Here is a 72,089-nt window from a genome sequence, read left to right as displayed (position 1 = left end):
GGAGCAACACGAGCAGCATGAGTTTATGTTGATAATCACTGAGCTGATGATTGTGGGAAGGATGATCCAGGGAAAAAGTCAGTCACACTGATCCTCTCGTTTATTATAATCTGACTGCCAACAAAACAGTTTAGTTTAATCGTCCTTATAATCACTGGAAATTAATAAAAGTTGAAGCCTTGGCATTTTCCTCTTTAGCCATCGTTAACTCTGCCAAGGAGGTTATGTTTTCACCCCTGTCCCTTAGTTGGTTTGGTTGGTTGATTTGTTCGTTTGTTTTTTTTTTTGTCTGCCAGATTAACTACTGAATTGATTTCCACCAAACTTGTTAGAAGGATCGGACATGGGCCAAAGGAAGTGCGAGGATTCAGGCCAGAGTGTTGTTACCCACCTCGAACCTGCCGGGACCTATGGATTTGGGCTGGGTTCGGATAAAACCTACTTTAAGTAAACTTGACAATGGTGGTAGAGTTGAAGGTACAGTACAGCAGGGGACTCAGGACACAACTCTAGAGGGCTCCAGTGCTGAGGGTGAGAGAGGACGAGACATGCTTGCTCACCCGTACTTCTTGCGGTCTCCCTGTCAGGAAGTTGTGGATCCATCGACACAGGAACGGGCTCAGTCCCAGGTCTGCCATCTTGGTGGTGGAGTTTTGAGGTTACAAGTTTTAGGTTACAAGTTTTTGGCCTTTTCCTTTCGTCTTTGCATCAACTGAATTGCGAGGACAGTATGTTGGTGCTTTTATTCTGGAGGGAGTCTCTCCTTGGGTCCAGCAGCAGTTAGCAGTTAAGTGGTACCTGGAGAGTCTCCAGAGTCAGATTTGGTCTTTTACTCTCTTTAGTGCTCGTTTTATCCATTGTTTTACTGCGCTGTAAAGTCAAACGGCTTTCAGGAACAGCTCTTATAAGAGAAGATGTTTATTATTGATGTAAAACAGGGAAGGAGCTTTCATTTGCAAAATAAAATCCAATTATGAAATTCAAATATACATAATCAGAAATAATATCTTTTCTCTGCACCTTAGAAGAATGTTGTATCGAGCTAATTTCATTAGAGGCGTTGAGGCGTAAAGAGGGCGACTGTGATCGAGATCCCCTGACGCCTCTCCTTCTTTCTTGTCCACGTAACACCCTGTTTGACCCCGTGTTTAGTCTTACAAGGGGGTTATTAAGGGCTTAGGCTGCAATGTAATGAAAATGTTGTGACAACAGCAAAGGAGTGAAGTAAAAACAGGCTTTAGGCGACAGCTGAGCCTCCACTCTGGGGACACACCAGAGGGTTCGGAGCGAGGGAAGTGATGGTTATCTCCACACCCTTGAGACACTGATATTAGCTTTGACACTGGTGGATGGACTTGATGATAACCCTGAGGCCTGTCCTAGTCCCGGGTGTGTCGGCAGGGCTGTGTCACAGGGAAGAGGTCAAGCCAGGGAGAAGTAGCTGCTCTAGAGGTCAGCATTTTTTTAAACCGTGGCTAATTAAATATTTGATAAAAGTGTGAAATCGAGTATGACGTGATATCTCTCACCAGAGGAGAAAAATTATAAGAGCAACGTGAGTCATCTCAGAGGAAATTTGATCAATTTGGCAACAGCTGTAATTTAATCTAAGATGAGATGCTCTGCCCCGGCGAATGAAACTAGATTCACAGATCGTATGCATGCAGCTTGTGACGAGTTAGCAGCCGCTTTCCCCCCTTTTGACTGCATTCATCATAATTCTGCGGCTTGTTGTTTTTCCGCCGTGTGGTCGCTGGCAAGGTTGGATGTGACAAAAATGAAGAGTAATGTGCTTTGTCCCGGCTCCTTGTGCAGAGGCTGCTTTTTACCACTGTTTGTTTCATTTCTTTTTCCCTCTCTTCTCTCTCTTCTTTTCTTTTTCACTGTTACAGCTCCTCCAAGCCAAAAGCACTTCCACATGCTGTACTAGAAATCCAAAGCTCGATGCCAGAGCGAGAGCTTCAGCCTCGGCTTTGGACTCCAGCCCGCTCTAACCTCGCTGTTGTGGAGAATCCGCACCACCCAGTACTTTTCAGCGAGACGACACACCGCAGGTATGCTGTACTCTGGCCACTCTGCAGCGCTACACACACCCAAGACGGACTTGCGTCAGAACATGACAGAAATTTATTGCCTTTGGGAAACTCAGATAAATCGCCACGCAGAAGTAATAATTGTTTCTCTTTAATGACAAATTGATTGCATGCTATTAAAATGCAATGTAGAGAAAATGCATGGGGACAAACCAACATCTTCCACACAAAGTACATAAAGCCTCTCACAACATCTCTATTTGAATGTGATTAACTCGGAATCAACTCCGTCGACACTGTTGCCCACAAAATGTATTTTTATTACCGTCTGTCTTCATTAAAAGTATTTTCCTAATTGTCCAGCGAGTGGGTTCGTTGTGCGATTCCCACACTTGAATCATCGTAAATCAGATTCTCCTTCGGGCCGAGAGGTGAGACAGACATGTTGCTTTGTAATGTCTACACCCTGTAGTAACCTAGACCGCTGAGCTGGCAACTACATTCATGCAAATGAGCAACACAAACACACGCACCCACACACACACACACACACACACACACACACACACACACACACACACACACACACACACACACACACACAGGTTGATGCAACCACCACTTTGACTCCCACCACAAAACAAGGGATGAAATACTGCCTCTCGACTGCCAGCACATGAATCATGGCAGTATGACATTGCTCGATGCCCGAGGCCAGAATCTTACCACCCCTCCTACCCACCCACCCCATCTCCAATCTTTTCATCCAACCCACCACCACCTCCCCCACCTTTCCTCGTGTCTCATAAATGGGCCAGTCTGCTTTACCAGAAGCAGACAGGGAGCCTGGAGGAGGGACAAAACTATTATCTCTCTCGCAGCAGCAGCTCATGCAGGAGTTCCAGCAGCAGATAGGATTCTCACACAAGCTGCTGTCCTCACTCAGATTGCTTCCCAGCCTGTCCTTGCTTTGCAACTCTCTCTCTTTAACACGTGCCACAATGGTTTTTAGTTTTTCTCTGAGATTTTTTTCCCCCTTCAGGGCACTAACATACCCAAACTGTGAGAGCATGTCTGACAAAACACTATATCCTGTTTTAGACCAACAACATGTTTGTGTTCTCCAGAACGAACAAGGGGGGGAGGCCAGAAAATGTTGGGAACGTTTTTAATTTTTAAGTCACTTTTTTCCCGACAGATCTGCTGATGTGGTTCGTCATGATGCCCTCGTCAGGGCATGATATGTGTTGAAGGACAGAACTAACTTTCAACATTTGTGTTGAAGATAAGCAAGATCAACAAAGGGTTTAAATCGGGTCATGTGGCACCAAGAAATGTAAATAATCCAAAAATAGGGATGAGAATAACACTCTGAACTGGTCGCATGAAGTAAATATATCCTATCTTTGTTTAGGAAAATAGTTTCATCATAATATGCATAAACAGCACATTTCTCAGGTCAGTCACCCACAAACTTCAGTGGATATAATTTCCTTTTGCCTTTTAATTGACATCCGTGTCTGTACGTGTGTTCTCATGCACTGCAGTCACAGACCTCTGTTTAGAGTCTACGTTCAGCCATGGACGGTCCAAACGCGTCTCAAAACAGGCGTACATTCTCATTTGAAAAAGTCAGCAGGCTTTTCTTTCTCTGGTCGTACAAAAGTGAAGCTACAATATCTCAGAAGCGTTTTTGTACAACGGGAGGAAGTGGAGACATGTCATCTGTATAAACAGTCTAAAGGAAAAGCAGCCTGAATCCCTTAAAAGCCGCATTGGGTTGTGATTGCAGCAGTCAGCTGTAGCCCCCCCTCTCCACCTTGCGTCTTCTACCTACCAGACAGACTCTCAGTTTATGCCCCATTACCTCCGATTACCGGCTCACAGCCAGGAGAAGTGGGAGAGTCAGGGCATGAGGTTGATTCACACCTGCTGTGGTCCTCGACAGGGTGTGAGGATCAAACTGGAAATTCAACAGCACAAAGGATTTACTGTAACTGTTAGTGTTTTAATGGATGGACATTTAATATGAGACAGAACAGTTTCTTCTTAGTGGAAGAACGTGCAACACATTTATCATCTTTCCACTCTGGAAGTGAGAAAAAGTCCTTGGCCGAGCGCCATCGCGTAAATGGGATGACTTTTCCAAAGAATTGTAAACTAGATGTCTGGATTGTAATTTTCTTTTCATGGTAGAATCAATACATTCTGCTGCATTCTTGACTGTACCTGCTGAAGCGTGCTTCTTAGCCTAATGGACCCTCAAGTTCCCATCTGTTGGTGAGCGAGATCTCAGCAGGCCCCCTCCCCTTGCAGCATCCAAACACAGGATACTGAACACCGGGAAAAAAGTGATGACTTTTATCGGAATTCCAGGAGATGGAAGGAAAACAAGCGCAGGAAAAGCACGTGTCTGTTAACCTTCAACTGTAAGACACAGAAAAATGTTTACTACATTAATCAAATCCTTGCAATGCCATCCTGTGTGCACTACACACAGGTACATGTGTTCCTATGTCTCGATTAGACTTCTAAGTCTTTTAACTCTTGAACTTGCTGGACCTGATTCTGGCGACAGTCAGTCAGTTCCATAGTTCTCACAGGAGATCATACCCACTCACCAAACTTACATAGAGCAAAAACAAGACGTTCAGGGTGAGTCCAAATCAGTGTATTACCAAACTAAGAAGCTGATATTTTAAGATAAAGTTGCTTAAATTTTTTCCCATTTACTAGTTTTGACATCCACAGTCACAAGTCAATTTTTATAAAAGATGTAGGAAATGGAAGAGAAATGGTTTCATGTCCGATCTCAGTTGTGATGCCTCTGTATAATTTGACCTACAACCTGCGATGGAACCGTAACATAAGTCGGTCTCGTTGCAACAGGACTGAGGCCGAGTCAAAGTTTGATTATTTACATATGAAGCACAAAACCTAACCTGTCCGTCATCGAGCAGGAAATCTCTGCGCAGAGCGGAGCTGCTTTATTTCTTCACAGAATCTGTTGAATGTTGAAGTGTAGAAGTTCTTTGAAGGTCTGCAGTGTTTATTTCCTTCCCCCCTCTATCCATCACAGCCCACCCGCCTCCCTGCAACACACAAACAATCCCAAATGCATCTTTTCTCCAAGTTGCATTAAAACATCCCGCGACGGCACATTATGAAACAAGATGGAATATCCCTCTGTGATCAGACTAATGTTGTTGTTGTCTGCTGCTCCCTCGCTTCTCACGGGCTCCTCCCAAACCTCTTCTCCATGTAAATAAATGAATAATGAATGTCTTCTCCCAGAGAGCAGCGGCTCTAACCAGAGTTCGGGTATTTAACTGCACATTTAAAACATTAGCCAGATACTTGGAGCGTTATGCCATCAGTGACAGAGCAGGGTAGCTTGAAGGAGGCAGGGAGTAGAGACAGAAGGAGAGATTAGACATGGGAAATACGTTGCGGTTGTTCATAACATGGTGAAAGCAGGAAAGAAAACATGTTCCCTCTGACCGCACAAGGCTTTGATGGGACTTGATGAACTCTTGTGTGTGGGCGTGGGATGGAAACAGAGACAGAAAGGGAGAGAGAGGTAGGCACCACGAGCGCTTTGGCCAAATTCATCACCCGCATGGTTTAATCCAATGTGTTGCTTGGCGGCAGCTTTCATTCATCAGTCTGCTCCTCGCCGTGCTGACTAACGCAGCCTGTCCACAGCGGCAGTCAGCAGGGAGATGATCTGCAGTCACTGGTTGAAATGTTCTCTTTTCACTCTTTCCACAATTCTATTAACTGTCAGTCACAGCCAGACCTCTCCTACACTCTTTGTCCTCATACACAATAGATTTAAAAAGAAAAATTGCAGATGAGTTATTTTTTTTTTTTAGCTTCCATAAGGAGACATATTTCCAACGTGATGTGTTGTGATCGATCAAAAGTGGACGTGACTTCGACTCAATCGAACTTGTTTTGCATACAAATGATTTCCAAAGGATCTGAAAACACACCTGTCTGGGAAACTCCTGCTACTTTAAGTGATCCACGAGCTCATGAGGTCAAATTCAGACACAAAGAAGATTGATATGACTGTGGTATGGAGCATAAGCAGGAAGGACGCGGGTTCAGTAAAGTTGCATCGTCTAATTTACAGTCAATACTTGAAGTTTGTACCCCTCATTAAAATCCACTAATGAGATTCCTTCTGTAACGTTATGACTTGCTGTAGGACGGAGATGTTTGGTCTCTGGGAGAAGACCATGCGGGACTGTAAGCCCACTCTTCACCTTCCTTTGAGCTATAATTTGGTCTCCACCACCTCCTGAGGGAAATGATTGTCCTATTAGCTGCTAAATGCTCCACTGTGTTCACAAGCCCAGTGTTTGTTTCTGCCCACACCCTCCTGCTGGAAACGTTGATGAGATTGTTGATACTGAAGCGCAAGAGTGAGGTTGTGGCCTTCCAAAAGAAAACAGGGAGCTGGACGATGCTAAAAAGCTTCTTAAATAATTATCCTTGCAATTAAATGGCCAAACTCACGACATCGAATTCATTGTTAAGTAATGAACAGCACAGGTTTTACTTTGGATGTTTAAACAGATACACTGGGATCTACATTCCCAAGAACTCCTACACGTCATTTGCTTTATGAGCTGCTTCCCTTTGCCTCAGGCGTGACGGACCCCTCGTCTCTGTTCTGTCATGTAATGAGACACAAAACCCAGTTTGTTTGAACAAAGCTCTGCAAACAGGAAGAGCTCTCAATCGGCAAATAAGATAACACAGATGTGCTGGTGGGCAGATTTGATGGTCAATTAATTGGAGGCCATAAAAAGCCAGTTCCTGTAGGTTTTAGGGAGGAAGGGGTCATTGTTGTAATGGGATCAGTCTGTCCAGAGAGTTGCTCAGATAATTCAGCTTGTTAATCTGATTTGGTTGTGTCTGGCCTTCGCATGAGTCTCCGATACAACCTCTGCCCTCCTCACAACTACTAAAGAGCAGTGCATAACTTTTCATTTCGTCCTGAATCCCCTTTTATCTACAGTAGGTAACCGATACTCCATTATCCCCCCTTGACCTATAAATTTGGGACTACTTTTCAAGTAAACACAGTAATCAGGTTTCCCGGCCTTCAGCTGAGCCTAATTGAAGATACTCAACTGAGAACCCAATTGTGCAAGTGTGATTTAGTTAGTGCCTGGCCTAATTAAAGTCCTGGAAATGACCTCCAAAGTTCTGTGTGGCATTAATCAGCTAAGACACCTCATCAAGCCACCAGAGGAAGGTCTGCAAGAGCCCGCACCCGCACAGCAATGACTTGGTGTGTGTGTGTGTGTGTCCATGTGTGAGTGTGCTGCGAGACTGATTTCCTGGTCTTTAACCCCCGGCACAGCTCTGACAGGATCAGCCACACTGTGGTCTATTGACAGACCTAATCCTACCTCCGTGTACGAACCTCCATCGCCTGCCACCATCCTGATACTGCACACGCTCCTCATTTCCCCCAACATGTGGTCCAAACACAGGGACCCGAGTTGTTTTTTAGAGTCACACCCCCCCATCATCCCTGAGCTTCAGGGACCGAACTGGCTTATGCTCACCTCCTGCCCACCCTCTGCAAATGTTTGCCTAGATCTGCGGAGGTAATGCATGCAAGTTTTGATTAAAGCGCTCCCTTATGTGTTCTGGCTCAGAGCTGCTCAACCATTAACGCCTGTGCCATGAACAAATGGATTGTGTGCCGGTGCCAGAGCCCTGCCTCTCAGCCTGCTCCGACTCTCCTCCATCCAGTGACACAGTCAGAGCTGCACCTTTTTAATGCCTCTTAATGTTTTCATGCCTTCCCCTGACCTCTGCATCCATATGTTCAACTCTGGCAACCTTTGACGCACTGCAAGTCCTCAGTTTGAAATAGTGACAAAGTGAAATCAAATCCCTTTTAAAAAGAGGTCTGGCAACACGGTGCAGAGTTTTAGTACCGACTCACACCTCACAGCAAAAAGGCTGAAATTATAAATGCTCCAAATTTTAATTGATGTACTTCTTGTGTTTATAGAACCGTTCATCAAAATAGTTACTTGAAAAACCAACCTTTGTGTGTCACCATCAGTCACAACGGTCTCTAACTGATAACACACTTTAATCTTCAATATCATACACGTTCATCACAACTGAATATGTTCTGCTAATGTGTGAATTTAAGGTATTACCGTCCGAATATATATAAATTTAGAGTTGAGTTGAGCTCCAATAGAATTACGAAGCTGTAAATCATCATAACGTGGTCGGTTTATGGCTCTGTTACACTTTTTTCGAGATTCGTTAAAGAAAGTGTTTAATTAAAGCGAATTAATCAAATTTTACACTTCCTGTGCAATTGAGTTCCTGCAAACACCTCATAAAACGCAATCTATCAAGAGTCAAGCCCGGAGAGGTCCGTCTCTCCACCTTCCACAATCTCCTTTGTGCCCTGGTGCTGAGTGCAGTTGTTTTGTCTTATCACATTTTCACACAGTCCCCTCTGCAGCACTGACAAATTTGAAATGCTGCTTTTGTTCGTAGTGCTTGAAAAGAGAGAATGAGAGGAACGAGGCCTCAGAGAGTCGCAGTACCATCAGCGTTAATGCAGGCGCTCTCCATCTGCTGTGGAAAGCAGAGGCGAATACCAAGGAGGCGCCGCACACGAATGGTGAAAGTTACAAGCAGCTGTGTGTATGTGTGTGCACACGTTCATGGAGGTGTTCTGCTTTTGAAAAGAGCTTCCGCCGTCCCTACGCTTTGTGAGACGATGTTCGGCTTGACCACGAGCGGACTAAATCAGCTGGGGAGTCAGTAGCTTAAAGCTTTTGACAGTCACTGGATTTAAGCGTCATTGCCGCAGGTGACCACGAATGACCTTCATCCTGCAGATCCCGTGTTCACCAGGTTCAACCTGTTCAAGCCTTAAGGGCTACTACTCTTTGTGAGAAGTGAGAGGAGCAAGATTAATTAGTATGATTTGCGTCTCTGCTGACAGTATTCGGTTAGCGAGGCACAGGAGGGAGGCCGACAGAGCAAGAGGGAGGGAAATTGGAAAGAGAAAAAAGCATGGAAAGGGAGATGATGACAAGGGGGGGGGGGGTGAAGAGAAGGAACATTAAATGATCAATGGCTCCCTCGCGCTACCTTAACAGAACTTCTTGGATTTCTTTTTCTTGCTTTCGAGCATGACACGGATTCGTAAAGAGGATGTTGCTAATTCGGAAAAACTGTGGAGCAAGCTGTTTCCAGCTGCTCTCATGCTGAATGGATTTTGGCCACGCTACAGGATCCATAATCAGTCATTAACGACACGTGCCAATCATGGATTTGCTCTCCTGTACAATTTAAAAGTAATGGTACCCACCCAGCACCGTGTTTTACTTTTAAATTGCTAAATTGTGGGGAGGGGGGGTTAAAGTAAAGTGCTACCTCACCAGGCCTCTAGAATTATTAAAGTGAAACAGTCTGGTTGGTTGATACGGTCACAGTTCATAGACACATGCAGTCTGTGACGAGGGATCACACAGACGAACGAGGCTGGGAGTCAGATTTAAACTATCCGTGTCACATATGGAAACTGGTGTAAAATATGACCCACCACTATACTTTGAACCTAATGTATGAAAATCCCTCCGCACACAAACTGTTCACCAGTACCCATCGTCCTCATTACCCACTTTATGAAAATGATATGACTCCTGCTGTAGCGGAGACATACAACCGATATGACAGCCTGCTAAAGTGCTGAGTTTAGCACAAGCTGTTAAACACCACATTAACTTTTGGGACCAAACATGCATAAAACAGAGGCAGCAGCATGCATTAATATTTATGGGTCGGCACGGAGGGCTCTGCTCTTTTCTTTTTTTTTTTTTTTTTCTTGTTAAAGTATTTACAAAGTTCTGCTATTGATTGTGAGGACAGAGCTGTCTGCTAAAGAAGAGCAGAGTGCGGCGTGTGCAGCCACTGGTTCAGACCTGGAAGGTCACTGTTGACAAATTAGTTGGTTGATGGGTCAGTGAGACGGGTCGTGAGCCTGCAGGAGGAGGTCAGGGGTCAAGACTGCGCAAACATGAACCCAACGAGTTGCAGCTACTGTCGGGGGCTGTGCAGGCCTCGGCTCTCCGGTCAGAAGAAACAGGGATGATTCATTTTCTTCAGAACAGCTATTGCCTCATATTTCTAAAAGGGACGTCAGCAGAGCAATTACATAACGAGAATAGTCACGGCCCAACAGTCCCCAATGTTAAAAGAATTTGAATAAATTCTTCAATCTGCTCGGATCTGCACCAAAATGTATAAAGTTCTTTGCTGACCCACACTGCGTCCTTCCGCAATCAAGAAGTATTTCATGTAATGCTGGTAGCTAAAAGGCACACAGACCAAGAAATGAAAATATTACCTCCTTGTTAAAGGTAAAAATCCCAAATATATGAAAAAAATGACTTTTTTGAAAACAGCACTGTCCTCATGATCTTTTCCTCTTTATTATCAATCAGTCCTATCTTGTCAGTTTTTGTGCGTTTGTAACACAGTGTGTAAATGTGCCTGTGCAGCAGAGAATGCTGTTTCATTATCCCGTGTGGGCTGCAAGTGTGCAGCGTTTCCTATCGCTCCATTACCTCCCTATTGATTGAAGGGCTGGATTTGATGTGTTAATCCGCTCTCCCTGGTGAAAGAGTCCTGTCTTCGGAGACACTACACACACACACACGCACACACACACACACACACGCACACACACACACACACACACACACACACATGCACGCACGCTCACTGAAGAAAAAAACTAATCAAGTGAGAATTCTACAAGGCTCCTCATTCAGCTTGCAGTCCTCTGAAAGCCTTTGATCAAGAAGTGCTTAGGTTTCACATAAATGCTTGGATACCTTTCAGAGACCACGCTAAGCACACAGCTACTTGGGGGATTTAGGCCACTTTAATGCCTGTTTTCAGAGCTTCACTGTGGTATTTGAGCCAACACGTTAGCCGAGGTGCACGGCGGGTTGCGAACCACCACACAAGTAGATATCACAGGCGTGGACCAATGTGTGATCGTTACGAAACACTGGCTCGACTCAAGAGCTCGTCTTTCTTTTTGTGTGTGACAACAAAGCGCCGTGCCTTCATGTTTCTGACGATCCCAAACTTTCATCTGTCGGCAGTTTTTAATTTTGTCGCCCGTTTGTGTTGTGGAACTAATTTTCTGATAGCTGAGCATCACATGTATGACCAATCCTTTTTTTAAGGTGCAGTATATTCCACTTCTTAAATTGTGTAAAAGTATAATCTGAAGTTAAGCAGCTTGCAGGTATCACACATTTAGAATGGCACTCAGTAGAGCAGGTATCTCCTCCAGGGCCCAACAGAATCCTTAAATTCAATCAAGCTGCACCAAATTTCCCACACACATAGATATCAGTCACTTTAATGTGCCTGACTTTTGTAGAAATCAGTCTCACAATGATAAAGAAAGTGATAAAAATGGACAGCGGAGGAAATCAGTGATGCTGTATCCACCTCTAAACAAAGAACATCACTGTATATATGTTATTTATTCCCTGAATTAAAACCTCTGCATACTTTTAAACTATACATCCATCTTCCCTCCTTTGGAGCGTTTATTCAAAAGCTTTGTCGTTTACATGCTCGATGAAATAATTATCATTTCAAATGACATCTTTGTTTTGGAAAACACACTTCTACTCTCCCAAGCCCTGTGTGAAATGAACCGTTGTGAAATCTTATCAAATAAACATGTTTGCGAGTTTGTCTGCATGTACACTCGCGTGAGCGTCTCTTTGTCTCATAATTGTACGAGACATTACAGAATCCCAGTGCGACGTCTGCGCCCAGACCGTTTTCTCTCTCAGAACTGCAGCCAGTCATTTACTTGCAGGTTCATGAATATTTGCCTCTGTAATTTCTCAACCCTCCCGTCGCCACCTGTCCTTATAAAACATGTTGTGCAGGTGCAGCAGCCATGAATTCATTTAACCAAATGCTATTTTTACTGTAGACATTTCTGAGCAAAGTGGCAAAACTATCCTGGCTCCCTTGTGTGGTTGAACGCTTCTTTTCCAAACCTCAGTGTGACTTAAAGCAAACATCCTCTTCCCATCTCTGTTGTTGACATACAGTGCTCTGTCTCTTCAGGCTTTCCTTTTTAATATCCTCGCTGTAAAAGGGACTCCCCTGATTCATGCTTCCTTCCTCTCCTCTGGACGAAGGGAATTCCTCCACTGACAGGACGACAGCGTCAGACTTACCTCCTGGCCAAGAAGCACAGGCTCCCCATTTTCCAGTGGCCAGAGCAGTATATTGACAAAAAAAAAAAGAGGCAACACTCACACAAGAGCGCCGCCGCCGCCCCCGTGAATCAAAGCGCAGAGCAGCGAAAGGTTAAAAGCTCCTGGGCCCTGCAGACACATTTTTCAGGAGTGGGGTAGGGAGGGAGGCGGGTAATAGGATCAGGGCTTCCATAACTCCCCAGAACAGCCAATCCTCCCTCGTTTCTGCCCGTTTAGCCTTCAAAGAGAAAGTTTGTGTCTGTGACGGCTGGTCAGGGGGTTAAGAGGAAAGTGCATTTTTTCGGTCACAAACTCAATTTCCCTGGTGAGCTGAAGAGGCCATGCTTTAAGATCCAGAGCATAAAGCCTGTTTAATTTGTCCCACACAGTCTCCTCCTGAACCCCTCGCTCTTGGACGGACCAAATCCTGATTGTGTGATCTGAGGATCCAGCAGTAAAAAGAAGTCGTGTCTGAATTCTTTCACGCGCCTTTGCCGTACTGTCGTTTCTGTTGTTATCTTGTTATCTGAGCGAAGGAAATGAGGCCAAACAAATTAACCCTGTTTCTCATTATTAGCGAGTACGGTATGTCTCTGAATGTTGTTTTGTACGACAGCACTTAAAGGTTCTGACGGATGCAGCGTATTATCGTGTCTGCTGCTAATTCGTAATATAAGGTTAAAGAAGTCAGAAGATGGAACAAAAAAATGAAAAAACGGAATAAATATGTCCCAGTAAAAGAAAAACTGTCAGTGGGTTCTCGTGTGCAGATAAAGTTAAGCCTCTCAGATTATTTGCATTGACTTGAACTCTGGAAAATTTGCACCATTGACCAGGAGCCGAACATTTTAAACCTTTTAAACTTTTGAGCTGATAAAAAGCAGGAAAGTTTAAAATAGCAGAAACTAAATGCTTCATAAAAGAGTCTTGAGGGAGGAGTTGATAGAACAACTGTTTTAAAAATACAGAGAAGAGCAGATCAATATAAGATCATATTTCCGATGTCTCCGCTCAGGTCTGATGATGCACTTTGTGGTTATTTCACCTGCGCTGACTGTGGGAGGCTCTGACAGTGTGGTCGTGTGGGCTAAAAGTAACACTACTCACCTACATCACCTTTGTGTTGCATACACGCCTCTACAATGTGATCAATTATCACCGTGGCTACATGCCTGAATGCCCGAACTGCTCGTCTCATGACCGGGGCGAATACATTTTAGCCGTCATCACTTGAGCGAGAACAGCGTCCCCGATAATTAAAAGAGCTCCATTGTCGTTGCATGCAGAGCTGCTGTTCCCATGCGTGCGTGGCTGAGATCGGATGACGACGACAGGGCGAGCGTGTAGTGGAGTGGGCGACGAGGGGGCAGGGTCCCCGTGGTTGACCTCGGCCAGGCTCCGCTCACCAGCTGCTGCCTGAAACTGGACACCTGAGCCCCTCCGCTGCCATCAACCTGGATCACTTACCTGACACACACATAAACTATGCAGCATACAAATGGATACAGATGCAAATGCCAGCGATATCCTTTGTGCCCCTGTCGTCGACTATAGGCATGGACACATTCAAGGAACATAAATTGTTGTTGAAAGTCAATATTGTACGAGTCTATGGTTTAGTCTTTAAGGTGGTTCAACCCTCTGTGTCTAGGATTTCTCCTCAATGCTTCATGGGAACTTCTTGCTACCCAGCTGCCTGACAATTTTGAATTTTAACTGAGGTTGATGTTGCTCGTATGCAGCTTCCCCTTAATCGAAATAATGTTTTTGTTTAAATTAGTTCTTACAATTTATAGTATTTCGTGTTTGTACGTTTTAATCCCATTGAGGTTTTCCCTCGTTAAATAAATACCAAATACCAGCGTGACGTGAATTCATGCTGAGCAAAGAGCACCGCGTCAAGAAACGTCCACAATGGTTTATGACTGTTTTTTAAAGGGCAGGCGGCATTATGTGCAGCGATACATCACACTCCAACATACCTTACGACAATCAGTGTGTGGAGAAATACTCGACAGCACATGTGATCCTTCACACCAGGGCCAGCCCATGCCTTTGTGGGGCCCTTTGCAGAATTTGATTTGGAGGAGGGGGGCCCCTACCGACTTGGCGCCACCAATTCTATTGACATTTACCAGCGCCTGATCATTTCTACACCTATTGTAAATCTAACACCCATGAATTACATTAGTTGCAGCTGTTTTGCAGAAGCATCTGGACTTGATTAAACCAGTAGTGTGGTTAACACAATATTGCATTTTTGCATGATTACAATTGACACAAAATGTGACAAATCAAGCGCTCTGGGGCCACAGGGGCCCTGAGCAGGCGCTCGGTTCACTTACGCCCGAGGCCGATTGTGCTTTTGCAACCTCTGTGATTACTTTGCATCCCCAGAAACAAATCCATCACCTGATTATACCCGAGTCTCTACGGCAACGCACTCCTTTGGAAAAGAGCAACAAACTGCCATAGCTGTCGTATTTATGAGCGTGAAGGCCACTGTTTGCAGCCCGAGCTCACACATACTTCACACAATGACCCCTGTGGCACTTTCATTTGTCAGAGCGAGACAAACCTCAACTAAAAAGCTAAATGAAGCTGAAGAGAAACCCCCCTGAAGTTGGGTGGAGTGGCGGAATGGGGAGTGACGCTGGATAAACACGCACAGTGTTATATGTCATAGGGTTCTCAGTATGAACAACCTCTCCAACGCTCCCAAAACAGGTTGAAAAGCAACGGGCTGAGTCTAATTCATTGGACCAAAGGGACGAACTCGCCTCCGTCGCTGCAGTGGAGACCCACAGCTCAGATTTCCTCTCTATCTCTCCATCAATCCCAAGTGTTCCTTGACCTGCTCCACCAAAATACACAGTCTGAGATGAAATATTGAATTGGTCTGCAACACCTCACAGTGCTCTCCTCCAGGCTAGTTCATCACGTTGGCTCTCTCCAGTAACACTTTGCCTCCACTGCTGTAGCCTTGGGTGATAAATAATTACTCGGTAGAGCCTTGACTTTTCTTCTGTGGTGTTTGCATGCTGTCCCTTCACTCACTCAGCACTGTGGCACTCCGACAGCGTCAATTATTAACCAGCTCCTTGTGCCTCGGTGTGTACGCCGTGTTTGGAATTCAGTGTTGTTTATGTGCGAATAACACCACAGGAAAGAAAAGAAACTTTACCTTGCGTGTCTGAATGTGAGCGGACTCACGGTCATGCCTGAATATGTTGCTGTTATCTGGAAGAAGTGTGTGAGTTTTTGTTTTGTGCGTCTTTGTCGTCTGCAGGATTGTTTAAAAGAAAGCAGTTTAAAGTTTGTGAGTTTTTTTAGCAAAGTGTGTGTTGAGGACCTCTGAGTCTGATGGGCTGATGTCAGTAATGAGTAGGAGGTAAACAGGGCGACTCCTCAATCATTCATAAGGCAAACAGAGACGGTGCAGTGAATGGGAATAAGTGTGTAATCATTTATTTACAGCTATTTGTTTCAGGCCACACAGGCTAATTTCCCCCTAAAACAACCACCACTGTGTAGATGTGTCTCAGTTCGGGGGCCGCAAACTTCGGAAGCAGTTGGGACGGTCGCGACACGACGCGACTGTCCCAATATGAAGGCTCAGACAAATGCAGCCAACAAATTTGTCCTTCCACACCGAAGCAACAGAGACTCCACCGGGTGGATCCTACCCGGCCCAAAATATCCCATGATTCATTGCGCTTTATGAGGCAAAAGACACAGTCAGACTTTACGTCTATCCAACGTTTTTTTAATTAACCGTAGAACTCGGAGAAAATAAACAGACCAGTTGTACCGCCCCACTCGTCTGCTGCCATTTCACAGTGTTAAATAACACAGTAACGTCATGTGGGGAAAGAAAGTGAAAATCACAATCTACCACAGCGCAAAGAGAAAAATATTAAGGGAAAAGACATTTTGGCTAATGTAACATTACATGCTCATTCTCCCTAAAACCACAAATTGCAGTTAAAATGACAGTTTGTGGTTTCATGGGGGAATTATGTTCTGTCACTATTTCTCTACAAACAGCAGACTATGTGTGATTAAACTAACACGAGCTGGTCAGTGGCCTTTTCTCAGATTTTCGACAGTCAGGCTGCCCCCCCCCCACCCTCCATGCAGTCTTCATGGGAGGACAAGTTAATTACCTCCAGGCTCTGGCTTCATAGTCGACATACAAGCATGAGAGTGAATCACAAGTAAAATATACTTTAAATGATTGTGTTTTACGTGTTTGCAGGTGGATTTTTCATATTTATATATATATATAAATGAAAACAGTTTCCAAATTTGAGAGACTATATAATATTTGGCATTTTAGTTTTTTGCTTGATCAAGCGAACAATAAAAAGCATTCACTTCCTGAGAGTCGACTGAACACCCGATCTTTTAAATGTCACAGTATCTTAATTAATTTAGAAATAATCTTCCCAACATGGTTTCACATCACCAGAATGATGTCCGTTGTGTTTACGTGCACATTTAAACAATTCTCCAAAACCTCTGAAAATCTGATCCGCGCAGATGCACTCAGTGATTTTGTGACTAAAAGGTTCCAGTGCTGAGTGGCAGGGCTTCCAGAGACTTCCACTCACGAGACAAACGTCTCCTCCCTCGAGGACGGATTTGGACTCTGCCCCTCAGACAATCTGGCCGTCTTGTTTAGATTTCTGTCACCCTGCTTTTCATCCAGGGGAAGGAAAATTTGAGCTTAACATGAACACATCTTTCATCATGTGTCAGGATCAATTATCGCCCTTTGAGAAGCAGCAGCTCTTTTGAAGAAGTTTTTTTTTTTAGGGGACAGATGCGTGAAAACTCTGAAGTCAAAACACACATGTCTGGAAAGAGTCCTGCTCCCAGACGATCTTAATTGCTAATTTTGTGTGTTGTCTGCTGTACGCTGGGCACAGAAGCGACAGTTCAAAGAACATGTCCGTCATTTTATTACTGGCACGCAATCCGTTGGTGAAATGTCTTTTCATCACGAAAACGAACAATTGGTCATTTTCATGGGAACGTCTTTAGACTTAAAACCAACGATTGCTGCATCATAGCAGAACATTTCTCTCTTTATGTATTTTGCAGGCCACAGGGTCCTCTGCTCTCTCCGCTCTGTCACAATGAGGAAAATCTGCCGTGTGGTTTAGAAGAAGAAAACTCCCAGGATATGAATCCTCTACAGAGAATAATCAGGCTTTCATTCCTCATTTGAATCAGTATAATGAAAGAATGAATGTGTTGATGGCTGCGTGCGTGCTGTGTGTGTTCAATGTAAATACCTATATGTTTTTCTGCCTGGAGCCAGGAGTATAAAACACAGGTATCTTGGGTACATCTGGACGTAGTGCACCAGATAAGACTTGAAATGCTGCTTTGAAGCTGGAAGATCTCTCGCTAAGATACAGAGTACATGATAGATGAAGCAAAGTTGAAATTGAAAGTGCGACTCACTCACCCTCCTGGCTGTTTTGATTAAGGTTGTGTGTGGAGTGTGCCTGCCGGAGATATTTGCCCAGACTAGGCCGGGGATTAAGGGCTTCTCTTCTGGGATCCAGAGAAAATAGAGGTCTGATCTCCTCCGTGTCCCTCAGCAGAGCAGGAGTGGGTGGCGACGGTGTTTGTGTGTGGAAACCAGCAGGTCAGCACGTGTGTGTGTGTGTGTGTGTGTACTTAAATGACAAGTGTGCAGTCACATACTATGCATGCAAGTGGGTGTGATGGCGTGCACTTCAGGAAAAGATGTGCAAACGATTCCGCTCTCCCTGCTGCCCTCCTCTTCAAAGCGATCTCCCTGATCCCTTTACTTGATCATTTTACACGGCCTTTATGAAGCTCATGGCAGCTCACATGCAAGCAGGCGTACATGCACACACACATTCTCAGAACTGTGTTTTTCTAAAGCGCTGGCGGTTATCGTGCAGCCCACCCATCTTTCGCCGCACCTCTGTAACGTCCACGTGTGCAAAACCAGGCAGAGGGTTGCGTGTCTGGAGAGGGGGGTGTGGATGAGTGCAGGTTTTGGTAGCTTAGTTAGCGTTACAGCGGGTGCAAGCTAGCTAATTGTGTTAATGTGACTTAACACAGGTGCTCCTGCGTCTCCCTCTCTGTGTGTGTGTGTTTGTGAGGCTGAGTGACGCCACATCGATGGAATGAGTAAAAGAAGAAATCTGGGAATTTAAGAAGAAAGAAAAAAAGCACATCAAAGAGATTTCCAAGGCGACCAGAAATGCCTGTCTGTCTGCAGCGGCTCGCCCCACCCTCGAGAAAAGAAACCTACCACATGCTGTAAGCTGTTTTTCAAATCGATAGACTCCAAGTTTTCCCCAGGTCCGTGCCACCGATCCTGAGCTGAATGCTCCCTGACAGTGGCGGTCTGTGCGCTGTCCCGCAGCAGATGCATTTTCCCTTTCATAGTTAGCTGCCCTTCAGAGAATTCAGTGGGAGGATGAAAACTGTCTCTGTTTATTACTGTGAGTAACCAGTGGTGAGGAGGCCCCGCCGCCCCTCCCACCCTCAGCAAGGAATAACAAGCAAATTGAACAAGTCAACAAATGGACCTCAGCCTCTGCTCCCGAGACTCAGAGAAGGTTGTTTACGTCACGTTATTTCAGCGCGCCGAGGGCTAGCACGAATAAGCTTCGAGAATTTGTGGACTTTCGACGGGTTTCCTCCGCTCATCGTGATTCATCTGCTAAGTGCCTGTCAGTGCAATTTCTCAAGTCAGGCAGCAGACGGCAGGAGGACGAGGCCGAGGGATTCCTTCAGCAAAGAAAAACATACAGGTGTTGGAGGAGGAGGGGGAGAGGTGGAATGAGAAGAGGTGCAGAAACATCTTTACAATAAATTAGAGTTTGCTAAGTCATCAGGGAAAGCTGTGATTTATATATATATATTTATGTTTGAGGTTTTATTCTTTCTTTTTTCTTTAAACGACCATCATGAATGAATAGTGAATAACAACATATAAAAGTATGATTGTTAGTAGCATTAATCAGGAAAATAAATTAAATATATATATATATATATGTGTGTATCTGTCTCTCAAGAAACAGAATATCTCAAAATTTGCTTTGATTGTGAAATTACAAATATGAGCATTTTGAAGCCAGCAGCTCTAGTTCGTCTCCAACTCCCTTGACATTGTCCCCCAGAACAGGACATGTCAGGACATCCTAAATGAGGCTTTCGGATTCCAAGTATCTTTTAAAATTCTCAGTGCCTCTTTTGATTATGTGCCCCAGGGGCTGGCTGGAGATAAGCGGAGACAACAGGTGAAGGTGTAACAGTGAAGACAGAGAAGAAGCAACGCAGCGCTTTTATGATTCTGCAGGAAGCCGAGCTTATTAGATGCGTGATCAGCACTTTAATGACTTTAATGTTCTCTCCTCAGCGTTGTGGCTACGGTATCCTGTTGCACTCATGCATAGGCTGTCATGCATACATTTCAGAGGTTGGAAAAACACGACAGAACGACAATTTATAATTAAAACGTTTACATATAACATCTTTTATTCAACGAGTGCCTTAGAAATCCCTAAAACTTGGAGTAAACAACAGTCAGAACAGCACAGTTAGATTGGTAATATAATCCCCAAGAACAAAATGTATATTAGGTTGTTTTCTGATGCTCATCCCCAAAACACACTGTTGATTTTGTGTCTCTTGAAGAACATCTGCTTTCAGAAAGTGGCTCACAATACAAGTAGAGAGAAATTAGGAACACAACTCAGCCATTGTTCTCATGCGCCCTGGGTTTGAGAAGACTTCCACACATTCACACACACACACACACACATTGCCTTGAGGCAAGGAAGGCCAGTGACATCAAGTGTATTCAATTCACAAGGAGGCATGTTGAGGAAACTTGAGTCGCGGTCTGGGAAGGCGCTTTGGAGGTCTCTTACCTCCACCGCAGTCGCCGGTGCTTGAATAATCGCAAGTGCTATCTGCCTGTAACTTCATTAACTGAATGTGGGGAAACAACCCTTGAAATAACAAAGTCACAGCTCTGACGCTAAAGGTTTAGACCACACATGTCCACGTACTGTGCAGCAGATACATGTTAGAATGGATGACCTGAAATTAACACGAGGATAACACGTTTTTTAGCGCTCAGTATAAAACAAACAATACTCTAAAGGCATGGGGAGCGTAATAATAAAAGAGCAAATAATCACTGAGGAGTTATTCAAAATACAAACATACTGCTTGTGTTCCTCTTGAATAAATACATTTCAAAAATACATATATTTTTATCTTTTCATATTCTTTTTGCTAGAAAATTTGAAAGCAGCTATGTATGTTTAAAATATGGCATTAAATCACTCAGTAAGAGCTTTTATCAAAAGCCCCTGAACACATCTTCTTAAAGAAGCACTGCATATCATAGTTCTCTCTCACAGCCGAGGACTTCAGAGTTAAAAAAAAAAAAAAAGGAAAGAAGGAAGAACCGTTTCTTCAGATAGTGCAGGGAGACATGACGAAAATCCCTCAACAACTCAATCATCTTTTCTCAGATGAAAACATCTCCATGATTGTGGATTAGAGGCAGCTCTGATGATGAAAAACGCAACAGTGAAAGATTGCATATCTGGGGTGCCACTGAGGAGAGATTGGACCGTCCTCTCTCCTGTAACAGCCACATATTGCTTAGGGTTAGCGGCGAGGCCGTATTTCTGCGACAGAGTAATGAGGACACTGTCGGGGAGGAAACTTTTTGACAACTAAGTCGGAACATCTCTGAGTAAAAGTCGGAAAGTTCACAGGGTAAAGTCCAAAAGTTTGAGAAAAGTTTGTAATATTTCAAAAATAATGGTGTTGTGAGAAAACAAATTATAATATATCTGAAAAAAAGTCCTGTAATTTTCATAATAACCATATACTTGCTGTGTAATGTTTTGGCTGTTATATTTTACAAACATTTTGTTTTCTTTTACAATTACTACAGCCCTAATTCGTAAGAATAAATAATTTCAATATGTGATCATGATTTTATTATATGAATCATGTATTTGTTTTTAAATAATACAAAACTTAAAAGAATAAATTCAAAAAAATAATGTTACTGAGTATTAAAATAAATCTATGAGAAAACGTTTTGATACTAAATGTATACATTTATTTTTGAGAATATAACAACCAAAATATTAGAAGTTATATCAGATTAGATATCCACGCTTGTATTGATGAGCAATCCTCATCAACTCAATTTTCTGATATTTACAAAATGTACTTTAACTAAAATTATAACTTAAAAAAAAAAATATTAGGCCTATTTCTTGAAATGTAACGAATTTGTTCCCAAAAGTTTTTCCCTCTGAAAGTGGCCCTCACTCGTCCATTGTAGTATTTCAGACAGTCCTCAGTGTCACAGGGAACACATTCAGTCATCCCAGCCAAAAAAACGTCCCGTCATCTGGTAGAACTTCATGTTGAAGGGCCTGTAGAAGTCCCGGAGCCTCTGCACCACCTCGGGGTCAATGTTCGGATGGGTCCTCCCTTTGGTTTTTCCCAGGCAGTGGGGCTTGCTGCTGCCCTCTGCCTTCTTGAGGCACGGGAAACCCTTGGTCTGGTTGAAGTAAAAGTGTTTGTCCGTGATGATCCGCTTGAGCCCCAGGAAGTCCTGCACGCGGCCCAGCTCTCCGGCCGGGTCGCTGATCAGACGCTCGCCGCTCACAAACAGGATCTGGTCCATGGGGAAGTACTGCAGCCAGTTGTCCAGGTGCTTGGCGTAGATGCCGATCTGGATGGCGCTCCACGAGGTGTCGATGAGCCCCGTAGTCCTGTTTTTGAAGGTGAGGCTCTCGAAGGAGGGAATGTCCGGCTTCTTGGACAGTGTCTGTGTGTAGTCTGAGATAGCCCTGGTGACGGGGTCCCTCACCACCACGATCAGCTTGGTGTCCCGGGACATGGCGGAGATCCGGGCGGGAACCTCTCTGGTCACAAAGTAGCTGGGGGTTTTCTCCATGGTGATCTGGCCCTCCAGAGTCTTGGGCATCAGCTCCCTGGAGAAACAACAAAGAAGAAGGGAAAGTGAGATATTTTTTTGAACCTCTGACTGAAGCACACCAAGCCACTGACATACTTGTACAACCTCTCTTACTACAATAAACATTACAACTGGATGAACTCAGGCTAAGTCATCAAATACTCTGAATCCAATCAACCAAAAATAACACTGCTAACAGCGTGTTTGCAGCAGTTTATTTATTTGATCTCTATCAGGTGTGACCAAATGTTGATTTGCAGCTTTGGCGCAGCACCACGCTCGTGTCTGGATATAAAGACATTCTCGCGGTGATAGAATGCAGATGCTACCTCAAGTGATCCTTAATGTAGCCTGAGGGTTTATGAAATCAAGAACGGGACTCCCCCGGGTGTATTTGAAAGGAGGTATTCTTCATACTCGTAGAGCGCAGCAGGAAGAATATCAATCCCTATACCCATACTATGGTAGTGCTGGCTATGAAATATTGATACTTGAGCCAAAAGGCCCTCTCAGCATAATTGATCACCTTCCTGTCTCTACTTATTTCGACAAACATCAAGAAGCTATTTCGATGCTGCAGGTTTCCAGTAGTTGTGGTTTATAATTGTGTTCTTTAAAAGTATTTGGGGTTTTTGGAACTTGCTCCGTTTCTAAGTGTTATAATCATTCGATCAATCATAAGTGTTGAAAAGAATATTTAGATCAAAATTACTTTCAACTAATCAAACCCTGAGGTCACAACACTTGAGTGTAGATTTTATTTAGCCTCCTCTCACAAACAAACTCACAAAAGAGGCGGTAAACAAGCTAATCCATTCGTCCGTGCCACCCCTCCACTCCTCTTTCTCCACTCCCCCTCTGTCCATACTTCCTCAGGACAGTGAATCTAAGCAAAGCGGGTAAAAGCAGCTCATAAATGATTAACGTGCCCTCCTCGTGCCATTTAGAGCCTCTACAGAATACAGCTTTAAAATTCACCAAAGTACAGAATGCAGGCGTCAATTATTCATCTGCCTGGCTGGTGCTGTTTAAACCGAGGACTGGCGCTGACAAAGTGGCCCAGGCTGCTCCCAGGGCAGTTTGCTGCCCGTGACAGAACTACTGAGACCCTGAAGGCGGGAGGTTGTCTGAAATTTCTGACGGGACTGGAGGGTGCTCGATACTTAAATCTGCTGTTTATGATCGTTCGGTGTCAAGCGCTCGCACACGCAATCAACGCACGGCTTCTGCCTACCATCAAACGTCTTTCTCTGATGTGAGGGGCGTCGTTTTTCTGCCCTTGCAAAAAGGCTGGTAAACAATCATGCTCCGTTTAACATACACAGAGCGAAATGAGACAGAGGGCACCAAGATGCTTGCTGAGGCCAATCTTTACAAACAGAGTGCATGTTTGAAAAGACATCAGCTGTCAGCATCGTTGCGATAGCTGCTTTCTCCAGCATGAGCCTAAACAACTTAACATTCCTACATCAGATAAATAACTTTCTGAACAAATTCAAGTTTCCTCTGCTCAGACACGGCTATGATTAAGGTTGGCTGTGGTTTAGGCACAAAAATGATTTGGGTCTAGGGTTAGGGTTGATAGAAAACACTGAATAATCTTCTCTTGTACCGAAGTCCAGTGTTTTCTTGACCCATCAAACCGCCCGACCTCCTCACTCGGTGGATTTTGTGGCTCTTTAACCGCTTCACACTACTTTCCTCCTTTTCTCCCAATAGATACGAGGGCAGTGTCTCATGCCAAAAATATTTAGGATAGACATTATGACAATTAAACTAAAGACCATGTCAGAGTCCACTGAGGCGCCAGCACAAAGTGAGTGCTCGCCAGTTTTCCGTGGGGTTGTTGCAGGATTTGAAACAGCTTCCGGTTGAGCTCAGCACATGAGGTGAAACGGATCTAAAAGCCATAAGTCAATACCCTCAGGCCAGTGTCAAAACACATCCAGTTTATGTGGTTGAGCAGCCTGAGTGGGTTTTCTCTGTGACGAGCCGATCACAGGGTCAGCACAAGGGTGACATGCAGGAAGTGGTCGATAAGAGCAAGAGCAGCAACGCGAGTGCACCAATGTCTTGACGTCCGTTTGACATTGACCATAACCTGACCCCCCCCCTAAAGTCCTCTCTGTATCTGCAACCTTTCCAACAGCTATGGACGAGACTTGTCTCCTCTCACATCAGCTCTGCCTCATCGCCCACAAGAGTCCAGGGTGAAGCTTTAAGACAAACCCAATGTCATGGGAAGACAACAGCTACTAGGCTCAGTCAATAATAGAACACGGAGACTAATTATTGATAAATGGGGATCTCTGACGCTGGCATTCAGGTTGTCTTCCTGTATGACTTCCTGCGTATAGTGGCAACATGCTGATTTGGAAACAACCAGGCGTCTGAAACGGCCCCTACAGCACAACAACTTTATGATGCAAAGGAGAACATTATTGTGTTATGAAAAAGAAATGAGCCAGTACCAAAGGAAGCATCCATATTTGATGGCATGTGTGGAGCTTGTTCTTTGGTCGATGCACTCACAGTGGTGAGGGCACTCGGCGGGGTGGGAATGGCGGTGGGTTTCAGGGTCAGTGTATGTCATACGGTGTGCAACATGAAGACAGGCATGTTTGGAAGTTCAAGTGTGGACTTCATGAAGCACTCACATATTCAGGCTGATGTAAATTTTATAGTTACTGGTAGAATGGTTTCAGGTGCATCTGTGCAGTCATATGAAAAACATACTGGCTGCATTTTTTATTCTTGTTTAAACTAAATTTCCTTTTTAAAATTGCACTTCTATAACACTTTTGGAATCTTTTACTAATAGCAGCTAATGTAACTTCAGATTACTCGCTTCAAGCAGAGATGAGCTCTTTTAAGATAATTTCTGTCTAACGCAAGGGGCCACACTGGGTGCGTGTGCAGCGCCACTCAAGCGGGCAGTACAGCTGCTCTAATCCGATAACACGGGCGCTGAAATGAAAAGCAAGACATTTTACGACACGTGTGCGGCCCGGGTGTAACGCTGCACCCACATTTCTTTTTAAAATATTTAAAAAATCCGTTGTCTTCAAACATTGCACAGGTCTTTTCCCCAAAACCTATAAACAGACTTAAATGTGTAAACAGCACTGCACTGAAAAAAATTCAATTTAAAGTTCCCTCATCCCCAAGGTAGTTTTTGACTGGACCAGACTTTTGAAAATGACACCCTGGGCTCTCGGGATGTTATTTGAAATATATGATTAATCAAAAAATAGTAAATTGATGAATGAACATAAATGTTGGTTGCAGTCTGAGCACTGATTCGTTTTCTTTGAGACACATATAAGTGACCAATGCACACCAGTGTTATATACGTTCTCAGCGCTTAAGTTTCAGTTAGGAACAAGAGACGCTTGGTTTTACAGCCAGTGAAGTACACTAAGGTATTTCTTTCCATACTACAGCAAAAGCATACGGTGCTTTCTAATGAAACTTTATTGGCAGGGTGGGTGATGTAACAGATGACAAACCGTCCAAGTGCTTGAGATTTACTGCGGTTCCAGATTCTGCTTTGATGTCTTCATCGTGCTGCTAAAATACGACTCCCTGAGCACACTCATGCATGAAGCCCAGGCAGCGGGATCCACTCATGAAACAAGACACAGACCCACAAACCAAATAAGAAACATAGCACATGAACCCTGGCCTGACCCTTAAATCAAATTCCCTGCTCTGGCATGCATTTAAACACTGGACAGAAACACACACACATAAAAAAAACAACATTTAGGATGACTAAGAACATCACAAACAGCTTGTGTACATGACAAAACATAACACATGTTGTAATTGTACGTCATTCCGCTCATATGGAACCAACTAGCTGGAAAGAGATGCCAGGACTTGTTCAGGCAACTCCATTCCCTAATAAAAAGCCAACTCCAATGTACACAGTAAAGTGCAGTACATCACTCAATGCCTCCTTTGTAGACTTGTCTATAAAGTAACCACGTCGGAATAAAAGGCCCGATGCACGGCTGCTTTCGTTTCCCCGCTGAACGAATTTTACTCGCAAACCAATTCTGCTCTGCCCTCACATACAGGCTGTGACTCATGTCTGCCTGTTATATAAATGCCAAAAAAAGTATGAACGCACCATAAGGTCTTATTTACTGTAGATCGGGTGCACACATAAGATGACAGCATGACATATGAATTAGGGAGGAGTAGAAAGCTAACAAGCGATCAGTTCCGAACAGGGGCCGTTTCCTCGCGTTATCCTGGACTTTTCAGAAGTAGCCTTGGATCTGGGCCAATGTCTGTCAATTGACGGGAGTTGTAAAGACGTAGAGGCAAGTGGGCATGAGTTCTGTCCACTTCTCCCCCGCAAGGCTTTGATTAATTCTTCCTCCTCCAGCAGGGAGGCCTGGCAGGCATAAATACACACCCACGGTGTTCCCTTGTCCTTACCGCCAGATAATAATCTTGTAATTGGCTCAATATTTCTGCTGTTTTCAGGCGGAGCGAAGGGCCAGCGAGGGCTTGGACTTACCAGATATTTTCCAGGTCAGTGAATGCTAGCGGAGGTCACAGAGACAGCAGGAGGAGGGGTGTTTGGGGGGTGATTTAGTGTAGTGGCTGCTGTGCGGTGAGGGGTAAGGCCATTCCTCTGAACTCGGAGCTTTACTGCTCCGTCAACGTTGTGTAACAACGCAGCTCTTTACCTGCCCTGCGGGCTGTAATCGCCGGCACCACATGACTCTGGGATCCCCACAGAAACACTAACGAATGACAAACTGACGTGTTCGCCATAAACTCTAATTCACCTCCCTTAGTAACAATCACATGTTTAAGGGGCTGGGCAGAGGGCAGAGCAATGTGTTGGTTGGATGGTGAGAGGTCCAACTATTTATAATTCAGGGATTACAGATGTGAGCTTCCCAGCAGCAGACAGGCCAGATCAGGATAATCGTCCATTTTATGACCCTGACGGTTTCAGTCCTCCAGGATCAGTCCACCTGACCCTGTTCTCCCTGCACAGGATTTACAATCCTCATGTCACCTTTGCCTGCACACCTGCACTTTACAGCTTGTTTGTCTGATGATCTGATTCTATATAAACCCTTCTGACAAAGAAATGTAATTGAGGATTGATATTTTACAGTTAAACCAAAAATAACTATGAATAAAAAGCAAACAAAACTAAATACAAAGAACTTGAGTCAAGAAAATAAATAATAAATAAATAAAATGCACGTCTTTCCTGTCATCAATTTTTAGTTTTGGTTTAATTTAGGAAATGTAAATGTTGCCAAAGTGACTGTGAGAGGCTCGTGTCGCCCAATTTTAACCAGCCAACGGATGTAGGGGGTGCTTATTTCAAGTTTCTGCGCTTTCCCTACCAAAGTAATGTTCTGCAGAGATTTGGATTTTTTTTTTTCATCCTGTTTTATTCGTTTTCAAGCTTTCGAACGACCAGTTTCGACACTTCAAAGCCTTTTTGTTTTTCAGATTTCAAATATGGCGTGATATTTTCCCCATAAAATGTCAGCTATGAAAAAAGGTCTGTGAGTCACTAAAATTGTTGTTGCATTTGATTCTGATGAAAGTTTGCATGCTCTCTCTGCTTCCCTTTGTACGCGAGTGGAGAGTTCTAAAGAAAAACCTCAGACTGAATTCTGCTTTCTTGAATTGTTTTTCATCACGATGATCGATTGTGACTCGATTGTGACATTTTGCACAACTCGGTTCATGTGTAGCTAATTGCTTCAGTGGACACTTAAAAATTTTTTACTTAAAAAGAGCTTATTTTCTAACCAGTCATAATTGCTAAAAAAAACACAGTGGGTTTCTCACATGGTTTTCATACAACCTTGGCCCCTGTTTTAGTTTTTGTTCCCATTGATTTACTCAAAGCAAAATCATTCAGTTTGATGAATATGAGGGAATTAGCTAGAAATAAAAATGGGAGTCATGCTCGGTTAAGAATACAGAACCGAATTATCTTATTCGTGAATCAAAAGGAAATGTGTTCTTTTGAGTTGAGACGGAAGAATCCAGGGTGGGCTCCTAGAAATACAGGGTGAAATTGGAGTGGTACATGGGAACTGTAGGGGGTAGGAAGCAATTTTGAGAGACATACAATTACTAGATAAGAGGCGTCTATTCTTGGAAAACGACATGGGAGGACAGGGTCCACTGTTTTCCTCAGGGAAATGACAAGCTTGTGATAAAGAGTAAGAAGGAAACCCTGCACGACACTGGGGACAAACAAGATAACAATGTCACCGTGGATGAGAAACGTTAAAAAACATGTCTGCGTTTTATTTAAACGGAAAATTAATTGTCAGATTGGCGATGACACATGTTTCACATTCAGGATGTGAACGAGTTCTGTGGAGGTTCTGTGAGGGAGGAGAGCTGCAGATTAAGATTTAAGATGGAGGGAAACGGTTTAAAGTTAAACTTTGGCGTCATTTATAAAATAACGTTGTTAAAAACTTCCCAGGGATGTGAAAAAGGAGGATAAAGCCTCCTGTCCTCCCTTATAGGCTGAGATGGAGAGGAAAAACAATAAAGGAAAACCAATCAATAACACGAAAGCAGACTGGAAACAGTCAACATGGTAAATGTACAAACCCTCACAAAGTTGTGTTGTCTATTTTCATTTGTCTTCAAATTCAGTCGCGGTAGCTGGTGAAAACATCATAACACACACTTTAAAAAAAAAAAAAAAGTAGTGCTGGCTTGTTGCCATTACAATTTATCTGAGTCGAACGTCTGGCTACACTTGGAACATTTCTATTTTTTATATGCACTGAAATATTAGCGACCTCATAAATAATGTCTGGACAGAAAAAATAATCAGACCTTTGTGATTTGTTACTGGTTGAACTTCATTATAAATGAGTACAAGAATAATATTGTATCATACACTGTGGTAAAAACATTTTTTACATAAAATCTAGTGTAAATAAATCTCCCTGCTGGACACCCGCCTCACCACTGAACCCCTCGTTTTTTTTCCTATACAACAACCGCTCTGCGATTGAGTAAAACATTTATAGAGTTAGCTTTGCAGGATGTTCTTATAAATTTATCAGAAGTGTTTTTAACAGAATCCTTCTCTTTTTTTTTCTTCCTCTGTGCTGAGTGTAAGTCCCAGGTTGATTGCATAAGGGAGGGAAAAATACGCTTTATCTTTACGGCAACTTGCTTGTGAATAATTCACCCTCTCGAACAGTGGAGGAAGAGTGACTGAGGGTAGTAAAAAAGAATCCGGGACGCACACTGAAGCCATTCCAAGCTTTTTAGACACCGAGGAGCAGAGTCAGATTCCCGTCTACGCTCAGGCTGCGTATCAGCACCGAGGAGAGGGGTAGAGGTGAAGAGTGGGGTGGGTGACAACGGGTGAGAGTGATGAGGAGCAGAGAGCAAAAATAGAAATAAGAAAGAAAACAGACACTGTCAGAAATATCCTCCTTATATACAGTCTATGGAAATATCCCATTTATAACCTTGTTTATAATTTGATCCCAGTGTAGTATCTGTATCGGAGTCTAGGTTTGTAGATAAGAAAACTTTTTTACAGATTGAACTATGCAGAAAAACACTTTGGACGTTTTTTAAATCGTGCCATTACATAGTTTGTCCTCAACATATGTTTTATTATCATTATTATTTGGCATTCATGCATGTTGCATTCATGTTTTCCTCTTTATTCATAGTGAATATCTCTTATAAGTCTTTGTTTTAAATTGTAAATATCAGAGCCTTGATTGTGTATTATAAGGGCTTCATCCTCTGGAGACCACGACCAACTGTTCTCTACGTGCTGTGGTGACATCACTGGAGCCAACCCACAAGAGGAGCAACAAAAAACAAAGCGAAATAGTTGATTCTATGTAGGCTACGTGCTGCAAGAATCATTGTATCCAATTCCCCTACTTCTCAAACATTGTAGATATTCACTGATTTATATTATTATTTTATTTTCCTGCAGCCTGGAGCTGTTTATTTTCTCTCAGCGCTGCTCAGACATTGTTAGCGATGCCCCGATTTGAGTGAATTATGAAAATATACGCCTCGCCTGGTGCTTTTGAGCGCTTGAATGTTAATCCGTGCTCAGTTCTGCTCTCCGTACCTTTACTCCTTTGGATTTCCATGTGCATTGGTGCAATTTACAGCGACGTGCGACCACTTGGATGTGTGTCAGCGTTGGGTCGGAGTAAACCAAGAAAAAGCCTGAGAATTACACGAGACGTTATTTGCCTGGAGAGTCTGAAAAAAACCCACACACCCTGAAAGCAGCCAGAGGAGTGGAGGTCACATTTTGATATTAGTGATTTATGTTCCTTTAAAACAAATTACTATAAAGTCAGAGCTAACCACTAAATATAACCCGAAGACGAGCTCTGTATTGTATCTAATGTCATCACATGGGGTGAATGTGTCTCCTCTAGCAGCGGATTCTCAGACACGGAGCTCACATTACTTTTTCATATTTCTCTGACCCACTTGCTCGGAGTTACACGTGTGTGAGACAGAGCATGTGGAAATGACTCTTCAGCGGGATCAGCTTTGGCAACGGCTCACTGCTATTTTTCTTTCTGCCAAGTCAGTGTTTAAGGTCTCATCAGCTCGGGGGAGATAAGACACCTAAACTTGGGCTTAATACCAAAGCTCATTTTCAAGGTATTGTGTCTCTTGAATGTTCGGTTCTACAGTGAAGGTGGCTTCATTGGGGAACTGGTCCCTCTATAGCCCTCCTCATCCTTCCTCCATAGTTTCTTCTACTGGAATAATCTGAGGCGGAGGAAAAAAATCACAGAGGACCACTCGCCTCAAACGGAAACCATTTCAATGGGTATTTAAATTCTACATTTGCGGCTGATTTGAATACAAAAAAAAAAAAAAGAAAAAAAAAAAAGCCCTGTGTCAAATGCATGAGAGCAAAATTAAATGTGAATTTGTTCAGAGCCAAATGGAAGGCTTTGATGGGACTGCTCTGCAATAATTACCCATGACAAAAGGCTAGGGCTTTTGTCTTTGGGACCATTACCATGGTGATTTTCAAGCTGCTGAAACATTCAATATAAACATTTCAGTCTGCTGAATACGCCGCACAGACTGTCACTAAAAAGATATCCGCGACGAGCCTCATTTCTGCTGGCACGCGTCCCGAGCGTGTGCGCCTCCGCTGCCGCTGCGGCTGCTGCTGCTGCTGCTGCTGCTGCTGCTGCTGCTGCTACTGGCCTCGTTGAGAAAAGAAAAAAGACATAAGAGCCTTCGCTTGTGATTCAAGAATGTGGCTAAAAGGCTGAAGTCTGATAACGTAAGCCTGGTTTCAGATCATTCTATGAGCACAGCTGTAAAATGAAAAAACCTAAACACTCCCTCCCCCCCGTCTCTCTTTGTTGACAAGCGTGCACAAAAAATCCTCCTCTTCAGTTTTCACCAACTGACTCTTTCTATCTTTTTCACCTGGTGCTGAACTGTACTGTCCATCTTCAACCAATGAGAGCATGCCCCTCCCTCTCACTAAACACAGGCCAGTATAATCCTGGACAATAGTTTCATTATCAGCGCGAAGAACCACTGACGATCATTTGATTGTCTTAATCTTGGGAATGTGCTTTAACCGATGGGTGATTTGCTCAAAATATGGCCGTAGATAAATTTGCATCCAAATGCATTAATAATGCAGCAAAGCGTGACTCTGTTATAATGTTCACTTAAAAGCGATTTCATTATTTTTCTCAATGTGGAGTACATCCTCCATTAACCTATCCTGGTGTAAACACCCTGAGACCGAGGGAACAACGATGCTCTGCAAAACTCTTAAGTATCTTCAACCCTGAGCTGCTTTTACTTGCATCTGTTTTTCATTACACTGTGACTCAGACTTGCTATGGTTTGTGTTTCACCATAACAGTTGATTAACATCCAGTGGGGAGCTCCTGTAAAGACGAGTGACGCAGTGTCATGGTTACCTACGATACAGGGAGGAGAGTTTCAGAAGGTTTCATTGTTGTGCAGCATTTACAGTAAAGAAAAGGCTGCCAATGAAAATAACAATATTCAAATCCCATTTAAAACCAAAAGTGCAGTCAGAGATCCCTAACGCATCTGTGACTGGTTCCTCGAGGATGTAAATCTTAAAGGAGACACGATGCTTCAATCTGTTTGTGAATGTCAAAGTTAAAAAGCCTGAGGTGGCAAAGGAAGCTCCTGGCTAGAGTTCAGGTCAGGTTCGGTCACGTTGGCTGGGATCTCTTTGATTTCTTACTCTGCACATGCCTGTGATCATGGAAAACATAGAAGGTCGAGTCAGGTTCAGATAGCTAGTTAGTTAGTTTTCTCGTGAAGGTTTGGATTGGACAGAAGATTGCAGCTCGAACTAGACTCAACTTCTCTCCTCCGCAGAAAACATAAACTACATTCCCAGCATTCATTTTGATGGAGTAACATGTGACTTGCTGTAAAGTTGTCGCTCATAAACGTGTATTTTAAGAGATTTCGAAAAGCTATTGAGAATACACACTATCTATTAATATTATCATCTTATTGTTGATTTTCACGTATAGAATAACAGGGAACATTTCTAGCTTTACCTTTTCACAGACAATGTGAAGACAGAGGTCGATCTGTAAAAATCTGAAAAAAGATATTTAGGGATTGAACTTGAAGCTTAGAGCTGTGTGTGTGTGTGTGTGTGTGTGTGTGTGTGTGTGTGTCGCTGTAACTACATTATAAATTAGAATATATTTGTCACGTCACTTTAACCACACAGATTCACATTTACACAAGATGAAACGCTCGTAGCGACGGTGTCACGTGTGTCCTCAAAACCAGAATCTTATTCAGAATGGCTGCTTTAATCTTCCACTGTATTTCTATCTCATAGCCACAAGACAGGTGAGCATGTCAGTGCACTAATAATAATACAGCTGCTTTCCAAATCATACTGTACCACACACACACACACACACAATTAAAATAAGAATTTGACAGGTTGAAAGCCCAAGTCTGAGTCTTGTTGGCATACTTCTGAGAGCCCTGACTGTAAACCGCCTGGGATTTTCTAAAATAGAACGACTTCTGAAAAGGAGTCATTGTTCTGTTCAAATGCAGCATATAGAGAAGCCAAAATTAGTCAGGTAGTATCTTAGCCAACTGAGCTGGAGTAGACGGGGGCTGGCAGATCGTCTCGCTGTAAACTCAGACCATCTTTCTATTTTACTCTCAGACGCCGTGGACGTCCTCGCAGCAGCGGGCCGATGGTGTGGGTTCAAACTGCCGTCGTGCTGAATTGCATTTCAGTTTTTACTCTCCCCTGCAGTACTTTGTCTCAGGACCTACAGGCGGCAGAGGGCAGGAGTCAGTAACACATAATTTCCACATGAAACCCGATAGCTGTGACATAATGAAAGCCAAATATTTGACAGTTAACTTTAAACAGTTTTAGGTGCACGCGGAGTCAAGAGTCTAAGCTTACCTAGCTTAACAAAAAGTTAACAAGATAGCAAAACAGTGCTGCACATATGCATCGCATATGAAACCTGCAGGATCGAGTTTCTGTTTGCGCTGAGAGAGAGAGAGGGGAGAAGAAAAGACATTGTTAGATACTGGGAGAGGGCAGCGCAGGGAATGCTGGGGATAAGAGTCAAGCATCAGGCAGACAGCAGTATCGGGGAGTGTAGAAGTGATTACACTGTCTCCAAGCTCTCTTCCTCGCTGTCTCCTCACCCCATTTCATTTTCTCCCTCCTCCTGCTTCCCTCGTTCCATCCTTCTACAACCCGAGCTCGGAATACAAAGCGCCTGGCACCGTCACATCGCTTCCCTCATCTCTGTGCCAAGCCACGGCGAGAGCACACCAGTGAGCTCGCACCCTCTGCACTGTCCCGCCACCACAGAAGAGGCAGAGATTAGCATGTATGAATGCTCCCTCTTATCACTTCTTTTGACATAAACTCATTACATACGGGCTCACACAATCGCCCCGGCTTTTTATTCCTAGATTGTTGCTGCTCGGAGGAACAGACGGAGGCAGATGAAGATAATGTTCGCTTACTCACATCGAGGAGCTTTAAATATTTGATAGGGATTTTCTTTGCTTCACCTTAAACCTCCTGGTGAATAAATAATGAGTTTGGTAATAACAGGTTACCAAAATGATTTATGCTCACCGGAGATGAGAATGTATGCAGTTCGGGGAGGCAGCCAGGGAGGAGCTGGGGTTAAAGACATGGTCGAATGCATGATTTCCATTTTGCGTCCCTTGCATTATCCATTAAATAAATAGCCCAGGGAAAATGGAAGTTCGTGCTGCTCATTTCTGTTGAGGCAGCAGGGCCATGCATAACGAACAGGTGATGTTGAGTTGTGTGAGGTCGCAGTGCTATCAGCACCAGTTGCACAGGCTCGTGGTGATGGGAAGCAGTGCCAGTGAGGTGAGGCAAGATGAAGAACAGGTTGTAGCTGAAGGAAAAGTAAAAATTACCCAGTGTGGAATGTCAGAGAGGCTAAAACGACATAAAAGAAGCTAATGTGGGGCCAGCCATCGCCTGGGGCTGGGCTGTGACCCAGAATTCAGCAGACCCCCAGTGAGAAACCAGGAGGCCCCATCACAGTCGAGCTAAACTGGTCACAAACCAGGAAAACACCTCCTCTTCCTCAAGAGACGGTAGAAAGGTAACCCCATCCGGGAAGCCGGACTGAGGGTGCAAGATAATATGAAGCGCAACGGAGAACTGCGGCTTCTGACGAGCTGCTGACAACGTGCTAATGTTTTAGTCTGTCAACTCTCTGTGAGCAAAGATGGATGGTTTTAGAAACAGAAAGTAATTACGGGGCAAAACCTCATTGTTGGGGTTAGAACCATGCACGTAGTGTAGTGACGGTTTCTTCTTTCTCTCTGCTATAAAGGTCGTTCTGCTGGAACTGGACAGTGAGAAAAAAAAGGAATGACACAAAACCAGGAACGCAAGTGATGATCCATTTCAAAATCCACCCAGATTTGGTTTGCCTGCCATATTCAAGGAATCTCTTCTTTTATTTCACTTTCGTGTTCTGTTCCTGGATTTCTATGATGGATTACTTACTACTTTGACTTGTATTACGAAAGAAAGAAGGTCTTTGCACAAGGTGCATGCTTCAGACGGGGTTGTACTTAGTTCCTTTATTAGTCAGAGTACCATCTCTGTGCTTATTACTTTCCGTATAATGCACCAAATACAAATATTTCAGCATTACCTCCGAACCAGCTGGTTCATCTGAAAGCACATAGTGATTGCTACGACTGCCATTTTTAAGGTCCCACAGGTGGCGTCGCAGATCGCAGCAGTTACAGGCGAGGTGTAACGAGAAAGTGTTTTTGGTTGAAAAATTATGTGAGTCATCAATCAATGAACTGTTTCCGGGAAACTACTTTATCACCGTGTTTTTGTACCCAACCACAATCCCACTGGAAAGGTTTTACTCATATTCCTGTGAAAAATATTCTTACTAAGACCATGACTGGGATTTCAACTGAATCGCTCAGTGCTAATCGTGAGTGACAGAGCAGAAGAGAGAGGCGCCGTAATGCACAGTAACAGTTCTAAGCCTGCTGCCACGGGATCCAGATGATTGGGTTCTTCTGCAGAACGTATGCTTCATTTTAATACTTTACCTCCAGTGCTCATATGGTTAAGCCTTGGAGCTGAGCCAGAAGACTGACTAAAAAAGGCTCTTACACTTGAACGGCTATAGATTAACAGTTATCTCCTTGAGAGATGTTGCACTTCATTCCTTTACGAGCAGGTCTGCGGTGTATTTATCTACGCCATTACAGCGGCGAGGCCTACGTAGCTCTTTCCCGTATCATTCCAATAACGAATGTTCTAATTCTCACCGAGGCCTGTCTGATTACCAAGACAGCGCTGTAACCCAATCTCATGTGAGCTGGTGGATTCATGTACCCGGGGTCCCCAGCTACACTGCCATGGATATGGCAAATGAGGTGTTCAAGGGGGAGGGGACACATGTTATCAATCAGGGGGTTATTTTTTCACTATTTCACACTGATTTAATCGTCCTAAAAACACATTAACATTGAGGGAGTGCTCCACAGAGAGATAATGGCTGGATATTTGCGCTGTTATTGAGTCAAACTCTGCCAGGCTTGAATGACGGATGTGCCGCACATGCAGAGAGAGGCTGCGGCGTGAACAAATGCGGTCCATCCAAATCACAATTAGAAAACAAATAAATAGAGTGCAAAGACAATGGCAAGGAGGGGCCGGGTGTGCACAATCCTTCAAGAGAACACACTGACGGAGAAAAGAAGCAAAGCAAAACGAAATGCATATTAATTCCATTCATATTCATGACAGTGGAATGGAGGCTATTATGAACCACTTTCAATCACATTTGCATTTACATTATGGGGCTGTAATGCAATACCGACCCCACAGAATAAATGGCGGTGAAGCAAATGTGAAAGTGTTGCAAACAACTGCTGTAGCATTGGCTTCATAGAGTTTGTCATGAGAGTGTTAGTTTGTATAGCTGCTTTCGGACATGCACTGAACTTCGGATAATCTCCTGAATCTGTCTGGAGTAGCTGTATGTGAGAACGTAAATGTCCGAGTCAGTTGCTGCGGACATTCTCCAGCCTCCGAGTAAATACTCTGGATAATTAAGCTGAGAACACAGCAGGAGCTCACCTGGACCGGAGTATCTCCTGCTGCAGACCCCAATCTGTGGCCATTCTCTGGACTTCATATGTGAAACAGCTTATGTGTCTGCGTGTGCATGTTCATACATTCACCTATCTGTTCAAACACGCTCCTCTAAAGTGCAATTTTGTTTGTCATATGCATCCAAGAGTTCATCAGAGAGAAAGAGAGCTAGAAACGCTCACTGGCACTCGACTGCCAGGAGTAAAAGCTTTGTGGGTGAGGGGTGGAAATCCCTCGTGCTGGATTTACGCTTTGCCAGGACCGACCCCTGTTTTTAAAAGCCAGTTGGATACGAGAAAGAGAAATGAAACATAAGAGCAAAAGCAGGGCGGTGAAAGAGAAAATTCACTGCTGCTGCTGCTGCTGCTGGGCTGAGTGGAAAATAATATGATGTAATAAATGGTATGTCAGAAACAGACCTGCCCGCGACAGCCACAGAGTCTGTGCGGGAATGTGTGTGTGTGACCTACGTGCGCATGGATACGTGCTTTCCAGTGCATGTGTGTTGAAGACTCTCCATTAGCGCTCACATAACATTTAGTGGGACAAACAAAGCACAGAATCATCAGTGAGGACCGCTACGGCTGAGGTGATGGTGGCGTGACCCCTTGACGATATGAGCCTAATTGCACGCAGTTGTCTCAGAGGGGCTGTAAATCAATGCTCGTTGTGAATCCTAAACTATGAAATCAATACAATTGCATCTCCGCGGCCATAATGAGAATCAAGCTGAGGGTCAGGATTTTATATCAGCATCATATCTGCTCATTCCAGTCGACTAGAGCTCAGGAAGGTGTGAACCGCATGTTAAGTCACAGCGCTGGGATTAAAACAAAACAGACGTTAGGTGTTTTTTTTAATCAAAGCAAAATAGCACAACAACATTCACTGTGATTAATAGAGTAATAATTCATTTTTTTCTTGCTACTGTCTATTGTGATAGAGAGTGCTTATTAATGACTGTGGTACAAGGGTTGAACCGTTGTCAATGTGAAGGAGAGCGTGACTCCAAATGTGTAGGAACAACATGTAAACCTACGGGGGGGCCCTGAACTCTCATTTGTGTTAATCAAACTTCTCTAAATTGTTTGTATAATGAAATTATGGCTGCCAGGGAGGCCTGGGGGACATCAATTAAGCAGATAAGCAAATGAAAATAAATCACTTTTTATCGAATGCGAGGCCTGCGCGCCTGTGTGTCCGGTAAACACAGGAAAAACAGGAAGTGATTCTTTTCAGCGATTTGTGGGACCATAAATCCCAGTGACAAGCAATCTCAGCTCTGTTCGAGGAGCTGTGGGAAACCGCAGGAGGCCAGACACAAATATGACTTCCTCTTCCTCTTCAGAGCTAAAGATGGAATAATGTATGATTGTCGTTTGTAAACAATGTTAATCATGTTAGTTGAAGGATGAAAGTTCTATTAATTTATTTAACCGATAAAAAAATTAAACCTATTTAGTCTGAGAAATTCAAATTTTCTACGTCTCTGAGGCTCCAGCTGTCACCGTCGTTTACATTTCACATAGTAACAGGTGCTACAGTGGTGCGATCCACACCAAGATGTCCTGGGTCCGTCCCTCACCCACACCGAAGCTTTCCACTAAGGTTCGTGGTAATTTGTTCAATAGTTTTTGCATAATCTCGCTAACTAACCAATGAAATACTTAACGGAGGTAAATATTCCAAATAAAAACCGTTGTCCAGATTAAACAACCTTTAAGTGGAATTATGAAGTTTCCTTCTTTTCAAACTGCTGTACATAGTTTAAATATTTTCATATCAGACATTTTCTGTGTCTGCAGCAACTGAAAAAAGGAAAAGGAAAAACTAAATGAAGCCCCATCTGAATTTGCTGGAAACAGAATTTGGTGGTCAAATATGTCCACTGGGTGAAGGGACTGTGGGAGTGCCACAAGTGAGGCGAGGCGCCGTTGTTAATGGATGTGATCGCAGCTTCCCGGTGAATAATGCAGCCCTGCTAATTGGCTGGATTAATAATTGATGTGGGGGTGTGTTCGAGGAGGTGGCGGAAGAAAGCTGCAGACGAAACCGTCTCAATAGCGAAGACTCTCAAGCTTCTATCTCGTACATCTGTCCACGCTGCTGATTGGCTCTAAATAACCGGCTTCCTCCTCCTCCTCCTCCTCCTCCTCCTCCTCCTCCTGCTGCAACCGCAGAGGAGGATGTGACTGCTTGAATCAAAGATGTCAGAATTAACAATCGCCCTGACAACATAATGATATAATGAGCCGCAGCCCCACCACATGTTTAACGCTTAAAATGACTTGGGCTCACGTCAAGTCCCGCCAGCTCCACAGTGTTGATGCACCCTACACCCTCCAAACTGACCGAGGCTGACCCAGAACAAGCCAGCTGCATAAACACAAAGCACTGAAATAATGCAGAAAATGAAACATAAGGTATTAATATAACGGGGCCAGTTTTTACAAATGTTTGGCAGCAGATCGGGAGCTTGAACGCAAGGAAACTCGTACTTTTCAGAGGCGGATGAGACAGTTTGACTAAAAAAAAAAAATGGGACGGAGAAGGGTGAGGAAAATAGATTTTACTGTAAACTTGATTTATGCGCTGTTCTCGAGGTGTCCAATTTCCAGAGAATGCATAAAATCAGCTCATAAAGAAGTCGTGTCTTCCTTTCTCTACAGGTCAACACCTTCAGACCTCCGCCTTGCTCCTACAGGAAACAATAGGATCAATATCACCAGGGTGTGTTCAGAGGATTTCTGACAATAGATGAGCTTTTGTCCTGGAGTTCAACATGAGCTCGACACAAAAGACCAGACAAACAATGACCCGGTCGGATCATTGAAGCCAATAAAGAGTACACCTGTTTGTTGGAAGAAAACCAGAAGGGCATCATAAGGCTGTTGGCTCTGCAGTGACCATTCAACACAAAGCATTTACCTTCACAGCAGGATGGATGGATGTTGATGTATTGAATTTATTTATTTGATGATTAATAACACGCAGCACTGCACTGCAAGACTTTTAAGCTCTCAGAGACACGACTGCATTTCTATTTAAATTCAAGATTCCTAATTTGCAAAAATGTGCCCCTGCTATCCTTCCGGGAGTTTGACGAGAACATCAATACCACTCTCATGTTAGATATGTGGCCACAGCTAGCAGCAGGTTAGCTTAGCATAAAGATGGGGAACACAAGGAAACAGCAAACCTGGCTCTGTCAAATGATGCAAGATGGCAGCGTTCTTAACCGAGATATTTTGGCTTCAATTCGGGATAGTAGGGAGGAAGTGGAGATACGTCGTCCATCTTTACTAGCGAGAAAGCAAATAAGCATATTTCAACAAATGTAAGACAATTCTAGATTCTCCAATGGTTCTTTATTTATGTTGAATGCAGAACAATGTGTGTGAACGTTTGAAGAGAGAGTGAAACTGAGAAGAGAGTGATTTTCCTGGCATCTCTCACTTCTCTCATACTTCTCCCTAAAAACTGCTCCCCCGTGCTCATTAACATGCAAATACTCATCTCTCGGAGAAAGGATAATAGTAAAGAAGGAGAAGCCCCTTTGTGCAACTCCAGAGCACCAAGGATGTGGCTTCCTGCTTCTATTAGCCAGACGTGTTCCTTTGACAGCAATTTCCCTCCTGTCTAATGTACAGTCAGAGCTAGTTACAGTAGCAATTACTGGTGTTCAGGTTAAGATTAATTGAATTACTGGGTGGCTTCCCTGCACTCCTCTGTGGGCATATCAATCACGGCCTCTGTGCCACACACACCCTTTATCACCCTCCTCCATCTTTCTGTAGAAAGACGCAGACTGTGCTGTTGCACTCCATCTATCAATAAACGGGTCTGGGGTGGCAAACTCATTTTCTAACACATTCCTCTCCTTAATCAAGCAGCCTGACATTTGGGGGGGTAGTTAGTAAAAGCTGTACACCATCTTTTCATAAAATGGTGGTGGAAATTCAAAATAGAGCAGCTGGGGTTGTAATGACTCTTGATTGAGTTGATGAAAGAGAGAAACTGCTCCGAGTGAGTTCTAAGAATATCTCTAATACATTTTAATTGATGCCATGTAAAGAGAAAACAGGCATTATAACGATGTAAACATCTCTTTTGTAACATGCAACCTTGTTTATTCGGAACACAATAGACTTTGTGTTAAGCGTTTGTTTGAACAGCTGGATTTCAACTTGAGGAACCAGGTAGCTTTTCAAAACGGCGCATGCCGAGGATCTGCAGCACTTTTGTCTGAATGAAACATCCCTCAAGGCAGATTAAACGCCACTCTGTCACTCTCTCTCCATTCACCACCTCCATTATTAGCTGTTTCAAAAATTGTGCAGGATTTCTGGTCGTGGCGTACAGCGCTGCCAAGCCCTAATCTTCAGCATGTTTTATTTCTCTCTTCACCACCACGCGACTCTTTGTTCACCATCTAGCAGGAATATACAGAATACATCAGAGTGGCAGTGCTGAAAGCTTGAAAATAACATCTGAAGGAAATAATGCATTGGCCTCTTTGGCGGCCGTGCCAAAACAATGCCAATCCCTAATTGTCGATGGAGCAACACACACTCAGAAACACACACAAACGTCTCAGTCTTGGCTACAGTATAATTCTGTGTTTTGCATGGAGACAGAGGTTGGGCAGTCAAATAGAGGTTGTGCCTGAGGTGCTGTCTGGCATAGCCTCTGTCCATGTCTCTGTCTGCAGGGTGGACGCTGCCAAGGCGACTGGCACTGGCCGTGCCATACTGGAGCAACAGAAAGAGGATGCTTGGTGCCATCCTATCGCCACACAGGCAGCTGCAGATAGCAGACATGGCAAGTGTGTCACAGCCCGTGCCTTTAAGCACACGAGTATAAAGGAAAACAATTCCATGTTTGGTCAGTAAACCTTAAAAAGACCCTTGAAAGGGGTAAAACACTTCCCTGCTAAGTGAATGGAAGTTAAGGGCTGGAAAGACGAGCTTCCTTGAGTAGTAAACACTTGAATGTTTTTTAATTTTACGGGGGACTTGAAATATAGGAATGAGATGTGTGCCAGAGGAAAAAAAAATGTGGTAAAGAAAACACTACAGTTGTAACGGAAAATGGAGGACCCAAGAGGAGAGGGCTTCCTTCTTTTTATTGGTTCCCAGGCTTTCCATAGCTCAGCTTCTCCCTCACTTTCGGTCTGTCTCTGTCTTTTTCTCTCTGGTGGAAAATACGGAGGGCTCCCTGTCCTGTGATAAAGCTGTTGCCTGTAAGATGGGAAAGAGAGATCCATCACGCTGAGGCGTTGGTTTGCCCTGCCAATCCGCACCACTGAGGGCTGTAACACGTATATGCTCTATCCATGCATCATTTACCAAGCCCTTCTGTGCCCAAATAACATGGGTTTGGCTGCATAATTCTGAAATCCTAAAGCACTCTGGCAAATCCTCTGAAAGTCTTGATATGCATGAATTCTGGCGGTTGTTTTTTGCGGTTTGTTTAGTTCGCTTCTACGAAGAGAGCTGAAGCAGTTCGGTATAAAGCCCCTTGACTCTCTGGTGCCAAATGATAGGGTTACAGTCTCTCTTTGTTTGTAGAAGGATAACACTTAACTTCCATCAACCTTGGACTGCCAAGAAGAAAAGAATGAAACATAGAGGAACAGAAATCTAGTACAGGAAGAAAATTGCTAACATGATTCTTCCTTTTTTCATTTCAGTCATACTGCTTGTAAAGTGCCTGAAGGCACAACTGCTGTGATATTAGAAAATATTACCTGGCAGGTTTCCATGAAGTTCAGGGAAATAAATCACTGAGGTTCGTGGGCATTGCTTGAAAACCACTAAACTAGTAAAGCTCTTCAGGTATATCGCCTGTAAACAGAAAACTGAGTTGAAGACGTGAAGCTCAATGTCTGGAAAAAGGTCAAAAATCTCAACTTCAGAAACGATAACGTTACAATCGATCAAATACGACACGACATGTGGATGATTACAGTGTGTTGTAGCTTTCCAGAGCGACGTATTTCCATATAGCCGAAGAACAATAAAAAGTGACCCCCAGCGCTCCTTTTGAAATATGAATCCCAGAATAAATGCTTCATAATGTTGGAGCTAATACCTCATAAAAGGACCAACAGCTGCTAAGCTGAATGGGCCCAAGATACGACAGGGTCAAACAGGTTGCTGACGAGTGTACACAGAAACCCAAAAGTGAATAAACAACCGAAACCTAGAAACAATGTAACCCGATCTTAATGTTACAGTACCATCTGTTGGCATTGTGAACTGTGAGGGTGGCACGTTCTGTGGCAGCCCTCGACACGACCCTCCTGACTGTGATCAATCACACTCCATTTCTTCACATGTTCATCAAAGCCCCTTCGAAGTTCCTGATCCTTGACACCTGAAATATTTGCACCACAGAAAACACAGAGCTCCCCTCCACTTGCTCGGCTGTAAGACGACAACAAACAGCTCTTATTTTAGGTGCGTCAGGTGAATTCATCAGGTGTTAGCATCTGGTGGAGATCCAGGTGGTGTCTACAGAGCACCCTGCACCTGCTGCCTGTCCTCACCCCACCATCAGGGGGGCAGATTCCCTGGATGCCAGAGGGCAGCTGCTGACAGGCACTACTGTGGATAGTCCCCTTGCTTCTATCTACCTCCCCCTGCATGGGGCCTCCTAGGGTCAGCTGCTAAGGGCATGCAAAGATGTCGGAAAGGGTGGCGGAGGTCAAGGAGTTGGCGAGGAGTGGGGAGGACTGCAGTCGTTAGTGGGTTGCATGCCTTCAGCAGGGGGGTGGCCTTCCCGGTTTTACAATTATACCCTACGATAATCACTTTCACAATCCAAAGGCAGCTCAGAGCCAATGTTCAGGAGGTCTCTGGTGATCACGTTACGTCCGCTGTGTGTGTGCGCCCTCTGCAACGCACACCGTGACCCTTCCACCTCAGCCAGTCCTCCCTACTCCACCTGCCATCCTGTGTTGGCAGATGTAGCTGAGCGCCTCTCATTATCATCAAAAACCTTGCATTTTCGTAAACTTGTATTAACTTTTCTAAGTACCTAGAGTTTGGGGCTGACAAGCCCAAACTGGTTTCTTATGAAAAGGACTTTATTTTAAACTTGAAGGTAGACCTGCCGGATTTAATGTCCCAACATAAAAAAAGCCTCTCCCTTCCAAAGTAAGTCTAATTCCAACATCCTGTTTCATGCTGAAACATGTTGAATTAAATTAAAAACCATTACCATCCAAAACCATTTTGAGGGATCTTTAAGTATATTCCATTACTGCTTGGTATTTTCCAACGTAGAGGCAAAAACAGGATAAATCAAACAGGGGTGAATCAGGGGAAATGAGTTAAATCTGTTTTTAAAATCTCGACTGTGCGGTGGAGAAATTCTAAAACAAATATCTCCTTTCAAAGTCTCTATAAAGAGACCGTGGAGATACAGTTTTAAGGGTTTGCACTCACAGATAAATAACACGAGAAAAATACATTCCAGGATGTTTCTTATGATTCTGGCTGATACGGTTACATAAATCCAGATAGGTGAGTGAGATATTTTAGAGTTGGGGTATAGAGTGGCCGAGGGGTGAAGACTAAAACTATTTTGAACTCACTTGCTCTATTTGACACTGTGAGGAACATGTCAATCCTGTTTTCTTGGCCGGATTATTACCAAGGGCAGGGGGGAGAGCCAAGAGCACACAGGAGGTGGTTGCAGTTTGTGTGCTGACATAAATATGGAATTATAGTGTACACATACACACACACAGTTAAATTTGGCCTCGTGTTTCAGCTGGTGTGTGGTTTTGTTACCACCTGGTGCAGATACACAATAAACATGTGCGCACACTTTAGAACTTGTGTCGTGTGTCGTACAATTTTGGTTTAGACATTTATAGGACCCGCTGTTATAAAGTGACTTCTACAACAACTTTATTATCCTGTAAGTCCACCAGCTGAAGAAGTCGTCAGTAATTTTTGTGACTATTAACATGGAGCCTCTCCCATTTACAGTTGTGTCATGCTTTCCACTGGTCCTCCAAACGTCCCCACGCTCAAAATGGCAAGTACAAGCGTCAGGCAGAAACGAACAAGGCCACAGTCTAAACTCTGCCACCCAATTAACTGACACCCGCTGTGAGACAGCCAACATTTACGAATCGGCCTCATTTGATTTGTTGAGAATTCAGCATTTTACGCATTAAACAGCACTCGACAAATGTCTGGTCTGAAAAAGGAAAATTCTAATCACTAATGTATAAATAAATCTGAATCCTTACATTTACAATTCTGTCTCCGTATTCGGGAAAAACCTAACGTACAATCTTTCATTTTTTCTGTGTACATCCTCATCTGAAGCTGCCGTGGCTCACAGTCCACTGAGCTGCACACAAATACACACCAGGCTACACAGCACTGCTCTCTGACACACAAAGTATCCACTGGATCACTGCTTTTACTGTATGATTAAGACCCTTTTTGTTTTATTACCATTACAGAACATCCTTTCAAACGAGGCCAGTTTTATGAACAGGGAAACCCCTAATTCAACGTGACTTTTCAGTTTTTCTAGCCGGGCACGATCTTTTCATTTGGTTTCTCATGGTTTCAAATATTGAACACATGAAGGAAACTTTCAAGAAGAACCAGACGAGGGAAACAACAACTGTGATCAACCTAACATAGAAGATTTGCTGATACATAAGCTACCGAACTCCTGTTTATTTCCTACTAAAGGTCTTTGTATCTAGATAAATATACGTGTGGCGGAGTTGGAGGCACCTTGTCCTCGTCTTTAATGGGTCACACGTATTTTTTGAAGGGTAATTAACCCATTACGGGATCTATCTGGTGAAGCCTGATCCAACCGGTCTGCAGACTTCAAACAGCGGTGGCTGGGTCTAGACAAGTGAAAACCGGGCGTTCAGTAACCTAAGTAGACCTAAAACATAATGGCGACGACTACACGGCATGGACCTCTGCTTTAGTTTACACTGTTTGTGCTTGACCTCCTTGTTCACTCCGAGTGTCCATTTCCTCCACAAAAGCCCGACAGGTTGTGTGTGGTTGTACAGATACACCACTGAGAAATGTGTAGTGAAACGGAACACTGGCTGAACGGAGCGAGCGGCCCGGGCGTCGGTTTCCCCGTTCGACAAAAGGCCTGATTTTACCAAAAGTACACAACTGGAACTTCTGGAATACTTCCAATATATTTAATAAGTAATTTAGAATGGCATTTAGAAGAGAACAAATACACTTAGCCTCTAAAAACCAGTCTCCTCAATAAGCTTGAGTTTTTTTCATCAAGATCTATAAATGATCCCCTGAGAAATCAGAGAAAATGTCAAAAACTTCGTATCTCACAAAGTTAAAAAAATAGAGAATCGTAATGAGTTCGACACCTGACCCGCGAATCCAAACCAAAATGTAATCGTCTCTTCCCTCACTCATATCACATCCTTCCACAAAGTTTTGTGGAAATCTGTCGTGTTATTTTTGCATAATCTTGTTCATAAGCAAACAAAAAAACCAACAAAGAATCACACAGGTAAGAAATATTCTTTTCTATTAAATACAATTCAGCAAAAATGATTCCGTTCCACATGAGCAGATTTACTAACATAAACATAAATAAAGGTTTCACTGATAACTAAAGAAATGCAGATAGTGAAAATATAATTTAACGTAACTTTTCAGAGTATCTGACAACAAGTGAAGTTAAACATTTAAAGTGTTTCATGCTCTGACAGCCATGTCTCCGTAAATTACAGATTTTCTTTTTCATCACAGCTTCGGGTGTGCGACTGACTTGATGGAAAATTCCCATAACAAGCCAGACGAGTATAATTCCTGGGAAAGCTGGAAAAAGACGAGTCGTAGATGTTGCCACGTCACATTAGGAGCTTAGAGGTGTTAAAAGTATGTTCCACACGTTCCCACCGGGACGGAGTCGAGTGATTCATGCTGAGGACACATATCAGCCTCGACAATAAACAAAGAGTCTCCCGAGACGGAAGCTTCCACGTTTTAAGTATTCACTGTTGCTAATGAAGGGAATGGCATAATTCAGGGAAATTGGACACAGTGATTAGACACAGAAACGCAGGCCTTGTTTTGCACAAACACCAACAGGTTGTTCTTTATATTTCATTTTAGTTTTGAGGAGTATTAAACATGGCACAGGACACGCGTGGAGCTGCTCCTTAGTATTCTTAGTTTGTTAGTTTGTTTCTCGAACCTCAGCATGTTTGCTTTTAAACTGTCGAGCATCGGACGAGTTTCACGAGTCCTCGCAGCCTTGAAGCTGTCACGGCTGTAGCTGCGGCCCTGAAACACACCGAGAATGTGACGATTTTGACGAAGAGCCCGTCAGGTTCTTCGCGGCGCAAATCAGACCGACCTCCTGGTTTTGACGAGCGCCCCTGAAGTGCACGTCTACCCAAGCCAACGGCTCCACATGAACGCGACTCAATCAACAGCTTCCACGAACACACAAAAGCTACCGACGGGAAGACTCGGAGACGTCGCGGAGGACAGCTGACAAGATGAACTCCTGCAGAGTGAGACGCGCGGTTTTAACTGTTATTTATTCCTCTTCTCAATTCAAAGCGCCCTCTGTTTTAAATGGACAGCGTTAAGGCGAAAGCGGCACTGAGGCCTGTCCTCGGAGGCACGGTCCAAATTCCAGGGAATCTTGGCAACTCCTCGGGATAGATGGGACCCTCATGGATATAAACCCCCACAATGGATGAATAGGTAAACAGAGGGGTGTGAAAGAGTGATGGCGAAAAGAGAATGTTCACTCTCAGAGAGGCACAAAGAGGGAGGTGTGTGAGTGGGAGATGGGAGAGAGCCAGAGTGTTTTGGGGGGAGGAGAGGGGGTGAGTAGGGTCAGCCCCGGGGGGAGTTGTCGGTGAGCGAGAGTAAAAGTTTTGTCTCTGAGCTTTTAGTGGGTGCTGTGTGCAGCGTTAACTCAATCAGAAGGTGAATTACACCTCCTGAGACACTCAGGTAACCTTTCATTATGGCCCTAATCCTTCTTAATAACAGAGCTGCGATGTCGGCGATGCCCCATTAGACAGAGAAGCCACGGAGACACAGAGCTTATTCCCCACCGGCCTGCGGAACTGTGAACACACAACACTCACTCACACACACACACACACACTGACAGATGAAATCAATCACAAATTCAACTTGGACGAGGGGGGGGGGGGGAAAAACTGAGCCCACTGAGGACCGAGGAGTGAATGTGCTTTCATCCAAAAGTTTCTCAAAAGTTTCTCTTCTGTTGATAAAAATGTGCTGACTCTTTCCAATATTTAGGGCTGTGAACAAAATTAATTTAAAAAGTAATAAAAGTTTTTTTTTTTTTCCCACAAATATTATAAACTTTGTTGTAAATCTATTCAGTAAAATATTCTTCTTTCAACTTCTGGTTTAGTACTTTCTAAACAGTGCACAAATCTAAACTAAAGTTTGGCAGTTTCACTGTTTAAATTAGATGTTAATTATGATTTAATACACAGTGTCAGAAAAATCCCCTTTAGTAACCTAATTATTAATTTGATTAATATCGTCTAGTAAAAGTTATGAAGTAAGTCTCAGACAGGAAATAAAGTCTCATTTAAAATAACAGCACAGAAACTTTTCTGAAGTTTCCCAAGCAGTTGAACTAATGAGGTATTAATTCAAAATTACAATTCATGGAAATTATTCCAATACTCTGGTTTATCTCTGTCTTTAATTCCTCAGAGGACTCAGTCAGGGCTCTGATCACAGTCACTTAAAGGCAGTCAACTCTAAAATCTGCAGCAAAACCAGCAGCCTGATATCATCTAATGAAAGCACAGTGGATGTAATAAATCATCAGAGCAGCAGCAAGTGAGATGTTAAATAAAGATTTCTGGGTCATGGAGACTAGAATCTGTTTCAGATGTGTAGTTGTAGAAATTTTTTGGGGAAAAAAAAAACAAACATAATTTATCATCGTGACAATTTAATACAGAGTCGAGCCAAGATTTTAAAAATATATGTAATTAATTTAGTCAGTTTGATAATGTGGATTTCAGCTCGTGTAAATAATGTTGGTGGGTTAACACAGTGTTTGAACTCAGCTTGGAGGGATCTCCTCCTCGCGCTCACCTGTACCACTCCAGTCCGTTCTCGTAGTTGCGGTCGAAGAAGTGCGGCTCCGCTCCCACGGCTCTGATGTCCGGATGAACCCGGAGAAACTCCAGCAGAGCCCGGGTGCCTCCTTTCTTCACCCCGATGATGAGAGCCTGCGGCAGCTTCTTGCTCCCTTCCCCGAGCGGACTGAGTTTACCCGCGAACCTCGGCGACACTTTCCTGGAGGCGACTAGATCCGGAGGCGGCAGGAGGAGAGACTCCCCGGCCAGCGGGTCTGCGAGGACCGGCGAGGAGCGCGCGGACCCCGGGGTCCATTCGTACACCAGCCGCTTGGTCCTCAGCGACCTCAGGTCCTCGAAGAGCCGCCCGGAGGAGGCTTGGCCCGGTGAGGTGGAGGCAGAGGCGGGGGTGGTGGTGCAGCAGCGGTCGGTGAGGCAGTGCAGGAGGAAGAGAGAGGCGAGGAGGGAGCCGAGCATGACCGCCGCTCTCCGGAAGATGCCGCGGGACGGGGCGTCCAGTTTACGGATGCGGCTAAAAGCCATACCGGTCCCTGGGTGGTCGCTGCTGGAGCCACAGCCATGCTAGGCGCACATCGCTCAGCCTTCTCTCCATGAGGAAACCGAAGAGAGAGACTTGATCCACGGTTGTGCGGTGAATGGAAAACACGTCTGTCTCCCGCCAGCTCCAGAATCAAACTGGAGCTTTATGGTACCTGCTGCGCACAGGTGAGGAGGCAGACTTTCACAATAAAAGCGCACAGGTGCTTTTTTTCTTCTTTTTTTTTGGACACAGTGAGAACCTCTCCTCTCCTTCCTCTCTGATCACTCCACCGTCACCCTGATGCACCAGCTGCACGTGTGCACAGTTGTAAACTTGTCTCACACGTCAGGATGCTGGACGGACACGTCTCTGGCCAATGGGATGAAGGCAGAGGAACCCGGGAGCCAATGATGATCCAGGTAGGCGGGGACACACTCAGCATCCAAGCCAAATTAAGAGTGAATCTCCCAGGCACTCAAAAAAAGTTGTGATTAAATAATGCAGAATGAAACACGACTGAGGCACATGTGCAGACCTGCTGAGATCTGCACATTTCATCTATGGCCCCTGCACAGGAATACACATAAATCACAAGCTCTGACAAAAAACACAATAACACATCACAAAAAAAAGTATAAAACTCACACAATGATTAAAGTGTCTTTTTCCTGTGCACAGAAATAGACACATTCATTTTACGCACTAACAAATACACTTCAATTCACGATAACCAACACAAAAACTTGGCTCCAGGAAGACGAGGAACATTCACAAAATAAAATGATAGTTAAATATTGCAGAAAGAGCTCAAACAGATTCGCAAACGTGCTACAAAATTGTTGAATATTCACATTTCAATACATTTATTTCACAGACATCACTGACATCTTATTTTCATGCGCATAAGAATGGAACTATTCATTTTAAGCACTAACAAATACACTTAAATTCACAATAACACACATTACAACACACAGTATAAAGTGTAAAACTGGCACAAGACATAATTTACATCTATTTTTAAACCATCACCTGAGCACAGGAATGTACATTTGAATTAAAATCAATAATAAACAGCTGGAATTCACATAAAAGTGCATAAAAGTGTAAAACTCACACATGAAACAAACTGTGCAGAGCAGCATGTAGGAGCTGCTGTTGTGCTCACAGGGGTAATTTTAGAGATGTTTGTTTAGCGCACCGTCCCCACAACTTTCCACTGTAGCTGCTTGTTTTGACGAATTATTCATCAGATCTTTAAAACATGAGCGAGACCATTTTCTGCCGCCGAGAGAATCCACAAGCGAGCGGCTTTATGTCGGCCCACCAAAGACGATGGCCTCCGCCATGAACTCATTTTTATGACACGTAGAAGAACAACAACAAAAAAAAGAGCGACAGAACGATAACCGGCCACATTATTTCTTTACAAGTGAACAAGAACAGAACCAAATGTTTCACATCTGCTGCTGCCTTTTGAGTATTAGCATGAGAATATGCCGACAGTGCTTCAATGCTGCACAGCTCACTGCTTTAGAAAGAGGATGGAGACCTCAACACTGGGTTGTATTGCCGCTGCCAGATGTCCCCCATGTTGTGGAAACAATACGAGGGAGGGAAGGGGGTGTCCTGCATTTAACAAGTCGCACCCCGTGTCTTTTCTCTGTCCCCCTGACACTGGAGAGATGCTCAACCCCCTCAAACAACCGCGAAGACACCCACCGTCCGATTCCCTCACAAAGGTCAGATGGCTTCACACTCCAGCTCAAATCCTGCTGCATAGCGATGCTTAAAAAGAGTCACAGCCTCTTCATGCCATGAGATAATGCAAAATACTTTCCCTTCTTCTTTCTCCTCCAGGTTTTAGTAGTTAGTGAAAGTTTTACAGAGAGGTGGCAGAAGTACTCTGAATATTTATTGTAGTAAAACTATTAATATCACAATATAAAAAAAATCTACATTCTAAGTCTGCATGACTGAAAATAATGAAAGTTGTCATCATGCGGACCGGCCACATTTCAAGTGTTATACTGTCTCTCTCTCTGTTTGTGCCTTTATATATATATATATATATATATATATATATATATATATATATATATATATATATATATATAAAACTGTACAGCAGTACTGCAATGTATTCTCAGTCCTGCCAGAAGTAAAACATAATACATCATAATGCAAAAACTGACCTTATGTGAGTTATACTGTTATTATATTTATTATACACAAGTTATATACATTATTATTATCATGTAAGGCAGTTAATTAGTGGACGACCCGCTCTACCCTCTGAGCCACAGCCACCCCAATGATCATCTGCCTCAAATGAAATCTGGTAGTTGTGTGGATATATTCGCCTCCGACATGTATAAATAGCACAAAATGAAAATGATTCAGCGATACGTCAAAACTGAACTAAAGTAAATGTATTAAGTTACTTTCCACTTCTGACCGTGCTCTTTAATGCCTCACAAATTTATTATAACTGAAACAACGTGAGAAAGAAAAATCACTTTGGCTCAACTGCCCACACGTCAGAGATATATCACATTTATATGGGGTTGTGGAAAGGGTCAGACGTGGCTTCATTTTCAGAGGATGTACTCAAACTGTCAGCCAAAAAAAAAAGCCAGGAACTGCTGATAAAGGCCATTGATTAGTTTAATAGCACTGTTGTGCTCGGTGGCGTCTGTGCAGGGACTCTAAATCTGGGGCGTGCCTTTGTGCAATGTGCCCATTTTCAGTCGGGTTTTAATGTTTGTGCAGCGACACATACTTCCATTAAAAAAAAACAAAAAAAAACAGCATTTAGTGTGTAATTACACACCCAGACATCGGTGCTTTTAGAAAAATGTGCAAGCAGTCTCGAAGGCATGTAAAAACGTAATTCGGCTTTCATCTTCACTATTTATCCAAATTGCAGCGCTATGGTTACACTGACGCAGCCGTTTTGGAATCTTGGATGCGGAGTTGGGGTTTTAAGTTTAAAGGGAGCGCAAACACAAACCGTTTATTATTGTTTGAACACAATGTTGCATTCACTTTGCATATTGAATAAATTCTCAGGGCATGCCATGGGAAAGCGAGCGTGTGCCAGGAGGAAGCCAAATAAGGAGCAGCAGAATTAGCTGAGTCCGAGCGTTGCTTCGTAGAAACGTATGGACCGTACCTAGACCGGTGCATTAAGCGTTCTCCGATGCAACATCAACAGTGTGAATCGAGTCATGCACAAACTGTTTCCACCGCTGAGCTGGCCAAGTATTTAGACTGAGCGTCTCAGCCATGCACATAATCTCCAGACAGGTTTATGAACTGAGGTTTGGGAGCTGTCACTTTGGAGGAGACATCTTTACTACCTATATTATGGCTTTACGTTTCTCGACCTGAAACCTGTGGCGATAGAATCCTACCTTTTTTTATTTTTTATTTTTGGGACAATATTCATCCTCACCTTTGGACAACTCGTCTGGTTTTGTGGCATACAAATTCAAAACTTAACCTTAATGTAAGATATTGAAATGTTAAGAAAAACCTACAAGGCTCTGTGGGGCAACAACATGGTTTCGAAACAAATGCCGCTTGTAGAAAAAAAAACAGATTTACACGTGGAAATTGTTTGGTTTTTATTTTATGACATGTTCCTCGAACTACCATCACACATTTCCAAACAAACCTCTGGCTCCAGTCGTTTGTCTCCTACAACCATCTCATCTTGAGTGGACCTGAAGTAGCGTTGCCCATTTAAAAGCTAAATTAAGAAAATAAAAATACACAGAACAATACTTACCACCCAGATTCTTCAAACCTACTGTATATTCACTGTACTTGTACATAAGTATATCGTGTGTGAGCTGTGACTCTGTATTTACCCAAACAGGGTGTATTTTTTTCACAGCGAGAGGAAATGTACTCGCTGTATATACACAGCTGTTGGCCATTCATCGAGGCCGGGCTCTTCAGCCTCATTGGCAGGCCGCGCGCTGAACAGGAAGAGTTTCTATTGAGCACGGAAACACAAATAAATCCTGCTCTTAATCAGATTAATGTTCATCTGAAGTGGGCCGTTTCTCCAAATAGTCCCAAAATGTCCATATACAAGCTAATTTGAGCAAAAGCACACAAGGAATTACGCTCCGATAACGCTTTATCTCCAGAGTTTTGTTTACTGAGGGGGGTGAGACGTGATGGACGCTTTCTAACATTTGTTAGGAAGAGATTCAGCTCCAATTAAGTTTGTTTCAATTAGCAAGAAACACAAATCTGCATAAATATATTTACAAATAAACACATTTTACACCTGTATTCATTTTTCCAAAAGTTTTAACAAATATAAATCAGTCTAGTTTCAAATACTCATCGATATCAGTCCCCTAAACAAATTTTTAAAACCAAGATTCATGGATTAACTCACTGAGAAATCAGTGTAAATATAAAAAAACGCACCCTATCTCACAATGTTTCACAAAGAGATAGAACAATTGTTGGATCCACCCCCTGATCAAGATCCACACCAATATGTAATAGCTTCTTTCCCGACCCACAACACGTCACACCTCCAAGCTTTGTAGAAATCTGTCCTGCAGTTTTTGCAAAATCCTGTTTACAAACAAACCCATCAACAAACGGACCGGGGTGAATTCATGGGTGATGAGGAGGCGTCTAAACTCAGCGAGGGGTAAAGAACGTGTATTTGCAGTCTTTGCGATGCCACTTACACTGTGGCCTGTGTGTGGTGGTTCACAGTTTGTGTCACATTCCTTCCTCCGAGAGGCAGCAGGATGCAGCTGATCACGAGCCAGGCAGCAGGAGGAGCGAAGGGGAGGAAGGAGCTGTGTGCGTCTGTGTATCCATCACTGCGGGCCAGTTAATCAGGTTCCTCCACAAGCTGGTGTGGGCACAAAGAAGGTTAATGGCACATATGGCTTGCTGTGTTGTATCGCAAACAGGAGAGCGATTGTCCAAATTAATCTCCACTAGGAAAATAATGTAGTGGTGACTCAGTGTCAAGCCAAAGCATGAAACTCAAGCTTTTAATGCTGCACATGGGAAATTTTACTCAGGAGCTGAAAAATCTGGTTTGTTTTAAAGTAAGATATTTATTGAAAGCCAATGAAATATCAAAGTATTTCTCAATGATATGAAATATTCATGACGAAAACAATCAAAGTTGAAGATCAGAGAAAAAACGACTAAAACGTTGCGCGAGGAGTGAAGCAAACAACCCCCACAACTGTGAACACGTCTCAGTGGGATATAACAAAATATCGATCAGTGCCAGAAGTACATGGTTCTGACTTTTCCCAACTGTGCGATGTCCAAAGACTCCTCACATTAAGCCCACAGACATTTATCATTAAACCCATGTCACCTTCTGACCCTGCGTCGTGCCCTGGGACCGGGCCAAAACGTGGAGATGGTGTCCGGGTGATAAGGGGTTGATATTGGCATCCGAATGACCGGTGCAGCTGATGTGTTACACATGAGCCAATTAGAGCCACAGCGGACAGCGGCGTGCCGTGTTCATTAAAAAGCAATATGTGGAGGTCTGATCCGCCATTTCCTGCAGATAAGTATCTGCTCATACTTCCAAACAGAGCAGCTAGGCTGCAGGTTGTTTAAGCCACCACCGGGCCGCGTAATCACAAAGCCTGGATCTCCCAACTGTGAGTTTGAATTAACTACGTTGCTAACTGTGCCTGAAATTGTGTGGGTAAGGTTGATTGAGGGTAAGGGCCTGAAATCTGGCCAGGACCCCTCCATGCTCTTCGCTGTCGTAATGTGATGATGGAGCTCAAGCAGAATCGATTAAAAGCGATGATTTGTTGAATCAGGTGTTTTTCCGCCTTGCTGCAGAGAAGGTATGACGTTTGTGTTTCTCTCGTGCTCGTGTTCTGCTGAATAGTCTTTGCCTGATGTAGCACGGTACATTCAGAGCAGCAGCAGCAATCTTTGTTTTGGCAAACGACCATGTTTCATGTCAATAAAATAAAAACGACAGTATCAGAGACCATATGGAAATTCTATTGGCTCTAGCTCTGAATCTGTGACGTTGTGGTTTTAAGGCATTGCACAGATAGTACAAATCACGCACCAGCGGCACGACGCTGCGCCTGCTCTCGACGCCTCTCACCTATTTTCTTTGAAAGCGATATAAACCCCAGGCACCACACCTCAGACCTCTGCCTATGAACCAGCTCGGCTCTGAGCGGTCGTCAAACCCCTGACTCCTACGGTGATGGACATGTGAGAGTCTGAACGCTGTCCAAAACAAACAAGAGCCTCAGTCTGTGTGATTATTGTGGAAGTTAGAATAATTCTCAGTCAAAGCAAAGCGGAGGAGGGCGGGTGTAGCCGCTGTCAGAGTCAGGAAATCTGACGGTTCGCGGCATGATGTATGGATGGAGACTGTTTTTGGAGATCGCAGCCCACACTCCTCCCCATTAATGACCTCCCTGAAGGGTATATGAGCAGAGATGCAGCGATATATAAGACCGTGGTGCTGGATATGGCGGATATTGCTTTACCTCTGGAGAGGGCTCCATTGCTAATGACAAATGGATGGTTGAAGTGACTGGGAAAAGATTGATCTCCTCACATTAAGCCCACAGACATTCCATCTCCTCCTGCACCATCCGCTGTATGAGGTGTGCCGTAATATCAATTCAAACCCTTTACGGCTGTCAGATTCAAAATGTTTTTTTGTTCTCAGGTGCATTGAGGCCGGACGCCACACACCCTGCCGCCCCTCCACGTCAGAGAGGTCATGAGAACTGGGACGACTGGCAATGAGAAGAACGTGTCTGCTCGAGATGATGTATTAAAGGATCACACAGCTGATGTCATGAGGCACTTTAATCCACGGAGCAATTTGTCAGCAGCGCTAATAACTGGAAGCAACAGGTTACAATGCTTTTGTAATGTTTATTAGAATTTTCGTGGTATTGATTAAAACAACTAGAACAGCACTGATAGAGCACACACCTCCACCAAGGCCCCAAAGTCCCTTAAATTAAATCAAGTTCCACCAAAATACACACACATCAAAAGAAAGATCCTCAGGAACAGTTAAGGTTTGTGTTAATCTGACAGTGTTTGTGTAATCTTGTGCTCTCTCCATTAGGCCCAACAGTTTCATTATGAAACCACATTTAATTCAATAGATCCTGATTTCTATTTATTTTTTAAATCAGGATCCATTAATTAATCAAGGGAAAGTATGAAAAACGACTTATCTCACACTGTATCCTTCCAGTAGTTTTTGTATAATCACATCAGGAAGCTGAATTTCTAAAGTTTGTTGTATGAAACATAACCACGTTTAATATCAGGGATCAGTGCTGATGGGAAGGAAACAATATTCTGAGGTGATTTTTCTTTGTCAGTTAAATAATAAACTTCTCTCACTGCAAGTAAAGCAGCTTTCCTAATGCACTGTGCGACATTCACGTCACAGGAGATCTCGCCTGATCAGATGGAAAATATCTAGTGGAGACAGTTTGTTAACATCGGCGTATAACCCTGTGGTGCTTCTTTACATAATTAGAGCCTTAAACCTAACCCGACGATTGTTGACTCCTTTTTGTTTCTTCATCTGAAGTCTAATTAAATTTCTGACTCAATAACAGCAGCTGAAGCGTAAATGATACCTTGTTAGCTGCGGTGCATAATCAGAAATCTGTGGCTGCCACCGCTCATCCTTCCCTCACCTCTCTGCTGTCACCGCTTCAAAACGATTGTTTAAGCTTGAAAATGATTGCCTGTCAGAATATTATTAATGTATCGCTGCTCGTTGCACTTCCAGCAGCTTAGACCGTCAGTGATGTCGGGTATGAAAACATTTTAATTGCTCCCTTTTTTAAGCGAGTGGAATTTCAGCACGCATCACAACCACTGGTTCACCTAAAAACAGGTTTGAGCCAAAGGCTTGATGCTGTATTTCATGTGCGGTGTCAATTAGCTCCATCAGACTTCATGTCGGAGCAAGAGACGGAGCCACTCGTCACACATTCCTGTAGATGTGTGGTTTTCATAATTCAGGATAAATTATCCATTTGCATTATCAAATGTAACTGTTGATAAAACCCAAGGATCATATCTGTTGCTTGACTTCACGCGTATATAATTTTTCACCCGTGTGAGCAAATGTTGCGTACACATTTTGAGGAGGAGGATTTAAAGTCCTCAGGGAAGTCTCACAGGTGCCAGTGTCCTTTGGGAGAGAAGTGATCATGGTCTCTGATGTTGCTGTGTGATCTGACTGCAGCTTTTCCCTGAGTGTGTCCCCCGTGTGTTTTGCAGATATGTGCACGTACCACACACCTACAGGTGGTGGTAACCGGCCTTGCAATGCAGGTGTCATTTTTCCATTTATTCCATATTGAATTTATTCATTCATTATTAATAAAAGGGAATGAAATGTCGTTATGAAATGTTGTCGATCTCGACAAATTGTTTTCCAGTTCTGGGAGTTGAGCATCACTGAACTTTGAATAAATGTAAATGCTGGCAATGTGTCGCAGTAATTCTGAATTTAGCTGCAAACTTGTAATGCGACATGGCAGTGCTAACCAGAGAGAGGTAGAGAAACCGCCATTGTTGTCGTAGTTTCCGGCGCATGGTCATTACACAAAGCAACAGCGAGCGTGTGAAGTAAACTGACATCATCATTTCCCAAGTGCTGGAAGCTGCATGTAAAAAAATCTCTGTTTTAGGGATTTAAAACACCGTGTCCATGTGGACGAGCGACCCAAACACAAGGTTCTTTAGTCTAAGCCTCCATTTTTTCCTACTTTGTGTCGGGTTGTCACAGCCTTCAACTGTGGGACTGGGTCTTAAACGTCTATCTTTACAACAAAGTCACTTAAAGTTAATCACTGCAGAGCGAGCAAAGCCATCAAAGCTGTAAACGTTGCTCAACTGTTACTACCCTGGGCCTCGCTGAAGTCAGGTGGACCCGTCACTGGGTGAAACTGCTAAAGCTATCAAGAGATGAGAGTCCCTGTGCTGCGGAACATTAACTCAGATCCATCAGCGCCTGTGAGGATGCAGACAAATAGTGTACACACACACATGTACACAGCCATATACTCTGGGAAACTGACACACAGAGACATATTTATACACATGCAGACACCCACACACACACACACTGATCGCAGAGCTGAGACAGATGTGACAGTCAAAGCAGAGCCACATCTGTGCTAACGGTTAGGTATGTGTGTGTTTCCCAGGAGTGCTCCCAGCTAAACCTCGAGCATATTCCTCTCTTCACACCACAGGCTACACATGCAGCACCTGTGTAAGTGTGCAGGTGCCATGCTTTCTCAATTTTCTTCCAATTCTCAAACTGGTCAGTGTGTTACATTCCACACTCAGCTCCCCACAAAGCTTTCACGTCTGACTGAACAGAAGAGATCCCTTCTTACTCTGATGAGCTGCCAAAGGAGGGGAAATGAGAATAAAACATGGTGTCGTAATACAACCTTTCATATCACTTTTACCACTCGAGGGATGACAGACAGCGATAAAATGAAAGTCTGGCCAAGGTTGCGTCAACTCCCCCTCCGTGTGTAATGAGGATGGGGAATGCAGATGCATGAGAGGAATCCGTCCTATTGCTCTGAAAATAGTAATTATTTGTATGATTTAGATGCTCGGGGAGTTAGATGGATGCCAAGAATGTATTTCCCCGGTCAGATTAGCATTACCGCATCAGCCTGGACTCAAGGGGAGCCCAACAAAGACGGTCCACCAACCGTTTACTCTGCTCTTTAGTAACCGATACCCCAAAAAACTGAGAGGAGAGAAGAGGTCTGTTTTACATAGAGACTGGAGAAGCTTTTGTTTAATCCCTCCAATAATTCAAGAAATGTCTCTGTCTGTGGTTCACATATCCCGAGAACCGTTCATCTTATTGGCTTCACGTTTGGCATGAACCGACTGCAGCTTTTCTGGGAGTGCCTCCCCGTTTGTCCCATGTGTTTAATAGTTTATAATGATTTTATTTATTTAATAGTAATACTGATAATAATCTATGTATGTCGATATGTGGTTCGCATATCTCGAGAACCGTTCATCTTATCGGCTTCACACGTGGCATGTGTGTTGTTAAGAGCCCAACAAAGAGCAGTGTCAAATTTCTTGCAGTTTGGACAATATTTAAAAACTTGACGCGTGACCTCTGTCGCCTGTAGCTACGGCGGCTGGGAGTCATCAACGAAACTGAGCGACAACGGTGCGTTCACGACAACCGATTCTCCAGTTCACGGTTCTGTCGAGCTTCACTGAACTTTGAATGAACAGCTGAACAGCTCTTTGTGCAGCAGCGGGGGCGCACCTTCAGGATTTGAGACTTTAGCCAAAATTAAGAACAAGAAAAAGTAGATATTTGATTTACTTGAAGTAAAAAGCACCAATTACACAAAAAAGGGGAAGATTTCCCTGGGATTGAGAAGTGGTGTCGTGCACGATAGCCTGACCTCTCACATCCGGGTCTCCAAAACTTAAATGAAATGAAATGACAAACATATAATGCATTTAAAGAAATGCATTAGATGTTTAGAACAGACACTGCACGTTTGCTGAGTGTCCTGCTGCTGCAGCTGCACTGAACACCACCCCCCACCCACCACAATGTCAGCACAACCTCATTTCGATGTGCAGATAGGGAGAGATAGGGCCAACACCTCTGCTGCCACTATTTGACACAACTAATTTAGAACTGGTCTTTTTGTGGAAGCCAGGAATACATTACCTTGGCAGAACATAATAATAATGGAGACGCATCAATCAAACGGGCCCTGTGCATACATTGTGTAATAAAGCTTATCTCTGGGTGACACAGTCTGTCCGACTCAGCCTGCCAGCCAGAGCGAGACTGTGTGCGAGCTCTGCCATCAGGCGCTGGTTAACGCCGCATAAATATGCAGTTTAAGAGTCAATGACATTTTAATAAGGTAAAGCTGACAGCTTACGGCCTGCACACAAACACCCAGTTGTTTCCACAGTGCCAGAATAAAAAAAAAAAAATACACAAGCTAGGAGTCTGTGTCTACACAGAGAAAGAATATTGTTCTTCTGAATATGTGTACCCCCCCTTCAGCTGTCATCACACACGCTCCCCCTCCAGATTGTCCAGCATTGGTGTGTGTCCCCCCCCCCACTGCCAAATGTTTCTATAATTTTTTCCAGGCGTTAACTGGATTCAGCTGCTTGCAAACTGCTTTGGCTCTCATCTCCACTTTCCATATTATTTAGAAGGGGGCCTTTTTGTTGACGTATGGCTCCAGGCTTGTTTTGCCGACTGTTCTCACCGGCACCTCTCAAAGTCCTCATTGTGTTCAGAAACGGAGGCAGCGTGATGTCATACCTCCCAAACACCTGGGAAATCCTGGAGTTTATGTCAGAGTCTGTTTGGACGACACTTTTCTCAGGCGTCCTGGGCGTTTGGGACGACTCGGGCAGTCCACCAGGAGGAAAGACCTTCTGATTCACTTTCATTAATAACGCAGAAGCTTGAGCTAAAAAGAAATTCTGAGTTTGACTGACACTACTCTCAAAATACCCCCCTTTTCACAACAGTTTGACTCCAAATATCCAACAAATTACTGAACTATTTATGTGTTCATCTCATAAAGACCCAGATAGTGTGATCCAAAGTCTAGGACTTTGTTTTTTCATGCCACAGCTTCCACGCCACCTTGTCAATCAGCAGTAATGCCCGCTGTCATTGCGTCAGGGTTTCAGACGGCCACCCGCTACTCGCTGGGACTATGACGGCTCCAGATGGGCTGGAAAAACATCAGCTTCACAAACACACACAAGCATTTTTCCGTTCTTTAAGCAACGGCGATTAGGTCTCTTCACTCCGTTAGGCCTTTTGTATCAAGTGGGATCTGGCTGCAGTTGGCGACATCCCTCTTTTAGTCCCCTCTTCTTTGGAAAGAATGCCCTTCAGCGTCATGTAGTAATGCAAAGACTGCAACAGACAAACACGCTGCAGCGTTTACTCTTTATTTGGATCCCTAATAGATCCCGATGTAGAGGGCACTAATAACATTTTGCCTCTGTTTATCCACTGGCACCTAATGCACCACATTTAGCATAGCCCCTTGACACCCAGCCTGCAAAGGAATGTGGAGATGGATGCAGGCAGAGCGAGGGCTAATGGGGATGATGCTCTGAATGTGGGCCGTCGCTCATTGTCGCTGTGTTTTGGACGTTCTTGGCATTAGAGAGATTAGTGGGAGGACATGGCTCATTGGACTCCAAACGATTGTTGTCCTGTTTCCTCCCTTTGAAATGACCGAAGTCCGATAGATCTCAGCTACTTCTCCATGCATCCAGTACCAGGATGTGACAATACAGTGTGATAAAGCAAATAAGGCAGTGAAGTGCGGAAACAAAAATGCGGATATTTAAACACCCTCCACTGTACAGATTTTCCAAAAGGTCTGTTTCTCTATATTGTTGACATGCACTTTACTACCAACATGCTTGTTTGGACATTTGTAGTTGAGATAATTTGTAAAATGAAGGATGTGCAGATGGAGATCTGTTTTTCTTTTTATATATAATTTTTTTTTCACATACCCGCAGCAGTGTAGACAAGAGATTCGAGGCTGCTAATCAACAAGGAAACGGTGTGAGACAGTTCTAACTAAAACACTGACTCGTCTAGACAAATCATTGGTTTGTCAGTCTTCATTCTTGCTTTGTATGCATGTTTTTTTCTGTCCTACACCTTTTAAATGCAGGGTTGCTGATATCTCATTAGGTGACAGCCAGTCCGGTGATAAGCTGCAGTCAGACAGGATGAATCCCTTGTCTCGTCTGCAGGCCTCAGACGCCACACCCAGCCCAGGCCCCGGGTAGGAGACACATGCACAAACACTCACAGGCACACATGAACCTTTGCCCATGCACGCACACATATCGCAGTGCACGGATGTAGACACAGAACACACACAACATCCTCAGCTGTCACGGTCTCTACAACTGATTTACCATCTTGCCTTTGAAATTGTGGGCAGTCGTATACTTACTGAGCAGAGCAGAGGAAGGGTAAGGCTTTCATTTTAGGACGGTAGTGTATCACCTCTGACTGAAAATATCTGCTCTGGAACATTTAATTACTCAATGCTGTGTTTTGCCCGTGAGAGAGTATTATTTGTGCTGTTGCCACGCTGCTGTGGGCGATAAGATGAAGATATGGAGCCAGTGTGACTCTGCAGTTTAAAATTGCAGCACTTATGTGACGCTCTTAGATTTGATCATGACTCGGTTTTACAACTTGTTCCTTGTAGGTACAGACACGATGTTCTATATTCACACACACAGTAGTTGTGGGATTGTTTCGGTCGGTCCGACACTTTGGTGCAGAATAAAATATCTCAGCAACTACAGGGTGGATTGTGGTGAAATTCAGAGCAAGACATTCATGGACCTCAGAGGATTCTACTAAATATGATGACTTCTTAGCACCGTCATGAACAAACTTTGGTTTATTTTTTTAAATGCCTGTCTGCTCATGCTTCTTGTTTGATCCGACTATGTTGTTGAATATAGTTTCAGATAGAAGTGAACACAATGTGTAACAAGCCACATGTAGGTTCAAGTATTTCTATGCATAAAGAAAAGATAACTGAAACACAAAATATCCTTAATTTATGTTTATATTTAATAGAACTTGAAACTTTCTTCTCACGTGGTAAACTGGGGACGAACATCTTCAAGGGCAAAGGACGTGTTTTAGTGAAACATTTCTGAGTTACGAGATACACTGTGTACACTATGGATGTATTTTCTTTTTAGCCCGTGTTTACATTGTGCCCGCGCCATATAACAGTTTATATTACACTTCAATCAATCTTTATTATTTGCATGAGTGTGCAGCAGTGCAGACAGATGGAGGATCTCCAAATGCTGCAATATGGCAACCTCTAAAGATGTCAGCTCTCCCTAAACAAACCTGAAGGCTTTTCACTGGGGCTGCCTTGTGTCATGCACAGCTCCTACTCATCAACGTCAAGTCGAAAAAGCCTCCTCTCCTCTTCCTCTCCTCTTCCTCTCCTCTTCCTCTCCTCTCCTCTCCAAACATCAGGTATTAGGACAAAGCCTTGATCCCAACACATATTCCGTGTCAGACCAGTGTGCCGAGCCAACTAATCCCTGACACGCCAAATGAATACCTGCTATGCTAACCCTTGATCTGCCGGGTTTAGGACACGCACTGGTCCAATTACATTCAAGCTTTTATGAGAGGGCAACAACGTGTTCTTTCAAAACCACCGGGACTTAAGCTTTTTTCCTCTCTTATTACAATATGAGGCTTGTCTCTCAGACGGCACCCTGAAGTATTACGGATTAGACGTAAGGGTGGAAAATTGAGTTGACCAGTTTTTATTAATGTGCAGCCATATTTTGACTTGTTACGTGCTTTAGTTCTAACCCCGTGGCCCTCAAGGACAGTAAAAACTCACCACAGCCACTGCTAGGATTTCAACCATGGTGCTCGAGGTTAATGATTTCTTGGCAAAGCAGAACAGTTTTGACTTTGAAATGAAGTTGTTAGGTGCAGCCTGCATAATGGAGTCGTGCATTATGTTGTGGAATAACTGAAATTACTCCTCGGTCGGGTCAAGAATGGTTCTGAGGTTTAAGATTTAGCATTTTTGGCGACGTGAGGAGCGAACCATTGTAGAACTGTGATTAGCATTAGCATACAGAGAATCTAGAATGTTAAAGTGTTACATCTACCATGTGTGTTTAGGTCATGATGCAGATCTGTGGCGTGCACACCTCCACGTCTTTTTCTGCAGAAGTGAGCAGCAACCGTTTCAGACCTGGTGAAGAGGCCCCCGGGAGCACTGAGCCGTAATGGACAGAAAACTGATGAAACCTCCTTCTCCTCTCAGTGTTTAGGCGTGTGTTGTGTAAAAGAGGGCGGGGGTGTGTGTGTGTGTGTGTGTGTGCAGCGAGTGTATGGATAACTGCACACTGGGGTCTTGTAGTCAGACTCATAAGGACGGATTCTAATAAGAAACCTCTCCATCCTCTCCGCTCACCATTTCAAGCCCCCCCCCCCCGCTTAACTGGTCACATTGGCATGAGATTAAAAAAGAAAAAAAAAAAAAAAGCTGAGAAGATCCAAAGGACCAATTTCATTTCAGAACTCAATCCGGCAGTGCAGTGGATTTGCATAGTTAATTAGAGGCTGTCTTGGCCTTTTTTTCCGCGCCGCTCCTCCACGGCTCCTCTGAGCTCGGCTTTGTACTGACAGCAAAGGAGGCTGAGCCCCACGCAAAGACCTCTGAACTCAGCTTATCTGGCTAAATGAAACACCCATGTTTCTAATGTAAACTGTTTTGTAGCCCATCAGCGAGCCTCAGTGTCAGCGCCGGCTGCCTCTGCTGTTCGCTTTACTATAACAGCAGAGACGACCCTGTATGGCTGGCCTACTTTTACCCACAGCGAAGGGAGGTTGTTGCCCTTTATGGCTTTATTTCAGTTGTGTACCACTATTCTCCCTGAGTGTACAGATTAGTGCTGTACAGTAGATTTAGGCTGTTTTACTCTCTGTCCAACTACAAAGGGTGATTAGAAGACATCAGAAATGTGCGTTAAGTAGATTTTCAGTCTTTCCCGAGGCTCAGAGAAGAAATGTTTGTCCTCTTTCTCTCTCTCTCTCTCTCTTTTTGTCTTTCTGTCTCAATCGCTCACTGGAGAGTCACTGGAGGCAGGTTAACTGAGCGTACACTATGAAATACATTGTTCTCCCTTAATGACTGAGGGATAACGAGGGAAGGGTGAGACGCAGCAGAGAAACGGAGAGGGATCCAGCAAGTGATGGGGAAGGGCGGAGAGAGAAACCATACTAATATAGTGAGAAGTCATATGGTATCACTCCAATGCTTTTTTCCGCCTGCAAAGCTTTACACCTAATTACCCCTAATGGCTCCTTTCGAACGGACGAGAGGCAGGGGTCTCATAATCATAATGGAAATAATAACAGTCTGATGCATATGTAAATGATCAGAGTGAAAAATTATATTTTGGACTGAGTGAAAACGGAAACCGAGGGTTCAGGAGTTCAGCAGGAACATTAGAAAATAAAATTGTCTTGTTGTGCTTTTTCTGCAAATCCCAGTCTGGATGAACAATGGCTTTCCTATTGATTTTCAATAGTGTATTTTTTATCTAATGACATTTTAATGATTCTAGGATTAACTGGAGATAAATATTGAATCTGTTGGTTCATCTCAACATGAATCAGACTCCAATCTGGAACAAATGAAGGGACTCAGTGACGTCTGTGCTCCGAAGAAGGTCCTGTCGTTAATTCCAAATGTTATATTTGCGTACTTCGTCAGAATGTGGAAAAACATGGACACTGTAAACAAAGTGCATTGTGTTCCTCTTATATATATACATATACTTTTATCTTATTTATCTTCAGTTTGTATTTGAAGCCACACAACTCGGCAACTCTTTAACCCAAATTTTCTACAGTCATCAGCCGTTATCATTGTAATAACAGCTTTAATCAACTTCTCTCAAAGTCTCTTAGTGCAGGTTTGTTTTGTCCATGTCCGTCCCCCCTTCTCTTTCTTTCTCTCATTCACTTTCAGGGCCTCTCTAACACTTGGACTCCCCTCTGGATCTCCTGCGTCTCTGTCAGACTTTACACTGTGTGTTTTCTTAATCATGTGCAAATTAGCCCCTCGTCGCCGGTAAAATCCTCAAATCCTTTCGGGCTCCCACCGCCCCCGTCCTGCCGCTAACGCAGGGCTCGGGTGAGCGCCGCTGGAAAACTGTGCCTCACCATCGTCATTTATTTTCACTGCGCGAGGGGAAAATATGCACTGTTTGTGTTTGTGGACGTGTTAAAGGCCCACAACGTTTGGGTTGTAAACCCTCCTCTCCAGGCTGTTAATTCCAACTTCAACATCGGGCCCTCGTAGCCGACTGTGCGTGTGTTTTGCTACATGTGTACGCGTCCTGCAGCTGAGTTTGTACAGTGACTGCACGCTGCCCGTCTCCGTGTGACTCTCACACATCAGAACCGTCGCTTGTTTCATGCTAAGGCGTAATGGCTGAAATAAATCACAGGCGGTTTTAATCAGAGTGAAACAGTGCAGACCAGGCCTATAAATGATGGGCCGAACTTAGTTCAACTCCTCCTCCTCCTCTCCTCTCCTCTCCTTCTTCTCCATCCGTCTCACTCTCTTTTTAACAAGCCCTTTATCTTCCCCGCGTTCCCACCAGCACTTTGCCTCCTCCTCTCCTACTATCTTATTCTGTCTCACTCACTATCTGTCTGTGTCCTTGACTGCCGGCTCCTCCTGTAAACAAGCCGAGGAATCACATTTTGGCATTCCTGAAACAACTCTGGATTTGATTTTACAACCCAATTAAAGTCGAGTAGTAAATCAGTCGGGCCCGAGGAGCTCATCTCTATTCTTTTACTTTTCTTTTTTTTTGTGTGTCTTCTTCTCAGTTTGCACCTTTGACAAAATTTAGGACCCTCTTGACCCACAAACAAATATGTGAGCAGGACCCCGGCCCGCTTTAAGAACAGGAGGCGTCTGATGAGCGTGTTTACAGAGCATAGACGCCGCTGGGGGGGTCCTATCTTTGTGAGGAATGCCAACACACACATGCATGGACACACACACACACACACACACACTAACTGAAAAACTCAGTCATACAATCATTCATTCCCACTGTGGCTCCTCTCTCTCTCTCTATATATATATATACTCCACCCTTTCTCTCTCTCTCACTCACACACTGGCAGACCGATGGTAAACCTGTCACTAAGACAGAGGCGTTTGATTCATCAGAAAAGAATCAATAGTGGAATATTCTCCACTCTACTAGTGTCCCATTAATCTGCCGCTGGATTAAAATGTCACACGGGGAGCGGACGGGAGCCGGAGCAGAGCTGTTTTTCATGCAGCTCCATGGCCAAGACAGTAATTACGTGCGCTAATCAATCAAAGTGACGCGCACGATTGTCATTTTTCATTATAAAGACAACAGGTTACGGCGGGCTGTCAACTTTACTGCAGGAATATGTGTTAATGACATATCAACAACTGACTGTGGTCGATGTGACACGTGGTGATTTGAATGGAAGATGAAAAAATGAATCCAAAAAGGAGAAGAAGATTCTTCACATTTTGTTTTCTAAGCCGTAAACTAAATTATATGACGAAACACATTTATGCTGGTTTTAAAATCCTTATTATTATGTAAGTATGTATGGGTTGAACATGGCTCATAGCGCCACCTAGTGTTTCAAACCATCTTGGACCTTGCAGGACCAATATTTACATAAAGTCAGCTGTTTGGGACATTTATACAAATATGAAATGTTGTCACCCTTCAGCGATGCCTTGTTACTGAGAATCTGAAAAGCCTTGCTCAGTTTCACATCTACGCTTGAAACTCAATCTCTTCACCACCACATTGTTTCCATCCAGAGACGTCCCTCATCCTCTTCTGTCCTCCCAGGTCCTCAGACACGACTGCTTCACCTGTGTGTGAATGTGTTTTGCGACGTGGTTAGCATGTCCTAGCCCCACCTCCCAGCACAGCTTTCCAAAGGTATTTTTTGAATTTCCAGGAATAGACACTTAATGGTGAAGTTAAACTTATCCTCCGACTCATTATGAAACATCTTCTGGCAAAGTGCTGGATTCATTTGTAAAGTGTTGATGCTGAGCTCTGATTGGAACATTCTGCAGACAGGGAAACCATCAGGGGAATTCTCGGTGTTGTTTTTAGATGAGCTGAACAAACGAGTGTGGTTCTGTTGGTCGCATCAGTAGCTCTCTCTCTCTCTCTCTCTCTCTCTCTCTCTCTCTCTCTCTCAACACAATCAAAGTCGTGTTTAATAGACTTTCAGTGAAACACCCATAAGCAAACATTGTTTTGGCGCACATGCTCGACGTTGCTTGGTGATAAATGTAGCGAGCGCCCTACAAAGACTGGATGACAAAGTTAATTTGGCCCCGGCAGACATGTCAGACCGGTGAAGTCCCGTATTACCGCCACCGCCTCACAAAGGCACCATTATACTGAGGCGAGATGTCGCACATCCACAGAGCCGCCTTACATGAAGCCTCCCAGCTCCTTTTATTAAGTCTGTGGAACTCCTGCTGTAAAGTCGGAGGCGTTGCAGAGGGGAGGGAGGCATGAGACTAACAGGACTCCAGCTCCAACTCCCAGCGCCAAACAACTGCCACAGCTCTCTGACAAATAAAGGACGCAGCCTTGAAAAGTGCACACGCAGGATTTGCACTGTATCTATGTTATTGCTTTGTTTGGGCTGAACTGCGGAAGGAAAAATTATGAATGGCAATTAGTGAAATAGAATGAGCACATGGGTTCTGCCATGCATCACGATTTTCCTGCTACAAAATGACCTCAAATGTTAAATGATGTGTCTCGCTACACGGTGTAGGTGTTTGCGTGTTGAGAAAGGAATCCCCTGCCAAGGTCAGTGTTAGACGGTCATTATGTCATTGGTCTCAGTTCACTACAGTGCCCGTACCATTAGCTGCAGGCTGACAGTCCTCCTCAGGACACACTTGGATAAGACAGAGGAGTGGAGTGCATAATACAACTGGGGTCAGAGGGCAAGAGGCGCCAGAGTCTCTTGTGATTACGCAGGTATCTCAACAATGTGCCGCTTTGTCTCCAGTGAAGGAGACCGATATGAATGCGAAGTCAAAATAAGGTCAGTTTTTGCCGTGAATAAAATGACGAATGTTCCTCAAAAGGAGGCTGATTCCAGAAGTGTCAGGGACTGAACTCAGCACTGTCGACTGCTCGACGATAACCCGTTCAAAGGAGATTCTGTGGGCTTTGCAAATCCAGCGCTGTCAACCACCCAAAAGACACTCAATTTATCATGTGTTTGATATGTTTTCTCAGCTGTGGCGTCCAGAGTATTTCCACTAAGTAAACTTTGGGTGGAGAGGAATCCCACCTGTGTAAGAGAGAGAGAGAGTGTAACCACTGACAATGAATACTTGACTTTTTAAAGTTTTACACTCTGTGATTAGTTCCATTGCAGCTGCAGAGACACGAGATGCAACAGTCGTCAATTCTCAGGGGACGATTGGGACATTTTTTATTTGATGTTTGATTCTAAAGGTTGGGTCACTCGCGTGGATTGTGTCCCTGATGCTCGTCTGTATCTTTTATCTTGACACTTCTGAAAAATGGAAAGAAGAAATGATTAATTCCAAGTTTGCAGCGTTCATATATGAGATACTTTAAATTTCTGGATAGTGGGACAAAGTGTAGATGTCTATGACCCTCACTTGTTATTTTTTTATAAACCTTTATTCGACCAAGCACAGAGGCCACTTTTATAAGTTAACAAGAACAGAGATTCATTTACAGCCTCTTTCTTTTCACGCAGGTATGAGCCTCGTGAGCTGAACCAGTGATTGCACTTGAATACGTTCACAAAAGACAGAAAAGTAGTTTTTATTCATGAAGACTGGCTTTATGAATAAGAATACACCAACGACTGAGTCCAACACGAGCAGCCAACTCTGGAATCCAAAGCACAATTATGAGAGAGTGGTTTGAATTTAGTAACAAACCTCAAAACCTGAATCACATGTGAGAAAGAGAATGAACAGCAATAAATAAGTGAAAGCACTTCGGTGTTGGGTTATAATAAAAACACATGGCGGCTTGATGCCCTCTCCAGCTGTACCTGCAGAGTGGTGATGGGATCTCCATGCAGTACATGGAGGTGGTGACTTGTCAATGGGTGGTGCTTCTCCTTGCCGTCGTAATTATGTGCAGCAACCAAGTGGTTTGAGCCGTTGGTGACACTTAAATGATGATGGTGTGGAATTAAATGTCTGGGGAGAGCGGGGGGTTAGGGACATGGATGTGGGGCCACAGGGGCTCCGAGGAAATACAAGAAAGAACTTCCTGTGTGGGGTCTTCGAGGGGCTTGATGTGGCGGAGAGAAGGGATTTCCCAGGGTTCATCACGCACATATCTCTGTCACTACATTCGCCATATATTAAACCACACTTTCACCACCACTGTGCCCTCTCTGAGTTTGAATGCATGTGTGCAGAGTTGGAGAGAGAAATAAACTTAGAAATAAGCATTTTTTTAAAGGGTTTTCAAGAGAGATTTAAAAGTTGTGGCTAACCCAGTCTCCTCTGGGCCATATGCTTGTTCTCAATGATTCCTTGGAAAGTGGCTTCGGTGTTGAAGCAAAGAGGACCCGTGGGAGATGTTCTGGGCATTAGGCGTCAGAAAAGGGCCAATTGAACAATGCTGCCTGGGATGAACGGCATTTTAGCAGCAGAACGTCAATAAGGCCTGTTTGAAATCGCCCGTGCCGTTAAGTATTTACTGTATATTCCACTTAGCACCTAAATGGGGCGATAGCACTCAGTACACAACTTAAAATATTCTAAGCCCTGTATTAGCAGTGTTTAAATCCCTCTCTTTCTCCTGCTCTAATCCTTGCTTAGTTTGTGCCTGTGGAGGTTTAGCAGAACAAGTTCTTTGTTAGTATAACATGGGATTAACGTGAGTGTGAAGCTACTAAACCCACCAGATTACAAAGTTTACTTATGCCTTAAGTCACAGTGATAAGCAATACTGGACATTGCTTCTGTTTTTTTATCTTTTAACTGAGCCAAAGATCCAAAGAAGTTAAAATAAATAGAAAGCTATGGAAATAAGATGGGTTTTTTTTGTCTTTTGCTATTTTCGTCCAGATGTTTTCTTGACTGAGGTTAGTTTCGAGGAAGAGGCTGTGTCTGATCTTCTAAAACATATTGTCTCAAGATACATTCCTGTGATATGAATTTTTAACCGTCACAAAGGACAGTCGTTTTTTTTTTAAATTCAGAAATCAGAAGATTCTGTAGATACCTGTAATTATTCTCCACTCTGACTTCTCTCTGTTCACAGTCTGACAGCAGAACCACCACTTCTACAACAGCATCAGAAATGTAAGGAATGTAAAACAGAGCCGGCTGCTCCAAAATAAAAACATGCTCCTTACGACAGTGGAATCTGTGAAACCACGTGTGTTGTGCTAAGACATGAGATGACGGGGGTGCATTGGCATTTTATCATAAATACCAGGAAATGGTGTTATCAAAACCGTGGTGCCGAGTCTTTACTCATCCTCCACAGATGGATGAAGATACTCAGCTCAGTTTGCACAGTCGGGATCCACACCGGACGAATCCTCATGACTTTGGTGAGTCTGTAACTTTTCTTCAAGGCAAAACTTGTTCATACAATTTTCCTGACCAGATAACATCTTAGTGTGTTAGCATGCTAACCTAAGATGGGATACATGGTAAACATTAGGTTAAC

At 43.7% G+C, this 72,089-nt stretch overlaps 1 protein-coding gene and 1 long non-coding RNA gene across 2 annotated transcripts; one reads left to right on the top strand and one right to left on the bottom strand.

The window, feature by feature from the left end:
* Positions 1-19,828: 19,828 nt before the first annotated feature.
* Positions 19,829-50,006, bottom strand: LOC109640640 (heparan sulfate glucosamine 3-O-sulfotransferase 3A1). The gene is made up of 2 exons (XM_020104746.2): positions 49,179-50,006; positions 19,829-22,356 (listed from the first exon to the last, which is right to left on the bottom strand). Exons 1-2 carry the CDS (start codon positions 49,703-49,705, stop codon positions 21,735-21,737), a joined length of 1,149 nt encoding a protein of 382 aa, XP_019960305.2. The 5' UTR covers positions 49,706-50,006; the 3' UTR covers positions 19,829-21,734.
* LOC138406099 (uncharacterized) lies at positions 49,983-56,543 on the top strand. The gene is made up of 2 exons (XR_011239752.1): positions 49,983-50,122; positions 56,419-56,543. It is a non-coding gene; the product is annotated as an uncharacterized lncRNA (long non-coding RNA).
* Positions 56,544-72,089: the final 15,546 nt, after the last annotated feature.

This window comes from Paralichthys olivaceus, chromosome 21 (genome assembly GCF_024713975.1).
Source record: "Paralichthys olivaceus isolate ysfri-2021 chromosome 21, ASM2471397v2, whole genome shotgun sequence".
NCBI lineage: Eukaryota > Metazoa > Chordata > Actinopteri > Pleuronectiformes > Paralichthyidae > Paralichthys > Paralichthys olivaceus.
This window is presented reverse-complemented; position numbering and strand designations above follow the sequence as displayed.

Coding starts and splice junctions, on each gene's coding strand:
- LOC109640640 (XM_020104746.2), bottom strand. CDS start 49,705: ATGGCTTTTAGCCGCATCCGTAAACTGGACGCCCCGTCCCGCGGCATC. Junction 22,357..49,178: donor AACGGACTGGAGTGGTACAG/GTGAGCGCGAGG, acceptor TTGTTTCTCCAG/GGAGCTGATGCCCAAGACTC.